The 71,868-nt window shown below is 42.4% G+C and overlaps 5 protein-coding genes and 1 pseudogene across 6 annotated transcripts; 2 read left to right on the top strand and 4 right to left on the bottom strand.

The window, feature by feature from the left end:
* The first annotated feature begins 1,507 nt into the window (after positions 1-1,507).
* Positions 1,508-2,434, top strand: LOC121457134 (olfactory receptor 1019-like). The gene has a single exon (XM_041665827.1). The coding sequence runs from the start codon at positions 1,508-1,510 to the stop codon at positions 2,432-2,434; it is 927 nt and encodes a 308-aa protein (XP_041521761.1).
* A 4,462-nt stretch (positions 2,435-6,896) lies between these two features.
* Positions 6,897-16,267, top strand: Fam183a (family with sequence similarity 183 member A). Of its 2 annotated transcripts, XM_041665193.1 has the most exons (4): positions 6,897-7,029; positions 9,785-9,844; positions 15,546-15,649; positions 16,157-16,267. In XM_041665193.1, the coding sequence occupies exons 1-4, from the start codon at positions 6,897-6,899 to the stop codon at positions 16,265-16,267; spliced, it is 408 nt and encodes a 135-aa protein (XP_041521127.1). The 2 variants fall into 2 exon arrangements, with proteins under 2 accessions (XP_041521127.1, XP_041521128.1); XM_041665194.1 differs by lacking the exon at positions 9,785-9,844.
* Positions 16,268-20,828: 4,561 nt separating this feature from the next.
* LOC121456352 (olfactory receptor 2T8-like) lies at positions 20,829-21,812 on the bottom strand. The gene is given in 1 exon segment (XM_041664435.1): positions 20,829-21,812. A coding segment is annotated over 1 exon segment (984 nt).
* Positions 21,813-29,531: 7,719 nt separating this feature from the next.
* LOC121456760 (olfactory receptor 2T33-like) lies at positions 29,532-30,461 on the bottom strand. The gene has a single exon (XM_041665192.1). The coding sequence runs from the start codon at positions 30,459-30,461 to the stop codon at positions 29,532-29,534; it is 930 nt and encodes a 309-aa protein (XP_041521126.1).
* A 10,689-nt stretch (positions 30,462-41,150) lies between these two features.
* On the bottom strand, positions 41,151-42,098 carry LOC121456740 (olfactory receptor 2T4-like). Its single transcript, XM_041665164.1, has one exon. It carries the CDS (start codon positions 42,096-42,098, stop codon positions 41,151-41,153), a length of 948 nt encoding a protein of 315 aa, XP_041521098.1.
* Positions 42,099-50,663: 8,565 nt separating this feature from the next.
* LOC121456966 lies at positions 50,664-51,629 on the bottom strand (annotated as a pseudogene).
* Between the last annotated feature and the right edge of the window lie 20,239 nt (positions 51,630-71,868).

The raw sequence follows: 71,868 nt of genomic DNA on the forward strand, positions 1-71,868 counted from the left end.
GATTTCAGAGGGAACAATGACTCAACCAGAAACTGGGATAGGACCATTCCTCTGATAGTTTGGCCAAGAATCTGGCTCTATTTGGCTTCTTGTCCCGAGAACCTGAGTGAGGTTGAACTGAGAGGCAATGGATTCTTTTGTTTGGTGTGGTAAATTTCAAGGCATGCTGGTCTTCAGGCTGTCATAGGGAGAGCAGCATTGTAGAGAAGTTTCCAGCATGGGAAGAATGGAAAAACTGTCCCAAGGGAAACCTAATACATTGGAGGCATCATGTCGTTTAATGAGAAAAGGCCTAAGCTGTGGGGCTTCTGCTCCTTAAAAGCAGCCTCACAGGCCAAAGTCTTCCCCCAGGGTTGTGGGGAGTATGTGATAAAAGTGGGAACCTCTGTGCTTTTGCTCAGCACCTGTGGCGGTTGTCTTCTCTGGAGCTGCTGATGAACCAGAACAAGGGCTCAGAAAGCAGTTACTTCCATGGATATAACATATTCTACTAAACCTAACCAGCAGCCTACACATTCAAAGTCAGTGAGTATCTAGGTCTTTATGTTTTCCTACACACGTGAGCTTACTCACAGCTGAGTCTATTGAGACCCCTGGCTCAGAGCGAGGTTCTCAGGCTGATGTCTCAGGGAGACCACAGATGCTTGGTTTGGTTTATCCATTCACTAATGTCCATTGAGGGCTCATCATCAGATACTGACCTTCTCTACAAGCAGAGAAAGAGTACAGCATGTTCCGGCATCACACAGCCATATAGTTAATAAAAACAAGCAGAGGCTAAATAAACAAATCAAGGTCTCTAGGAACAGGATTTATAGAAACCTAGAACCAAGTGTTTCACATTGCATGTTTTCCTCAGCAGAGGACATTTGCCCTGCAGTATTGGTAGAATGATATTCTTCAGCTAAAATATGGAATTACTACTAAAGAAGGTGTGTGTGTGTGTGTGTGTGTGTGTGTATGTGTGTGTGTGTGTGTGTGTGTGTGTGTGAGAGAGAGAGAGAGAGAGAGAGAGAGAGAGAGAGAGAGGATTGAACCAACAATAGAAAGAAAATGAGGAGATTCAGAAAATCTATAGGCTCTCAAGAAGGCAGTGTTAAAATGAGAATAAAATCTAAAAAAAAACCCCACTGTCCTTTAAAATAACATTGAAATGTTTATGAGCTGATTTGCTTCATTACATAGAAAGCAAACTCCCAGAACTGCTTCCCACTTGACTCCATGGAGAATATAAAAACAATAGACAATTGGCAGGTGTGCCCTCTCTCTCCCCTGCTCTAACCCCTCCCTAGCCAATTCTTCTCCCCCTCTCCCTCCTCCTCCTCCTCCTCCTGAGTTCTTTGAAATGCCCTTTAGATAAGCTGCTTCGTGGTGTTAGCTTTCTGATGGAAGCCATGACTCTGTAGACAACATGGAGCTGCATACACACGTCTGAACTTGTCTTCTCTTGCTGTCCCCTCCCTTAGCTGTGTGTGGTCTCCTGCATCTGAACACAATTCTAGCAGACATGTTCAATCACACAAGAGTGAGTCACTTCATCCTTGTGGGCTTCTCAGATACCCCGCAGCTGGGATTGGTGGTAATCCTGTTTTTCCTGCTTGTCTACACATTCGGCCTCCTGGGGAACATCTCCATCATCGCAGCTGTGATGAGAGACACTAGGCTCCACTCCCCCATGTACTTCTTCCTGAAGAATTTATCTTTCCTGGACATGTGCTACACTTCAGCCACCATCCCCAAGGCAGTGGTTATGTCCTTCACAGGCTCGGGGCTCATCTCCTATCTCGAGTGTGTAGCACAGCTTTATATGTTTTTCACACTCGCGTGCACTGAATGCTTCCTGCTCACGGCCATGGCTTATGACCGGTACGTGGCCATCTTCAGACCATTGCTCTATGGAACCATCATGAGCCACAAATGTTGTGTTGCAATGGTGGTCACTGCCTGGGTGAGTGGAGCCGTCTACTCTTCCTTCCACACTTTCAACACCTTCTCCCTCCCCTACTGTGGACCCAATGTTGTTGAACACTTCTTCTGTGACATCCCTCCAGTCATGAGGCTGTCCTGCACTGACTATCATCTCAATGAGGACATAGGCTTTGCTGTTGGCACTTGCATCGTCATGAGCGCCTTTGCCCTCACGGTCCTCTCCTATGTGGGCATCGTGTCCACTGTTGTTCGCATCCCCTCAGTGGACGGCAGGTGGAAGGCCTTTTCCACCTGCTCCTCTCACCTGACCACAGTCGTCTTGTTTTATGGAACTGGAAGCTTCGTGTACCTGAGGCCCGCCTCTCGGTACTCCCCGACCCAGGGTCGCCTGGCATCTATTTTCTACTCTGTCCTCACTCCGTCTTTGAATCCAGTGGTCTATTGTCTGAGGAACAAAGATATGAAGTTTGCTCTGCAGAAACTTTATTGTGGAGGAAAATATTGAGTCCTCCAAGACTACACTGTGTGGCTCTTATGATCTGATGGCTGTTATGGGACCCAAGCAGTTCATCTTCTTAATCCCCTTTCATTCCTGTGATACTTGGCATTTGTTCGACCTGTAGTGTCTCAATCCCTTCAGATATGCTTCACTCCCTCCCAGTGACCTTTGTCTTTAGCAGCTTATAGCTCCTGCCACAGATGCACATACAAGTGACATATCTCTAGAAATATACACTATTCTCTCTTTAAAGTTTTTCTTCTAAGCCAGATGTGGTGGCTCAGGCTTGCATCAACTGGGAAGGCAGAGGCAGGAGAATTAGGACTTCAAATCCAATGTCAGCTCTATAGTGAGTTCAAAGCCGATGTCCTCGTAAAACCCTAGCTCAAAAAGACCAAAACAGGGGCTGGAAAGATGGCCCGGCTATTAAGAACACCTGCTGCTGGAACAGAGGACCTGCATTGAGTCCAGCGCCATCATGGGAGTAGTTCCATTTCAAGGAAATCCAACTCTCTCATCTGACCTCTGTAGGCACAGCACGCATGTGGTGTGTGCTGCACATACGCAGGCAAAACACTCCTAAATATGAGAAATCCAAAACAAAGCAACCAAATCCTCCAGCTGATATAGTTGTCGAATTCGTGTTTTCTGAGCTGTGCTCATTACAGTAGACAGGATTCGCAGGTCTTTGCCGTCAGCCTGATGCGATGGCCACTAATTTGGATTTTCATTCTTTTTCCTTCATTTTTCTTGGCTCTCCCATAAGGAACACATTTCATTACTCTAAGTGTTCCCTCCCTCAGTGTCCCACTGTTCTCCCCTTTCAGGCATTCGGACCTTCCCCTGAGTTTTCCCATGCTGAAGAATTTTAAGCATCCCTTAACTTTTATTTAAGTGTCAATCCACACCCTCCAACCCTAAACATCTCATTTTGACCTGAATTATCCTCTGTTCTTATTCTGGAATGACCCTCCAGACAGCTCTAGCACCGGCCCTGCATGGAGGGTTCCAGAAACAAGACTAATAATTCAAGCTGAGGGACGCTTTATTGACAGAGCACAGGTGAAATCTTGTACATTCTCCTCAAGAAAGCCATGTGGTTTTGAAGGCTCAGCTTACTTCTTCTTGCCCTCCAGAAGGCAGCGAAGACTCCAAGAGGCTGTTTGAGTCTTGTTTGGGACACAGAGGCCAGGCGCGGATCACATTGATAAGTCATAAAGGCACTATAAAGACAGTGTGACTCTAACTGCCTGAATGTTTTAAGGGACTATATAATGATGTAAGCAAACAAGGCTACAGCCAGCGAACACAAAACCCTTACCTACCTCTACTGCACAGGGACTGGGGGATGCAGAGAGAGATGACAGATCTCATCTTTAATAGCTTAGGTATAAACAAGCACATTTAGGGAAGAAGCTAAGATTATTGCAACAGAGTATTACCTACCAGACAGGGACTCTACTGCCTGGTAAGGCTTCTGAAAAGCAATCGCCTGTGAGCTCATATGAACATTGGGTAGAAAACTTCTGCAGAGAAGATGCAAAGAATCCTACAGGTCAAGGAGAAAAGCAGCTAATTATGAAGTCATTGGTAGGTGTGGTTTTGGGGATTAGAAACAATGGCTACACACTTAACTCTATAAATACTATCACACGTCAAACATCCTGGGTCATGAATGTATGAATGAGTGAATGAAAGAAAGAGCACAAGCTTTGGCATCTGTGTTTAGCTGCTCACCAGAGCCAGGCATGGCTTCTCTCCCCACTGTAGGCTTCTTATGTTTATTTAAAAATAAATCATGTTATAGAAGGTGATTGGAGGTTGAACAGGTATAGAAAGAAAGATGGTGGTTGTCAGGGGATGGGACAGAGGACAGTTGCCTAAGGGGTGAGTTCTGTAGCTGGGTTTCACACTGTGCCCATACTTCTTGCAGCTGGACTGCATACTTGACAGTGGCTGAGATGGGAGATCTTAGAAGATGTGTATTTTGCCATAATGAAAAATTGAAAGTAGTTGGGTGGTAGGAGAGACCTAGAATCCCAGCAATTTAGGAGGCTGGGGCAGGAGGATTGCAAGTTCAGCATCTTCCTGGGCAACTTGAAGAGATTCTGTCTTAAAATAAAAAAGTTGGAGATATAGCCCAGTGGTGGAGCAGCTCCCCTATGTGCAGATGCTCTGAGTTCAATCCCTAGTATTGCAAAAAATAATTAGATAAATTATAAAGATGTCGGTTTACTTAGATTAGAAAGGGTGGTGGTCCTGTGATCTCTGGGCACTGGTCAGAAGATTGACTGCCAGTGGCCATGTCAAGAGAGCAGCAGGTGGCAGTTGAAATTCAGGAAAATAGCTCACCAGGAAGCAAAACTCTGATGGGTGAATCTCGGATAGGCAAGGCCCTGGGAGCCATGGACCCAGAATGTTTCTTATTACTGCTGTGTCTTTGCATGTCTGCCACTGTCATTTTTCTCTGGTATCTCTGGCATGGTGTGAATGGGCATGGGGAAATCCCCACTGTCCTTAATGTAGTCTTGGAACTATCCCATTCTACCGAACATTTTTTAACCTGTGGATTATTATGAAGATGATTTCCTCTTACGCTGTACTCTTCAACTAAAGCAATGATTTTATACAATAATAGTGTTAGTTTAAATAGAATTTTATTGAGGATTTTTAATAAATATAGTAGGGGATTATGATAGAAGTGAATTTAGTGGAATAATTATCATAGGTAAATGTAGGATGAAAGGTTTCCCCTGCCTCTGATAAGCAGAGGTTGCAGAGATAAAAAAATAAAAAAGGAAATATCACACAACTAGCTTCTTTTGAGGAGCCATATAGACTATGGCTTAGGTTAATGATAAAGAAAAACAACTGAGTCCCTGAAGCCTAGCTAGTTTAAATTCTTTAAATGTTGCGAGATACATCCACAGGCTTTGGAGTGCATCAGAGCTGAAGAAGAGCTTTGGGAATGACTTAAGGTTAGACTGAGAAGTTTTTGTCAAATAGCTTTGAGGTGAAAAACCCTAGGAAAGAATTTCAAGTTGTGGAGAGGCACGTAGCTGTGTGAGGGACTCATTAAGATCAGGGAAGAAGAACAGAGCAGCCCAGAGATTCGCTGACGTGCCTTTCTTGCTAGGATTGATGATCGAAGGTGTGACTAATTCCATGTACTCATTTCTGCCCTCAGCTTCCTGATATGAAAGCTGTCGAGGAGTGGGCATGCACCTTGAGGCTTTCATGTAGAGCTGACTGATTCTTTTCCATGTATAAAAGCTTGGGTGTGTGATTCTCTTAAGAGTTCTTATAATGTTAACTTTAGAGATGGTAATAAAATGATAGTTCTTTTCATTGTAACCAGAAAATGCAGCTTGCCAGCGAAAGAGTTGGCTGAGAGAAATACCTTGCTTGCTCACACTCTGTTAATCTGTAACAAGTTACTTGGGTATGTGGGTTCTTGAGACAACTTGGTTTTCACTTGTAATATTTAAAATGTTTAATTATGTAAGGGAAACGGGAAACATGGTTTTTATCTATATTCATTATAATCCTTGAGAACTAGAATGTAACTGCATTGAAGTTTATATATTGCTTGAGTGGGCTATGTAAGCTGTAAGGGAAAAATAAAGACAGAACTGAGGCTGAAGTTGATAGGAAGATCCTAAGAGTGCATGTATGTTTTTTCCATCTCTCCCAGCCCCAGAGAATGAAGTGTTACTTCCTCAGACAGAAAAGTCAAAGGTCTGCCTCAATCCCTGAACTGCTGGAGGCTGGTCTTCATACCAGCAATATTTGACTCTCTCTGTCTCTGCTCTGCCCCACCTTGTGTGTTTGTGTGTGTCAGAGGTGTTTTGTTTTTGCCTTTTCTTCTTCTCTTCTCTTCTCTTCTCTTCTCTTCTCTTCTCTTCTCTTCTCTTCTCTTCTCCTCTCCTCTCCTCTCTCCTCTCCTCCCCTCCTCTTCCTTCCCTCTCCTCCCCTCCCTCCTCTTTCTCTCTCTCTCTCTCTCTCTCTCTCTCTCTCTCTCTCCTTTATCCTTTTCTTTCTAAATTTCACCTGCTTTCAAATCTATTGGTTTTGGTCTCCTCCTCAATCTGTCTTTAGGAATCGATCACCCATGTTGATGTCCCCACTCCAGTCTTTTCTTCCTGGCTAGGTAAGGGACAGCTGCCCTTCCCTAGAGGTGCACAGGAGAGGTGCTACATCTGGATGCTGGGTTCGGGTCTGAGGGCACTGGTGGAGGATCAATGAGACACCAGGAGCCTGAGAGCTTGGAGGGTGGAGTGGACAGAAGCCAGAGAAAGACTGCCAGGGAGGGTGGTGCTGTGGAATCTGGCCGCTGTTGCCTAGAGACAAGAAGGACGCTGTTGCCTGAACACAAGGGGAACACTGTTGCTAGGAGACAGCAGAAGGCAAACTTTCTCTTGGCAAGGAGAAGTCAGATAGCCTGACCTCTCAGAGCAAGGGCAAGGCCATGGCAGGACACATGGGGCAGAAGATGATCCAGGACGAAGTTCATCAGAATCAGATCTTGAGAGAACTATTTCTGAAAGAGCTGCGAACACAGAAGCTGTACACGCAGTATCACGTGAATCCCCTGCGCAAGGGTGAGCAGGCACAAGAGGGTTCGGAGGAGTGGGAGAGCAAGCCTCCTCTGGCTCTATGTTGAGTTTTGAGGGGATCTCTCCCTTCTCTCCCCACATCACCCCAGGCATGAGAGGTGCATCCTAATGCGTCCGAAATTGAGTATTTTAGATGTAGAATAAAGATAAATGATTTGGGGTGGGGGTAGTTGTGCTTCTTAAGTAATTGTACAGGGTTTTTATGTCTGGTTTCTTTTTAATACACCAAGGGGTTTTGTTCTTGTATGGTTTGTTGTTTTTATTATTATTTTGACTTCTTACCCCTGACCTCCCTAAGCTCAGAAGTGGTAAGCTACAAGGAACAGAGCTTGAAATTTCCCCTCCCCTCACCCCCACTCAGCAAAACCACCCCATGCCCCCGATCTCCCACTGTCTTCCTCCTGTGTGACTCCATTGGGTTCTCTGAAACCCTCTGGGCCTGAAACTGAACTCCAGACTCATGGGTCCCACCACTTCCCTGCATTCTTCCTTGGAGCAGCTCACCAGCAGCTTTCTGGCTGAATGTTTGCCCCTCCTGGCCTGCTCTGCTTGCCTGGCCTGCTCTGCTTGCCTGGCCTGCTCTGCTTGCCTGGCCTGCTCTGCTTGCCTGGCCTGCTCTGCTCTGCTTGCCTGGCCTGCTCTGCTTGCCTGGCCTGCTCTGCTTGCCTGGCCTGCACTGCTTGCCTGGCCTAAGCATCCCACTGCACTAGCTAAGGTGTTAGCTTCTCATCACTCCACCTCGCTGCACTCTTGATCATTCCAACCCACAGCTCTCCCAATTAACATCTGCGCAGCTGAACGAAAGGTCCCAATGCCCATGGCAGCCGCTCTGCCTGCTCAGGACATTCGCTCTCTAATAGTGTCTGAGTAGGTCTCTGTGGTCTCCAAACCCCCTAGATTTGTGACAGTCTCAGGAGCTCCAAGTTACTCTCCCTCCAAGCACCAACTTCCTTCCTCCACATTCCTTCCTGTTACCTATGTTAAAAGACCAAACAGACCAGGCCAATCCCTTTGTAAACATTTTGGAGGTCTCCTGCAGTTTTGAGCTGGTTTGAACCCAGCAGCCTCTAAAGTCTCATTGGATCTGGCTCTGGTTCCTTTCCAGCTTCCATCCATTCTGACCCCTCCCCCCACATTTAATTCCACCTCACTCCCACCGAAGAGTCTCCAGCAAAGTCACAGTGCTTACTGTGCTCTGGCTCAGCTACTGCTACATACACACGTACCACAAACACACACACACACCATACACACACACACCACACCCCACCACACACCACACATACCACACACACACACACCACACAATACACCACATACATACCATATACACACACCGCACACACACACACACACCATACACACCACACACACCCACACCCCCCCACATCACACCACACACACATATCATATACACACATTATACACACACACACACCACACACACACACACACCACACACATACCATATACAAACACCGCACACACATACACCACACACACCACACACATACCACACACACACCTCACACACACACACATACCTGACACACACCACACACACATAACACACACTCCTTCCTTCCTTCATTCCCATAGAAACAGATTTCCTAAGTGTGCCAAGCCATCTCCCATACCTACATGCTCCTTGTCTCCAACTTCTGTGCTGCATTAGCCACAGTCAAGTCCAGTCTCGCTGTCTGCAGAAAGTGTGGAGACTTTATTTACCCGTATGTAAGCTAGTTTTTGTCAGGAGACTTGATCACTAAAGTGAGGAGAAAAATTATTCCCCAGTTCTGTTTAAACATTGTCCATTTTACGAATTAAAATGACCCCTGAAGGCCACATGGAGGCTTTCGCAGACAGTGCAGTCTCCTGGCCCAGCCCCTCTGGGCCCATAACTAATGGGGTTCACTGGAATAAAGTGAGAATATACTACAGGGTGTTGGCACTTGCTTTCGTTCACAAAGACTTTGCTAACACACTGGTAACATCTTTGGCATTTGAGTGTGGCTGGGCTGAGAATAGCTAATAGGGTCCGAGACAAAGAACTCCTTGGAGGGCACGGGCTCCCATCACCTTCTCATTCCTCCTGTTCTTCACCAGCTCTCTCCTTTGGATGTGCCTGACTCTGCCAGCTGTCACTCATCTTCTTTCCATGCCTTCTCACACAGTGTACCCACCCCTTCACTCAGGACTCACAGGCACCTCTCGGGGACACTCACCACACACCCACGCCACCACCTCTATGCACGTGGCCTGCTCCCAGGTTCCTTCTCACATGTTATCCCATGTTGACATGCTGTCAGTCACCATCAGAGGGAATACTCAGGAGCTGGGAGCACTTCCTGTCTTGCTCAGTGCTGTCTGCAGTGCTCCCGTCAACTGGAGGATGTGGATTCAGTTTCTCCAATCAATGGCCTCCTGCATGTCCATCCTGTCTTCAGACATGCTTGCTTCTCTGCCAACTTGGCAGCAAAAGTTTCCTCATGCTGGAAACCGGAAGACAGTATCCATGTGGGACACCAGGAGAGTTCCAGTCTTTTAAGGTCAAGTAGGCACTCCTGGCTACGGTACTGGAGTAACAGGCTTGCTGTGAGGTCTTGTTCCTTAGTGTCCTGCACAGTTCCTGGCAGATGCCAGACTCCTTAGTGAATGCTAAACAGAGGCCTTGTCTAAGGTGAATCTTAGGACAATCTTAGGCCCTGCTAATGTGAATTTTGCTGCTTGTTTTCTCTAGTTCACACGATTGCCAGGAAGCCTATGTCTTGGCATGATAACTTGGAGGAGCCTGCAGATGGTGAGTGCTGGGCTTGAGAACACTAAGGGCCAGGGTACAGAGGGTCAGGCAGGCTGTAGATACCTCTCAGGATTCTGCTATCTTGGGGAAGATATGGGGTCCTCTGAAACTGGTTTTAACCAAGGTCACAGGAGACTGACTTTTTAGCTACAATGCCAGGTTACTACCCACGAAGCCAACATCAATGTTCATAAGCCCTTACCTTGTATCCATCCAACCCTCCATCACCCTGAAGTCATAGTGACTGGTTTTAATTTTCAATGCCTCTACCCACTAAGCAAGTTATGGGCAGTGCTCTAACATGCTTCTGTTGCTGTGGTCAAACGCTCTGACCAAAAGTATTTTGGGGAGAAAAGGGTGTATTTCTTCTCACATTTCCAGTTCCCTTTTCCCCAAGGAACATCAGGGCAGGAGTGTAGTGAGGAGGCGAGTAGGCCTGCTTTTTATCCTGCCCAGCTCCGGCATGGCTAGCTTTACACCGAAATAACAACACACAAATTGTATTCATTTAAACACTGCCTGGCCCATTAACTCTAGCCTCTTACTGGCTAACTCTCACATCTTGATTAGCCCATTTCTATTAATGTGTGTAGCACCACAAGGCGATGTCTTACTGGGAAGATTCTAAGCTACATCCATCTTGGGCTGGAGCTCATGGCGTCTGCCTCATTGCCTTCTTCCCAGCATTCTCCTGTTCTCATCTCCCTGCCTCTACTTCCTGTCTGGTTGACCTGCCTATACTTCCTGCCTGGCCAATTAGCATTTTATTAAAATATATGATTGACAGAATACAGACAATTCTCCCGAACCACAGGAGCTTGAAGCAGAAGTCATTGAAGAAGGTTGCTGGTTCACTCAGTCTCTGGCTTGTTTGCTGCAGGCACCTGCTCAGCTGGCTTTCTTATACAGCTCAGGACCACATGTGTAGGAATGGTGCCGCCCACAGTGGGCTGAGCCCTCTACATCAATTGTCAATCTTGACAATCCCTCCCACCCCCGTGGACAAGCCCACCTGTCAATCTGATCTAGGTAATTCCTCAGCCCAGGCTTTCTTCTCAGGTGGCCCTAGGCTGTGTCAAATGGGCACTTTTAAAGCTGATTAGGACAACCAGTTTCATTTTTTTGTTTTCAAAACTTCTCTGAAACAGTTTTTAGGATGATTGCTAGAACTAGGCAAAATAACGCAAGTGCTTAGGATGGGGTGTGGTGTGCAGTGCTTCATAAATGTTGGCTGTTATTTTCATAATTACCCTGTAACAGTCCGCGGGCTGGGGCTAGGAGGAGGGCCTGTTATGAAGGAGCAGGAAGTAGCCTCGTACATACTTGGAGAGTAATTAGGCAAGGGGATGAGTGAGCCAGCATCGCAGACTGGTGCCTCTGTCGGGCAGTGGCATTCTGGGAAGAGTTCTCAAAGACTCCAGGCAGAGGCATGTAATAATAAGAGCAGCGGGGCTGCTTCCCACTGCTCAGCTCCCGGCCACCGGCCACCAGCCACCAGCTAGCTTTACCAGAAATAATTACACAGAAACTGTATTCTTTTAAACATTGCCTGGCCCATTAGTTTTAGCCTCTTATTGGCTAGCTCTTACATATTGATCTAACCCATTTCTAATATTCTGTGTAGCCCATGAGGTGGCTTACCAGGGAAGATCTTAACCTGCGTCTGTCTGGAGTGGGAGAATCATGGTGACTGACTGACTCGGCTTCTTTCTCCCAGCCTTCTGTTCTGTCTACTTCACCTACCTAATTTTCTGTCCTATTAAAGGGCCAAGGCAGTTTCTTTATTTAACCAATGAAATCAACACAAAACAGAAGACTCTCCCCCATCATTTCCCCTTTTTCTGTTTAAAGAAAAAAGAAAGGCTTTTACTTTAACATAGTAAGATTGCCTATAACAAAACAGTTATCAAGCAAGAATTACAGTTACAATATTTATATCTATTTTATCTTGTATCATAACTAAGGAAAACTATAACTATCTATTTAGTCTTCAACTCCATCAAATACGCCAGAAAGATATACTATTACCTAAGCAAATAAGAAATCCAAACTCTAGAAATGACAGAGACATCTTGCTGTCTAGACAGTCACCCAGAGTTCCTCTGAACCATTGGGGCATCCATCTTTGGCCTTCAGGCTCATAGTATCCAGCAGACATTTCCATGAAGCAGGAAATTTCAAAAACAGTTCAGTCACTATCTGCTGTATCTTGTAGAATGTCTCGTAGACTCTTTCATAGATCAGGAACCCTGAAAGACCATCTCACCTTTAGGCAAGTTTAGCAGTCCTCTCTCTGAGGGTTCTGTGTGTCCAGTTTATGCAACAGTCCAGGCAAGAGCAGTTTCTTGCCCAAATGGCTATCAAACTCCATAAGTAGCCTCTTCGATGCCCATCTTCCTCTTGAAGTAGATTGGTGCTGCCAGGAGCAGATATGTCTCATTGTCATGAAAAGCCCTAAGTTATTAAAACATTTAAAATGTCATATTCTGTAATCTTTGAAAGATATGAAGAATGCTGATTTAACTGAAATATATCTCTATATATCTAGAAAATCTAGCTAACATGACTACAAGCTTGATTATTATTGATCATTATCCATTAACAACCTATATTTCCTAATTATACATTACATTTTTAAATGAACTATACAATCACAATATCTTCAGAAATACATATACATATAACAAAATTGGCCTTAAAATCCATACCAATGTAAATTATTTATATATATATATATATATCATATCCCCCTTTAAATGTAAAAGAACATTTATAAACAATATATGGGAACATGGGCACAGTTGTTTCTCTCCAAACTGTTTTTTTCTGAATGGGGTGTTGTTAATCAGGTCTTTTATTGTGTAACCTGTGTGCCAGGTTCATCTCAGTTGGCAGTTGAGCCAAGTAATTTTTTGAGGGTGTTCACAGCAACCTTTCAGGAGGGTATGGTCTATCATACCATATTGGGATAGAAGCAATCCATAGAGTCTCATCCTCTGTGAAAACAAAAGAAGACCCTCTCCAAAGCATCATATCCTTAGACCCAAATTTTGAAGTCATAATACCCTCATGAAATCCATTTTAGTTTAGCTTGGCAGCCCATGTAATGAAATGTCTCTCTGTATTGAGTTCCTTTATAGTCAAAAACTTTAAAGAAAACACAATAATACAAAGAATCCAGACTCTCTGTGAATTTTCCATTTTTACATGGCTTGTTTTTCTTTATTTTTTTTTAATCTCTAAATATCTGTACTCTGTCTCTTTAAAGACTTTATCCTTTTTTTTAAAGGGCATTAACTTTATTCTCTATTTTTTTTCTCTCTCAAGCCTACGTACATTCATCCAACATTGTGATCCATTGAGGTCTGTTATGTCTGAATCTGTTTTATTGTGAATCTGTAATTTTTTTTTACTATCCAGGAGCATTTCTTAAAATGTTAAGCACTTCTTAAAAACTTAAGTTGCACCATGTAGGGATAATACAGTACCGCCTGTGTCCTGCCCAGTCGAAACCTTAACTGCGCTGTTATTACAGTAATTACGGTAGTTTCTGCCTGAGACCAGCACAGTTCTGCATGGTGGAGCTGAGCTGCTCCTGCCTCAGAGCCATTTGGTGCCCCTGAGCCACACACAGTTCCAGGCACACAGCAGTCCACATTGCCATCAAACAAGCCATAGCACTTTACTCCAAATGCTCCATTCAAAAGCCCGCAGGAGCCAGACAGAGATCACAATGGCGGCATAGCCCAGAAAGCCGGCATTTTAAAACAGCCAGTTTTTTCCTGCTGCTGAGTCAGGAAAATTTCTTTGCAGCATGCAACCCACAAACAGCCAAAAGCTGTGTTAAACTCTCTCTCCCTTTTTTTTTTTCAAAGCCTTCTCAGGTTTTTAAGTGGATTTAGTCCATCACGTTGAGCGCCACTCTGTAGTAATAAGAGTGGCAGGGCTGTTTCCCACCGCTCAGCTCCCAGCCACCGGCCACCGGCTAGCTTTACCAGAAATAATTACACAGAAACTGTCTTCTTTTAAACATTGCCTGGCCCATTAGTTTTAGCCTCTTATTGGCTAGCTCTTACATATTGATCTAACCCATTTCTAATATTCTGTGTAGCCCATGAGGTGGCTTACCAGGGAAGATCTTAACCTGCGTCTGTCTGGAGTGGGAGAATCATGGTGACTGACTGACTCGGCTTCTTTCTCCCAGCCTTCTGTTCTGTCTACTCCGCCTACCTAATTTTCTGTCCTATTAAAGGGCCAAGGCAGTTTCTTTATTTAACCAATGAAATCAACACAAAACAAAAGACTCTCCCCCATCAGAGGCAGAGCTTCTCAGGGGAAGCTGTGCAAAGACATTTCATGATCTGTGAACAGGCACAGGAAGGGTAGGTGGCAGCACGGTCTGAGAATTGTGTACAGCCTGGCTCTTGTCCTTGCTGCTGACAGTGGGCTGTCTCTCTGTTTTTTTCTAGGGCTGATTCTTGCTCAGCATCCAGAGTCCCCCTTCTCTCACTAGTTGTGTGACAGTGGGAAATTACTAAACTCTTTGTGACTCGGTTTCTTTGTCATGAAATAAAGGCATTGCAGTACCTGCTCCTTTCTCTAGTGAAGGGAACACACCAGATGAAGGGGAACATAAATAAAGTAATCCCACATTATCTCTGAACTGGGTATAATAAGGAGTTCTTTATTTAAGAGGGGACTCACAGATCACAACAGGGAACAGAAACAAAATCCAGAATTCAGGTGTGAGAGCAGAGACAGAGCAAGAAAGCAGAGAGTGTGCACCTTTTGGTACCCAAAGCCATGCCCAACCTGGTCCAGTTTCTCAAAGGCCATTGGCTGAAGGAAGTTCCCCATCACCTCCCCCTTTTGTCTAAATAAGAGAGTTCCAAACCCAATACAAAACTATATACAATAAGAACAGATATCAGGAATAAAAATTAGAAGTACAACCAGCACAAACATATTAAGCAAGAAACATATGCTAAATATTTCAATTAAGTCATAAGAGGAATGCAACTATGACTATCTAGTCTTCAACCCCATCAAAGACCAGAGAAGGGAGATAATATTACTTGAGTAGACAGGAAGTGCAATCAAGCAGCTTCCAAAATGTGCAGTAGATGACAGAGACAATGACTACCTGGGCAATCACCCAAAGTCTCATTTGCAACGTTGGAGCAACCAAATTTGGCTAAGGACTATAGTAACTGATGGGCCATTTTCAGAGGCAGGAAAGTTTTCAAAACCATCTTACACTGTCTTGGCAAGGTTTGGCAGTTTTTTTTTTTGTATTTTGCTTGTCCAGTCTGGACACTGTGCATTTTGTCAGTGGTTGAGGCATGGGCATTTCTTTGTCCAAAGGCAATTTTTTTCCCCCAAGAAGAAAACAAGCTCAAAGTGAAGTTTCTTTAGTGCCCAACGTTCTCTTAGGAATAAATTGGCACTGCCAGGAGGAATCATGTTTCACATCAACAGAACCCTAAGTTATTTAAATGCCATATTCTACAGTTCTTTGAAGTGGTTGAAGATTACAGTACCAGGTATGGTTTCCCTCCTGTTGAGTGGTCCTTAGGACCATTTAGAGAGCTGCTGGTTATGACCAAGGTATGCATGCTACTACCACACCCATAGGTTTATTATGCCATGCTAGTTGTTGCTGCGGTTTTTGATTCCTTTTTAACTATGCCTCCTCTCCCAGCCAAGTTCCTGAACCTCATTCACCATGCTGCACAGGGCCCAAGGAAGAAATATCCAGAGACACAGACTGAATCCCAAGAAATTGGATGGGATCCAATTCCCTTGGTGAGTATGGCTCCTTCACTTAGTGGTCCCTGGGAGCATACCAGCAGTGGCAGTGATGGGGAAGCAGTCTCTCCTGGTTTTGAATTCAGGGCCACATTCCCTAGTTGTGTGACTTTGGACAAGTCACTAAGTTGTTTTGTATTCACCTTAGCGCCATGCTCCTTCAATACGCCTACACATTTGTCAGGTAGCCCATGCTAGGCGCTGTCCTTGTAGCTTAGCTACAGTAATAAATACACTGCCTCTCCTCTGTGAGCTACTTTCCAGGGGTGGTGAGCTCTGAGGCAAGGCCTCCTTTGGGCAGCAGGGAGGGGCCTGCCTCAGCTTTGATAGGTTACTCTCCTTCAGTTTGGAGATCTTCACATGTATCTGTGTCACAGCTCAAGGTTTAACAAGGAAAAGCCCTGCTGTCACCGGGCCTTGGGCCTGATACAGATCCAGCTCTACATCATGTAAACCCTAGTCTGCTTCCTCTCTGAAAGACTGACCCTGCCCCCTCCCCTCTAGGTCAACCCAGACCGCCAGGACAACAGGCTGAACCACTTCAAAGTCTACCATGACATCACTCTGTACAAAGCTAAACTATGGAGTCTGGGGGAGGATGATCACCGGAAGTAGCATTCTCTCGGTAGAGCGAGTCTGAACGCAGAATTCCCAAGGTGTGCGCCATCGGGAGAAATAAAGGCAGCTTCTGTTAAAAATCACACAAGACATAGTTTACACGGGTCACCACATTATGATTTAGAGTCAGGTAGGGTCTGATTGAAAACGCTTCAGGAGGCCTTGGAGCATCACATAGGCAGAGGGAAGAGGAGACATCCACAAAGAACGGAAGTGAGCTAAAGAAGCAACCTGATTGGTTATAACATGTGCCCATCTTGTCTGTAATGGTTTGAACAGTTGCCCTCTGGTTGATGGGGACTACAGCTCAGCTACTTGTTGTGAGAGGTCTTTGTAGGGCCCTCAGATGAATCCAAATGACCAGAAGACACCTGATAAGCAATTGAAGAGAGCAGCTTCATTTTCAAGAAAAACCAGCAACCTGGGGCCCCCTGAAAATGGCCTTAAGCAGTGGGAGGGAGGTCGGGGGTGGGTGGGCATGTAAGGCAATCCTTTTAAGCCTACATAGGAGAATTCCAGCTGTGGTTAAGTGTGCTTTAAAGTGATTGGGTATAGGCTCTTACTGATACAGGAATCATTTTTTGGGTTGGCTCATGACATCTGGACCTATGATTATGGTGTCAAGAGCCCGTCTGCTGTGTCAGGGGTCTGTGTGACAGAAAATAGCAAGAACAGTTCCTGCATATGGCCGGATAGAACCCCGATTGACCACTAGACTGGATGTACTTCCCGAGGGTCTGGTTGAAGCCAGAAATGAGTCAACATAGGATGGGGTAGTAATAAAGGGCAGAGCTCCTTGTAACCTGACTGCTGGGGAAAACAAAACTGGCCCTGGTCCCTTCACTCAAACAAATCAAAGCAAAACAAATAAACAAAATGTTGGACATGGTGGTGTATGCCTTAAATCCCAGCACTCAGAAGTCAGAGGAAGGCAGATCTTTGAGTTTGGGGGCAGCTTGTCTACAGAATGAGTGCCACAACAGTCAGGATTATACAGAAAACCCTGTCTTAAAAAACGAGAGAGAGAGAGAGAGAGAGAGAGAGAGAGAGAGAGAGAGAATATCTCAGTGTTGCATATTGGGTTATGTTACTGCATTCTGGTTTCATTTCTGTTGCCACGAAAAACAGTCAGACAAAAAGCAGCATGGGGCTGGCCCCATCTTCCCCACCTTGAACAGTCATATCCCCCACAATATCAGTAGCCCATATGTCATCTTTTTAAAAATTTATTTATTTATTTATTTATTTATTTATTATGTATACAATATTCTTTCTGCGTGTATGCCTGAAGGCCAGAAGAGGGCACCAGACCTCATTACAGATGGTTGTGAGCTACCATGTGGTTGCTGGGAATTGAACTCAGGACCTTTGGAAGAGCAGGCAATGCTCTTAACTTCTGAGCCATCTCTCCAGCCCCCCCATAAATCATCTTTAAAGGCCTTTCATCACCTATCACAGGCAAGTGTCAGGTCTTCCAACTAAACCGCCCCAATCCCTAAGCCCTAAACCCCAGTGCACATCCCCTGTTCCTCCCCCTCCAATCTCAGCCCAGCAAGGGAACTGGACCCTGCCTCCAACTCTGGTGGAATCCCACTGCTGTGGTACAGTCCCCAGTAGCTTGTCAGCAGCTAAGAGACCTACAGACAGGATGCACCACCACCTCTGCCACCCACTGGACTCTGTTCCCACAAGACCTACTCTGCCACCAAACCACACATATCCCAACTTCCTCCCTGCATACAATGCTTTCCAGCAACATCAGCAGCCCCCATGGGCACAAACGCCACCTACACAAGTTGGAAGAACAGATGGGTAAATGCCAGTGTAAGAATACATTCAGTAGCAAAAAGGGCAATATGGCACTACCAGAATCCAGTTGTCCTACAACATAGCAAGACCTGAACATCCCAACACAGGTGACACAGAAGGAAAAACTTAAAAATAACTTATGAAAATAGAGGCCTTTAAAGACAAAATGAAAAATCCCCTTAAAGAAATTAAGGAAAAGACAACCAAAAATTGGAAGAAATTAATAAATCCCTCAAAGAATGTCAAGAAAACCAAGAAAAAAATCAGACAGGTGAAGGAAACAATTCAAGACTTGACAGTTGAAACAGAGGCAATAAAGAAAACACAAACCATGGGAATTCTGGAAATAAAAAATCTGGGTAAGTGAACAGGAACTACAGAAGCAAGGATAACCAACAGAATTCAAAAGACGAAAGAGTGAATTTTAGGCATTGAAGATATACAATAGGGAAAATAAATTCATCTGGCAAAGAAAATGTTAAATCCAATAAATTCCTAACACAAAACATCCAGGAAATCTGGAAGACCATGAAAGACCAAAGCTAAAAATAATAAGGATAGAAGAAGGAGAAGAATTCCAGCTCAAAGGCATGTAAAACATACAAAATCATGGAAGAAAACTTTTCCAACTTAAAGAAGGACATGTCTTTAAAGGTAAAAGCAGCTTACAGAACACCTGACAGACTGGACCAGAACAAAAGTCCCCTCACCACATAATAATAAAGACATTAAATATATAGAATAAATAAAATTAAGATATGCAAAGGAAAAAGGCCAAGTAACATAAAAGGCAGACCTATCAGAATTACACCTGACTTCTCAATAGAGATTCTAAAAGATAGGTTCCTGGACAGACGTTTTTCAGACTAAGAGACTAAGGATGCCAGCCCAGACTATTATACCCAGCAAAACTTTCAATCACTGTAGATGGAGAAAGCAAGATATTCCATGATAAAACCAGATTTAAACAATACCTATCAACAAATCCAGCTCTACAGAAAGTACTAAAAAAAGTACTTTATTGGTGTCGTGTTGCTCTTTGTGGTATTGATTGTGTTATTATTTTGTCTACCCATCTTTCCCTTTGATTGGTGTCGTTGGCCTTGTGTCTTTGTTGATCAGTCTTTCAGGTGCCACTGGATCCAAGACTCAGATGGTTGCTCTTTGTGGTGCAGTTAGGGCCATGGTTCCAGTTTCCCTGAAGGTCACTCAGTATTCCTGTAGGTTGATCAGTGTTCTCAGGGGTTGCTCTGAAATACTGGGGGTCATTTGGGCCTGCTCCCACAGAGATTGTTTGCTTGGAGCTGTTCCTACTGAGGTCACTGCCTTGGGCCTGCTCCAGCAGTTGTTGCTGGCTCTGGCCTGCACCTGTGGAGAGGTCACTGATTCACGCCCAGTGCTGCAGAGGTTTCTGGTTTGGCCCTATTCCTTCAGCAGTGGCTCCTTTGTACTTGCTCCTGTGGAGGTCCTTGCCTTGGACCTGCTCTGGTAGAGGCTACTGGCTCAATCCTGCTCCTGTGTAGGTCACTGGCTCAGGTCCATTTCCACAGATGTCCCTGTCTCAGGCCTGCTCCCTTGGGGGTCTCTCTTTTGTATCTACATCTGTGGAGGTCACTGCCTTAGGCCTGCTCCAGCAGAGTCGTTGACTTGGTCCTGTTCCCATAGATGCCTCTGGCTTGGGCCTGCTCCTGTGGAGGTCCCTGGCTTGATCCAGGTCCTGGCTCAGGCATACTCCCTCAGTGGTGGCTTCCTTGTACATACTCCCTTTGCTTCCCTAGACTTGAAACCAACTGGCAGTTAATACTCAAGGCTGCTTTCAGTGCCTGCTGGCATAAAAATTTGTGTGTGGAGAGGCATGAGAACTTTTCACTGAGAATTTGCGATTTTTCAGGGTTTTTTTTTTTTTTTTGAGAATTCATTTTGAAATGAGAAGGCAGCTCCACACTCAACTCCCAGCATGCAGCTTTACCAAAACCTCTGAGTAAAGCAGAAAATATCCAAGACATGGGCACAGATGCACACACACACACCCCTTACTTGTGGCTTTGCCTTCCACACTCATAGCTTCCTGCAGACAACTGTCGTCTGAAAAAGAATGAAACCTTCCAGGATTTTTAACTCTTCCACTACAGCGCTGCCTTCTGAGTAGCATGTTGAGATGACTTATGGTTCTGGTACCCAGTTATGACCAGCGTATCCACTCTATGTATGCTACCCATTCATTGGTCACATGGGAGCCACCTCAGTTCTAGTGACCTTTATTTCCCCAAAGTGAAAAAGCTGTGATACAGCTATGTTAAAGACAAGCTTTCTGGGTGGTGGTGGCACACGACTTTAATCCCAATGCTTGGGAGGCAGAGACAGGAGGATCTCTGGGTTCTAGGCCAACTTGGTCTACATAGTGAGGTTCCAGACAGCCAGTGCTAAACAGAATAAACCCTGTCTTGAAAAACAAAAACAAACAAACAAAAAGACAAGCTGTAAGGTGCTTATTAAGTAAACTACGGAAGCTATAGCCTGCTAAGTTTGCTAATGTCCACAATAAGAACAAAGGTGTTCATGAAATTGTGAGGAAGGACAACAGGAACTTAGTCCCAGTTTTGCAGACTCCTCAGGTCCCCCCAGTTCCAACCACAGGGTAGAAGTGTTAAGTTAAGATGGAAAAGAAACTCAACAACAGAGCTTGCAATTCTCAGTGGCTTCAGGTATCCACTGGGCATCCTGACATATAACCCCGTTAACGTGCCTACTATATGTCTTTCCTCTTTGTACAGCTGCTAAAGTCCAAGCAAACCAAGGTATCTCTACTAGTTAGGGCAGCACAACGGGCCACACACTTCCTCAGGCTACCCTTGACCTCGCTATTCCTAAGGCTGTAGATGAGGGGGTTCAGCATGGGAGTGGCAATAGTGTAGAATGCCGATACAACCTTATCATGGTTAGCCGACCTGGAAGATGTGGGTCTCATGTAGATGAAAATGGCAGCTCCATAGAAGAGGCCCACTACAGCCACGTGAGAGGAGCAAGTGGCAAAGGCCTTCTTGCGGGCTTCTATGGACCGCATTCGGAGGACAGTGGCCAAGATGAGGCCATACGATGTCAGGATGAGGGAGAAGGGGACCAGAAGCATCAACACACAGCAGATGTACATGACAAACTCAAAGGCAGATGTTTTACCACAAGCCAGGTGCAACAACACAGGGGCTTCACAAAAGAAGTGGTCGATTTCGTTCCTGTTGCAAAACTGGAAGCTCATTGTGGCAGCAGCCTGCATGGCTCCATCGGCTGCGCCCAGGAGCCAAGATCCCAAGGTCAATCTCAAACATAACTGCCAGCTCATGAGAACCGGATAGCGCAGAGGGTGGCATATCGCCACTTAGCGGTCATAGGACATGGCCGCTAAGAGGAAGCACTCGCCACCTCCCACTGTGAGGAAGAAGAAGATCTGAAAGCCACAGCCAGCCGTGGAGATGGACTTCTTGCCCGTGAAATAACCAGCTGCCATGGGAGGCACTGTGGTGGAGACCAGCATCATGTCCATAAGAGAGAGCTGACTAAGGAGAAAGTACATGGGTGTGTGGAGCCGGCGGTCCTGCTGAATCAGGAGAAGCAGGAGGGCATTGCCTACCACGGAGTTGAGGGCCACAGTCAGAACCAGCACAAAGAGAACCAGGTGAGCTCTGGTGTGGTTAAAGAGTCCTAGGAGAATGAACCCGGCTGTGGCATTCCCCATGTCCGTGGTTCACAGCAGGGGCAGCACTGCAAATCGAGGGAGGGGAGAGAGTTTCATTATCTGTGACGCTGTGTGAACTACGCATGCCCAGAAAGTTGCCTGTGAGAAATGGTGAAACCCACTTCAAATCCATCTACGCTAACAAAATGTTCCAACACAGTCACAACTTAACATAAATCTTTCCTCATTTCCAAGGTTTACCTGACACATGTCACCAGAACAGTGAGTTCAATAATGAATCAACGTTCTTTGTAAGCTGAAGTAACTCCTGATTTTTTATTACACTGTATCAACATAATGGTTGAGAACTATTTGCTTATTCATAATTTATATTTTCATATTAATTATACTTTGCATAATAAAGTCTTAGTTAAGTAAATATCTATTATATACAACTTAGGGACTGTTAATGTAGGTGACACATTTAATATATCAAAATTTTTATTTATTGAGACAAGGTGTCCTGTATCCCAGGCTGGCCTTGAATTTTCTAGATAGTAGAAAATGACCTGGGAACTCTGATCTTACAGGTTCTTCCTCTTGAGTGCTGAGTTATAGGCATGTGCTACCATGTCTGGTTTATGTAATGCTGGGGAATGGACACAGAGATTTGTGCATGGCAGGTAAAAATTCTACACACTAAACCATCAAACTTTATTGAAAAAACCAAGTTCATATGATTTTCTCCAACACTGGATAGTAAATGTCTCGCCAAACAAAGGGGTAATTTGCTCTTAGATCTAAAAGTAGGAAAGCCAGACTGTGGCCAGAGGCTAGACTCACCCTGGTCTGGGAGTTCACTTGGTTATGTTTACAGAGGTTGACTCTTCAGATACCTTCTTGGGGTTTTCTAAGTATGAAGCTGTAATGCTAATGAATGCTTCCATGAACTCTTCCTAAGTATTTTGTCCTCAGTCAGCCCCTCCCTCTTCAGCACCACACAAACTCACCCTTTAGTGGGTAACTCAGAGACCCTAGTGTTTGCCCAGCTGTAGAGAAAACAATGATTCCTGCTTCACTCTCAAGAGACTTTGAATGTTTACTTTCATTTTAATCTTTGCCTTGCTTTTGGCCAAGATTGGTTGAGCTTATTGAATCAAAATGTCCACCCTACAAAGATGTGGATACTACTTCATCCTCAAGATCGTTGTCTAGCACAAATGCCTTGAGGAAGTCCGTGCCTTCTGGGGGTACCTCCCTTGTTTCTTCTCTGGTAAGATCACAGCTATGGCTGGAACAAAGACTCCACGACTCACTCAGCCCCTGACCAAGTCCCTGAGCATTTTAGTTGGTTGCGTGAAAGTTAAATATTTTGGAGATCATTTTATCTTTTGAAAGTTACTTTGAAAGTATGTTCTCTCTGCTCGGCTCACGAGTTGCCCACGTGTCCAGTTCTCAGAAACTACGTGGAACCATGCCCACGGCTCTCAAGACACCCCATTGCTGAAGACTCAAACCCTGCCTGACTCATTTTTCACTGTTCAAACCTCTCAATATCAAAGATAGGTGAGACTTTAAGTTTGCTTTGTTTAGCCACTGGGAGGCAGGGAGCAACTTCCTTAAATTCATTTCTGAAACTGCAGACACTATTTTATGTACATAATCACTGTGGTGTTGTTAGGCACCTTCCACACTAGAATCCATCTTCTAATTCTCTTAATGCCTCCAGATGAGAACTCGGCCCCTATTAAGTAAAACTCCCTATTCTTTTTTCCCACAGCTACTGGCAGTCACTATTCTTTCTTCCTCAGTAATATGTGCCGTTGTGAAGCTTTGATGCTGCCATCCCACAGAACCCACCTAATTGTGCCTGTACCTCAAGCCATTTCCGAAGTCCCGAGGGCTCATGGATGTCATGTCTTCCCTTCATTTTTCAGGAAGTTAATGGTCCACTGTGTGGGGCGTACTGTGATTGCTGCTCCCCAGTCTGGGGCCAGTGCCTCAGGCCTTTCCCTCCCTTTGGGATACACATGCACCAGTTTGATAAGATGCTTGACTACAGATGTTGGAGTGTGTGTTTTGATAAAGAAGTAAGATACCACACTAAACAGCAATGACGAATCTTTGCTTAAAACATGCAAGAGCGGTGCACGTGTTTTCAGAAAACCTGTTCGACAGTTACCCCTACTTCTCTGTTTCTTTAAAAACACATTTATGTTTTGTTCTATGTATACAATACTAGAGATTTGATATAGGGCCTCCTAAAGGCTTGCCAAGCTCTTTATCACTGAGTTATAGTCACAGCCCTAGAAAAATATATATTAAGAAATCTCTACTTTTATTTATAATTTTAAGATTAGAAATTATCTGCTCAACTTTTTGGTGGTAATAGGTGGATACATATTTAAGGTGATAAATATTTAATAGTGGTCAGTCATTATAAATCTAATTGTGTGTTCAGTTTGTTTTTATTAAAATTATTGTCTATACCTCTTTATACAAATGAGACAAGTTACTACTAATTAAAATGTTTATAAACCTCCACAGAGTAGACTAAATTCCTAAAACTGATCATGGAACTGAAACATGGTTGAAATTGGTCCTAAAGAATTAACTCATTTGGGAAACATGCTAAATGCATTACTGGGCAATGAGACCTCCAGCTTGGCTAGGGCAGGGAATGGGGAAATGTTTACCCTGAAAAATAAGGGCTTCCTTTTGCCCTCCTTGCTTTGTGACCATCGGGCTGGACATCTCCTTGCCACATTCCACAGCTCTTCCTTAAAACTACACTCGCATCTCCTGCATTTGAAATCACAGTCACAGACAGATGCTTTTCTTTTCTTCCCATAAAAGCCTTGTGAGAAACCACAGAAAAGTCAGAATATATAGTTTCCTTTCCACATTTCCCCAAGTTCATTGTGAATATGTAATTTTAAAAGTCTGTACTTCAGGATAGAGAAATGAAAATCAACCTGGGTGTGAAAAAGAAGGTAGTAGCAGAGGACTTGTTTATATTGATAGAATTATGGATTTGCTTTAAAAACAATTAACCTATTGCCAGCATGCGCTTGCACACATTTTAATTCACTGAGGACTGAGATGTCTAACCGGGAAGACTTTCTCTGTCAAATGCAGAGTGGTGGGACTGGATTTTTCTATGTAGCCGAGGGCTCCTTTTTTCTCCAGTTTCCACCTCCCAAGTTCTAGGTTTTGGAATTGTGTTTTCTGGAGTTGTAGTTCACAAATAATCAGACATGAAAAGGTTGATATGACCTACCTGCAAGAGTCAAAACTGGTGTCCAGCAGGTTGGATCTGCACCCTCTGTGATGCACCTGGATGTCCCCTCCTGGACGGGAGGGGAGGTGTGTCTAATCTAGCCCTCCACCTCCCTCATATCAATGCCTGGGCTGATCTGTCATGAGGATGGCCCAGTGCCAGTGTGGGCTGCAAACACTATCCCATCAATACCCCAGAGCTGCTGCGGTGATAGTTCAGTGGCCAAAAGTGTTTACTGTGTTGAGAAATTAAAAAAATCCTCAAGAGATTGTGAATGGTCCACACATCTCATAAAGCTATGAATCATGGGAATGACAGAGGATGGCTCAGGAGAAAGAAATATAAATAAGTGTCCTTGAAAAGGGATTGCAATTTCAAGTGGAGGAACCAGGGTATCACGTGATTCTGGTAATTTCTGCACAGACTTCAGCAGATAGGAAGATTAAACTGTCTTCTATTCAGACAAGCTCAATTGTCAAAATAGCAATCAAGATAAAATGAAGCTCATGGAAGGAATTACCTATAGTTTATTTTCTGCTTGGACTCAGTTTGAGACAATTAAATTTGTGTCTTATGCATCGGTTTCTGTGCATTTGCAAGAAGCTGTTATATTTTGATTTTATATTTGCATTTTTGAATCTGTATAGTAAAATAACAACAATAACAAAAGCAACATTAATAACAGTGACAGCATCGTCAGGCTGTCATATCAATGACACTTCTCAGGTTGAATGTATATGGACTTCAGGACATTTGCTTTTTTTTTTTTTTTTTTTAAAGGAATTCCCTGTGTAACAGCTCTGGCTGTCCTGGAACTTGCTCTGTAGACCAGGTTGGCCTCAAACTCACAGCAATGCTTGCCTCTGCCTCCCAAATGCACCTAGCTGATCCTTTGTTTTTGATGTTTTCCAATGCTGGATACCCTGGGAACTTGGATGTATGCCTTGCAATTTCTGAGTTATCTACTGCTATATAGAGACTCCAGAGTCTACAACTGGAAATAGATAAATGAAAACAAAATAAAGCAATAATTCTTTATCATGGATTATGTGTTAGGGAAATATACCTGGTTAAAAAATGCACAATTTGGTAAACTGCAATTGCCATTTAATTTTATTTAAAGGAAAGTACAGGTTTTTTCATTATTTAACATTTGTTTACTTACTTATATAAAACTGAGCATCATGTAATTCAGGCTGGCTTAATAGTAAACTATTAAACTAGCTTAGTAGCAGAGGCTGGCCTTGAACCTCTGATCCTTCTATCTCTACCTCCCAACTTCTGGGATTGCCACCACAGTGGGTTTATCTGTTGCTGGAGATGGAAGCACTTACCAGCTGAGCCACTCCCTCAGTTCTTTGCTTAGATTTCTTTCATCAAATTGAAACTTTATCAAGCTGGCAAATCCTACTTGGATTTATAATTGTTCAAAGGTGTATAGGCTAAATTTAAGCCCACATTACAAATAGCAAAACCCCTAGGCTCCAGGTAAGGCCAGTCGGGCACCATGGACATTCTGCGCAAAAGCTTTCTACAGGAGAGTGACCGTCCTTCCTGACAAAGCTTATGTCCCTTTCTGTTCTGGCCACTGCTGTGCTGGGGTCTCTAGAGGCTATCAAGAGACGCTGCCCTGTCACAGAATGGACACTGTTGCATGACTAAATCAAGTCCTGAGAGAGTCTATGGAGTTCAAGGATAAGTAGAGGCATTCAGAGACCGGCGAGAGAAAGAATGGGGCTCAGAAACTCTGGGGAGCCGAGGGTGCACCCCATGTGAGTATCTTGTGTGGGTTCCATAAGGGCTGTATGACTAGGGTGAGTATCGAGGTCACCCATCCTGAGGATGGGCTGTATCTACCAAGTGCATAGCCCAGAGGCTTGGGTCAGCCATCTTTAATGAGGGAGGGATTCATACTCTACTGTTGCCTTCTCACTCAGAGAAGGCGCTCCTGGGATTCATGGAGGACACACACGCAAGGATGGGGATCCAGGAAGCTGGGAAGTCCTCTCAGGATTGACACCTAAAGAAGAATTAAGCAGAATTGAGCAAATGGTGAGAATGAACTCTGATGCCCAGGGTTAAACTCCTGAGAAAGTTAGGGGATGGACTCTGAGAGTCTCCCAGCCGCCATGCACTTGGGCTTTAGCGTTGCTGCAAGGACACTGGTTGTGGTTTGCTTCCAGAAATGGACTGTGACCTTGGTCTTAACAGTTTTTTCCCAACAAGAAAAATACCTTGAGAGGGACTTAGCTAAGAACTGGCGGATTCCTACATCCTAGGCAACTCTGGAAAGTTGGGACTTTTAATTACTGAAGGGGAAAAGTTGTGTGCATGGCAGAAACACATTCCAGCCCAGATATTGCTCACAGCCACTTTTTTAGGACACGGAGGTGGGTGTTTTGCTGGGGTACAGAGAAAACAGATAACAAAGGCCAGTAGTTCAAAATAGAGGAGCTCCTGGGAACACCAGCACCAGAGAAAAGTTGGAAACGGTTTGGTATTCACACACCAAGTACATGCGCTTATGGAAAACCCTAAATTCAGCATTCAAATGTTAAAGATGTAGGAGAGGAAGGATTTCCAGTTTGGGGGACAGGCAGGGGCTGTGAAAAGGGGTAGGTCTGTCTGCCTTTATACAGAGTGATCCCAAGGTCAGCTCAGTCTCTGCTGCCAACGCCTCTCCTGAGATCCAAGGATGTGGCTTGCCCAGTGTGCCTTTGTTTTGCTGAATAGTATAAGTCCTTGGTAGAAAAACTGGTACATAGCAAACATACAAACAAATTGTGAACCCTCCCTTCAAGAAAACTTGCCTGTCTTTCCTGTGACAAGCTCTGAGGCTGAAAGTTGGCTCAAAGCAGCCAACAGGGTGATGAACTGTGATGTTTGCCTCTGTGGAAGTTCCTAGAGTTTGTATCTCCCTTCCTTCCCTTTTGCATCAGATGTGCTATTTTACACACCTGTACTTGGTGTCTCTCTCCATTCTCTGAGGCCATAACAGGATACCATCTCCTGGGTATGAAAGAAGGAATGTTTGTTACCCAGTGTTCTGCAATGGGGAAAGTCTAAATTCAAGGGTTCTGCATCTGTCAGGGGCCAGATTCTCTATTAGCAGATGGTGGAAGGACAAGGAAAGGACATAGGGGGCTAACAATGAAAAGAGGGGGCTGTACTTGGAATGGACTGAACTTTGAAGATGACCTGACTGTTTGGCACATCAGTGATTGTGGAGGGATTGGAACATTGCGAGTCCAGAACCAAACGATCTTTGGTTAATCTTTAGTCTTCACCTGTACATGACCTAACATATGAATGACTGCTAAGAAAATCCTTAGGGATGTGCAGAGCACTGGCTTCCAACAGACCAAGAACAGAGTCAGATAGCTCGTGAGCCTGTACCCAAGATGTCCCTGTAACCTTCACCAGAACCTGCCTACCTGCTGTTCCCCCAAAATGTGTTTGAAAGACGTATTTATTTTGAAACTTTTTAATTTTATTACTATAAAAACTTCACAAAACTGGCACCATGTTGGAACGTGGAACTGGGGATAATCTAAATCTGGAGGGGCCATGGTGACTCATTTTTGGCTCGAGAATAAACTCTTATTCATTTTGAGGTGAGTTGTGGGTTTTATTTACTTATTTTTTGGTATGGAAATGGCCAAACTCACTATTATTTTGTTTTATTACTTGAGACAGGGTCTTATGTAATCCACCTGCCCTAGAACTTATAGTTCTTCTGTATGGCTGGTTTTGTTGCCATACTGAGTAAACTAACACTTTAATAATGGCACAAATGCTCTCCCATAATGACAGTAGAGCCCTGAGGCCTAACCACTTCTTAAAGATCTCATCTTTAAACTCCCTTAAAATAGAGATTTGGAAATCTCATAATGATTCCTAATTTTTTGGTTAGTGATATTTGTTTTGTTGTTAAAGATGTTAAATACAGATACAGTTTTAAAGCCATAAGCCCTACATGCCCATCTCCTTTTTAAGAATTCTTTAAATTGTAAATAATTTTGGAAAATCCCCCTGAAACATTTTGACATATGGTTTGTGCAATTATGTTTATGTTTAATAATTCTTACGATTATGTATTTCATTACAATTTACTTTGTAATAGCAATCAATTAGGCACTACATTTTTAAAAGTTATTGTCCATTTATTCCTTTTCCTCTTACGTTTTACATCACATAATAGAAACTGAGTTATATGATTAAAGTCTAGCTAACAGACCTGTGTCACTGCCTCTCATCTCTAAGACCTTGTTTGAAAACAGACATAGTAGCTAGCCCAAGGGACACCGAAAGGGCAAGTTGAATTTACATTTATTTTCCAAACACTTGGTAAAATTTAGAATATAAAATAACAAATGAGAGTCAGATAAATTAATACAACACTAAAGAGTGAGCTCAATGGAATAGGTCAGCTGAGCTAGTGAGTGAGGTGTGCCTAAACTGAGTAGGGCTGTTTTGGTCACCTTCCCTCTGCACGTTTATCACACTGTCTTCTGCAGCCACTTCCTCAGGGCTCCCTTGACCTCCTTGTTCCTCACACTGTATATGAGGGGGTTCAGGACCGGTGTGAAGATCGTGTAGAAGGCAGACACCACTTTGTCGCGCTTTCCCGGCTGGTGGGACTTAGGCCTCATGTAGATGAACATGATAGCCCCGTAGAATAGCCCCACCACAGCCAGGTGCGAAGAGCAGGTGGCAAAGGCCTTCTTCCGGGCTGCTGAGGATCGCATGTGGAGTACTGCAACCAGGATGAGGGAGTAGGAAGCCAGGATGAGGCACAGAGGGATCAGGAGCATAAGGATGCAGCAAATGTACATGAAGAACTCAAAGACTTTGGTGTCGGCACAGGCGAGGCGCACCAGAGAAGGCGCCTCACAGAAGAAGTGGTTGATGGTTCGAGAGTGGCAAAAGGGGAAACTCAAGATGGTGCCCGCTTGCATCAACCCATCAGCGGCTCCCAGGAACCAAGATCCCAAGGTCAGATGCACGCACAGCTTGGAGCTCATGAGGACATGGTAGCGCAGGGGCTGACATACAGCCACGTAGCGGTCATAGCTCATGGCTGCCAGGAGGAAGCACTCGCCCCCTGCCAGGGTGAGGAACAGGAAGATCTGGGAGCCACAGCCTGCAGGGGAGATGGACCTCATGCTCATCAAGTAGTTGGCTGCCATCTTGGGGATGATGGTGGAGACGAGCATCATGTCCATGAGGGAGAGTTGGCTGAGAAGGAAGTACATGGGCGTGTGGAGCCTGGGGTCCCTGCAGATGAGCAGGATCATGAGGGCGTTTCCCATCAGGGAGGCGGTGAAGATTACTAACACAACAGAAAACAGGAACAGGTGGACTTGTGTGTGGCTGAAGAGCCCAAGAAGAATGAAGTCCAAAGCTGTGGTGTTACTGGGAGGCTCCATGACTCTGGTCAAACCTGGAAGACAGGTTTTTTTTTTTTTTTTTTTTTGAGATAGGCTGTCATGGAACTACCTCTATAGACCAGGCTGGCCCCAAACTCAGAGATCTGCCTGCCTCTGCCTCCCCCAGTGCTGGGACTAAAGGCACATGCTGCCATGCCTGGTCTGAAAATGACTTTTTTTTTTTTAAAAAAAGTGACTTCCAATATCCTTAAAATCTTTGTCCAAGTGTCAGAATATTTCAATTTAGTGAAATAATAATTTTTTTTTGCAACCTGATGCTGAGGTATGGATCAGTGGGTAAGAACACTTGCTACACCAGCCTGAAGATCTGAGTGTGGATTTCAGAGCTCACATAAAAAGCTAGGTGTGGTCTTCATTTGTCTGTAGCTTAGCTCTGAAGGGCAGAGACCAAAGGATTTCTAGTTGTCTCTGGCTCCAACCTAGAAGTTGCCTCAAAGAAGTAAGGCAGAGACTGATACAGGAGGACATCAACACCCTCCTCTGGCCTGCCCGTGAACCCACACACATGAGTGTGTATTACACACACACACACACACACACACACACACACACACACACAGAGTGCCACACACACCATACCCCCACCACACCATAACACACACACAGTGCTACACACACCAAACCCCTACCACACCATAACACACACACATACACACAGAGTGCCACACACACCATACCCCCACCACACCATAACACACACACACTTCTGCATTATCCACATTTATTTTGCCATATTTTAACTTTCAACTGAATTAAATGAAACATACAGAATGCATAGTCTACTGCCCATGTGTTTTACCCCTGTACTTATATTAATCATGACATAAAGAAGCATTGTTGCGTGATTTCAATTTCCTACAGTTTGGTATTTGTCAGTTAGGAGAATCCTAAATTCTTGTACATTTGTGAATGCTGCTGTGACCCGACTCATGACCTTTGCACCTTTCTTACATGTCTATTCAAGGAGCTCCATAAGAGAGTAAGGAGGAACTCTTTGCCCTAAAGGAAACACACACGGCTGAATTTCTCTATTCCATGTGTGAGGCCCTGTTGTCCTATAGCACATGTAATGATGACCACAGATGACGACAGATGCTTCATGCCCCAGGACCACGCCTCACACTATCAACACTTCCCTGATGAGAAGGGCCATTGGTCCATGTAGATTTCTTCTCTCTCTCCCTCTTTGGTTTTCTGACAGGGTTTCTCTATGTAACAGTCCTGACTGTCCTGGAACTCGCTTTGTCGACCAGACTGGCTTACAACTCACTGAGATCTGCCTGTCTCTGCCTCTCCAGTGCTGGGATTAAAGGTGTATGCCAGCACATTAAAGGTGTGTTTTCATCTTCTTATTTTGATGGTTAAGTGTCAGGTGTGACAATAGATATTATTCATGGAACTGCCAGAGTGTTAGTAGTTAGTAGTTAGACATCACATATGTCTCGATGCTGAGGCAGAAAAACTCTGGCCTCCTTAACCTTTGGGCTAACCTGAAAAACTGCATGTGAAATTTTGTTCTCACTGGGTGTTCTGGTTCATGCCTTTTATTCCAGCACCTAGGAGGCAGAGGCAAGTGGATCTCTATGAGTTCCAGGGTAGACTAGAAAGTGAGTTCCAGGACAGCCAAGGGCACACAGTGAGACTCTATTAAAAAAAAGAAGAAAATCTTTTTAAACTAAAAATATTTCTTATACATTTTGTGATACGTCCAGTCCTGCCATAGTTATACATATTGCATATATCTTCAGCTCATTTCACACATTTCAAGTTATTATAATGCACCATTTTAAACACATGTCGTCGGTTTGGAATGCTAGCACATTAATTACCACTCCTTAGATGTTGGATTGTGTTTCACTAGTGCATTCCTGGGAAGGCTAGTAGTTATTTCTACAGGAATGGCATCTATGACCATTGTAAACTTGATATTACTATGTGCTAGCATTGAAAACATACTGTGACACCTTTGAGACCCCCCTTCTAGACAGACACAGGCACATACACACATAGACACATACACACATAGACACATGCACATACACACATAAACACAGGCACAAAAACAGACATATGAGAGAGGGAGGGAGGCAGGGAGGGAGGGAGGGACAGAGGGAGGGACGGGGAGATATATATATATATATATATATATATATATATATATATGTATTATAAAAAATAAATTTAAATGAGAGTATTTTTCTAGGGCCAGTCATACAGCTCTGTGGTGGAGTGTTTATCTTCCATGTGTGAAACCTCAGGTTTGGTTCCCATAACCACAAAAAACTAATACAGTTATCTGAAAATATATGTGTCATATTTGAATATCTTTAAGAAAAAAAGATGTATCTCAGAAATAACTTAAAATGAATCTTCCCCTGTGTTTTAATAAAATCAAAACATTTCCAGTGTCTCCTTGGACTCTCATGCCATTCATGTTTTATGGATTTCTTCTGACTCCAGAGTAATCATACATGACTGTAGTTCATATAAAGTCACTCTGGTATTTGAATACTTAGTATTCATGAGAGTTTCCCTACATTTTCATTAAAGTATTAGCTTATAAAAGTCAATAAAATGTTTATATTATCACAGAACTATTATTTATGCTTCAAATTTTAAGTTATTTTAACTTTAGAAACAACCAAATAACAAACAAAATCTTATAATGTGTCCTTTATGACAAAGATATTATTTACTCAGGTGAATATAATAATGTGATTTCAAAACCTAAATTACAAGCTAAATTTGGAGATCAAAAGAATTGTGATTTTTTTGTACCCTGTTACCCTATATGCTGAAAACAAAATAAATTTCTGCTCTTATCCATTGTGTCAAACAAAAAGGAAACATTTACTCAACAGTAGGCTCTTGAATGCCCAGGCTAGATGGAACAATCAACCTTCAAGTAATTGATAAATTGAATTCAGATAGGTTATATGCTCTGCCACATATAACTTTAAGTGGTGACTGTTTTGCTACCAAAAATATCCTTTTGCAAAATGATAGAAAGGGATAATTGACTTTAGCAATTTGTTTTGTGACAAAGTCTCGCTATGTAGCCCAGGCTGACCTGGAACTTGCTGCTCTCCTGCCTCGGCTTCCCGAGTGCTGGAATGAGACGTGTGTTGTCAGAGCAGCACTTTTGTGGACTCAAGAATGATGAAAACCATGGCCAAGGAAAACCAGCATACTTTTGCTGTCTAAATGACAGGAAAGCCCAGTGGGTATATACCATACTGTCAGGAGTCAGTGTGGATTAATGGTCTTGTTCATCTACCCGCACACTCCGCATCTGGAGTGTATCATGCTATTACAGTGCTTTGAAGTCAAACACATTTCTTAGACCAGCTGTTCTCGACCTCTTTAGGGGTCACATATCAGATATTTGCATTATGATTCATAACAGTAGCAAATTATGAGGTAGCAATGAAATAATTTTATGGCTGGGGTCACCACAACACGAGGAACTGAATTAAAGGGTGTCAGCATTGGGAGGTTGAGAACCATTGTCTTAGACCAAAAAAGTTCCCAGTCAGTTTTTTTTAAATAGGGACTTAATTTGTCTTATAGATTTGTTTTAATAAAACATGGTAGTTTAAATGGAGTACTTAACCAATTACTGTTCTTTTTTTTTTTTTTTTTTTTTTTTTAAGGAAACTACTGGAAAAACGTGGCTGGAGCCAGCAAAATAGCTCACTGGGCAAAGACATCCTACAAAGGCCTGTGGACTTGCATCCGATACCTAGGCCATTTGTAAAAGTGAGAGAATAGACTCCACAACATGGTCCTCTCACTTGTGTTAGTGTGTGTGTGCGTGGATGCACACACACATACAATAATAACAATAAACACAATTTAATGACGGGACTGTCACTAGCCCTAGAAGGGAGTGCATGAAGTATTAATACAATGAAATAGAATGTACCCATCCATCTCAGGCTTGGACTATGCCTCATTCTCAATTTTTCTGAAAACTTTTTTGGTCCTGTCTGGATACCTTCCACATGCTAACAAAAAGCTATATATATAAAATCAAAAGTTTATAAATACTATAAGGTTTCAATTAAGTCTTGGAAATTTATAGTCTCAGTGGGCATGAAGGGCACGGTTAAGACAACTGTCATGCCTGTGCACTAAATACAGGAGTGAGTACAGTCTCCGTGGTTCACATTCTAAGTTGGATTGTACTGAAGCCAATCTCAGGGCAGAAGTGAAAACGAAACAAATCTACTGTAACGCATCGTCAACTGGGGGTGGAAATACAGAGCTTCTCCATGTTTCTTCTCAATACGTCTCTCCCTGGGAGTATTGAGATTTGTCCTCAATTTGATCCTAGGAAATGCTTAAAGGAAGGGGGGAGGAGAACCTTAAATTCACAAAAGTTTTTAACATTTATCTAATGTGTAGCGAGGAAAGCTGTATGCTGCTGCAGTGGAACAACGTATGACTCCCAGTGACCTTCATATCCCTTTCTTCGGCAGAGACTGACGCCATGCTTTGTGCATTGTACCAAAGGTGTGGCAGAGAGTTAAGAGATCATGCTTGTGAGCTTATGGGGCGAGGTGTGGATACATTGGCTTCTCTATTTTAAAAATGCTATGAATTAAGGCAGAGTCCCTAAAATTGTGGAAATGAAATATATTGTAACAGAATCTTGAGAGAGCACCACCTGTGGTTGTAAGCACTCCATCTCAGGGACGGAGAACTCACCTGTGTTGGGAGCAGCTGCTGTGCAGGACGATCCTGAATCTGTGGCTCAGGTCCCAGGACTCACCACTGAGAGCTCTGTGCCACTCCTGGCCCTTGCTCTATAGGAAACTCGCCGGCTCATGGTCCAGGTCATGCCACAGTCAGGCTTCAGAGTCCTCAGTGAGAGCACCCCTGGTGAAATCCAGCTGAAAAGACCTTCTCTGTTTATTAGCTCCCTAAAGTTAGTGTTCAAATCCCAGGGTATTTGATCCCTGACGTAACTGACCCATACTGGTAACATCAGGGTACAACCAGTTTGAAGAAGATCCAAATATTATTACCTGTGATAGTAAACTCCTGATTTCCACCTTCCGCCCCCCTCCCAAGGATCATATCAGTCACGTTAGCCTGTGCTTTAGTGAAAACCCATGTGTTGAGAACAATCTGGAAGTTAGATGAAGATGGACACAGGATGTGAGGAAAACATTGCCTATAAAGTTACTATTTGAAAATGGGGATGGCTCAACTGAAGAATTAAGGTTTGTAGTTATACAACTTGGCAGTCAACTGAACGCCTTGACACTCAAGCTGATCATCCATAAAAAGGGCTAAGATATCTGTCCCCATATGGTTTATTTACAGTGAGTGACAAGCTCCAGGTTTACCCCAAAAGTATCTGCTTCCACCTGGCCTTCTGATTTATGTATAGTTATGGGGAGGTGTTCGTCTAATGCCTTAACTGGTTAAAAAAATATAAATTAAATCTGTGTTATTCTACTTAACTGAGTTGTAACTGATTGGTTGCACACCACTGGGTGTGAACTACTGAGAAGTGAGAAGTATGCTTGAGTTGTGTTCTACACAGTTATACAAGGATTCTTGAAGCCAGTATATAGAGCTGTTTGGATTTTATATTTAAATAGATTGACACCTATAGGCATAGAGGAGATGAATTAAACAGTTCTTGCTGGTATTCTGTTACAGAGTAAGGTAACTGGTATTAATAAAAACAGACTATTCAGTTCAAAGAAACCTGGAACAGAGGACTCTGAATAATTTTTAACTACAAAGAAATGATAAATGTTTATGGTAACAGACATGAAATGATCATCATCCATTATATACATGGGTCGCATTATATGCCATAAACAAAAACAATTATTTTGTTCTCATTGTATAAAAAGTTTAACATGTAATTAAATAAGGCATCCTTAGACTAATAACTGCATTTTATTTTTAATCTCAAATCAAGAAAACAATGTTTTATTTTTTGATCTTTACTTGATTTTTTTTTTTTTTTTTTTTTTTTGATTTTTCGAGACAGGGTTTCTCCGTAGCTTTTGGTTCCTGTCCTGGAACTAGCTCTTGTAGACCAGGCTGGCCTCGAACTCACAGAGATCCACCTGCCTCTGCCTCCCAAGTGCTGGGATTAAAGGCGTGCGCCACCACCGCCCGGCTTTTACTTGATTTTTAAGTGTGTGTGTGTGCACGTGTGCATCTGTGTCTTTGTGGAGGCCTGTGCACCTGAGTGAAATGTCTGCAGATGCCAGAGGAAGCCTTGGATCCTCTGCAGCTCAAGTTACAGTCAGTTCTGAGTGCCTGATGGGTGCTGGCAATTAAACTCAGGTCACCTGCACTCAACTGTTGAGTCGTATCTTAAGCTACAGGACAATGTTTACTATTGACAATAGAAGTTAAAATAATGTTATGGATTTCGAAAATAAATCCAGAAAATATACTCTTTCTTTTGCTATCACTTGAGATCTTTCAGTATTATTATTAGTTGATGGATTATATTATATTTAATATTCAGTCTTAGGTTAGCAATATCAGAAAACTTCTGACTTATGATTGACATTTAGGCATGAAGAAGAAGTTCTTTATTTATTGGCATATAAGACATTAAGAACTGATTGGTCATGGGGGATGGCCAGTTCAGGTCACATATCTGCTTCTGTTAGGAGTCTTAGCAGGGTCCCCTTAGATCTGACCCTGAGTGCCCCTTTCCCAGGCTTCTCTTGCAGTTCTCTCTTCCCTTCACTCCCTCCCAACCTGATTGCTCGTGTCCCCATCCCCACCTGCCCATGTCCCACTCAGGAAATCTCTTCTATTTCTCCTTCCCAGGGAGATTCAGGTTTCTCCCGTGAACCCTCCTTGCTACTTAGTCTCTGTGTCTATGGATTATAGCATAGTTATCCCTTATATCCACTTATGAATAAGTACATGTCATATTTGTCTTTATGGGTCTGGGTTACCTCGCTCAGGATGATTTTTTCTAGTTCCATTCATTTGCCTGCAAATCTCCTGATTTATAGGTCTTATTTCAAAATATGACCTATAAATAAGTGTTACAAACTTTAGAACTGAAGAACAATCTTTCTGAAAATTAGAACTAGCCACTCTGTATAAAATTACAGCTGTGAAACCAGACTGGCCAAAAGAAAGCAGAGTTACAAGTAATTAAATTATTTCTAATATTCTATTCATAAAATAGAATGATTCATAGGTACAATAACTAAAGGGCAGAGAGGAAACATACAGGTACCCGGTTGAGAGATGATTCCATTCTTGTCTAGTAAGAAAGTGGTGGGTATGGGAGTAGAAGGGAAAAAAAAAACAGCTGAAAATGGCTACAATTCTTAGGGGCTAGGGGCAGGGAGGGTGATTATCAGGAAGGGGCAGGTTACTCAGAAACAGTCATCCTAAATGCTTTAGAGGAACTGTAAAACTCTGCCACCTAAGGAACAATGATCCGTGGTCAAAAGTTACTGCAGAAAGGGCAGCTACTGATTAGTGTGATGTAGTGTCAATTAGATGGACATTCCTGAGGTCCTTTGTCTGCTGTAGCTTTGTCTTTCCCTTTTCATTTCATCAGGTATATTGCCCTGTAAATTACAGTAATGGTACCAGGAATAAAAAGATAAGGAATTTTAAACTTCTAAAAAGAATTAATCAATCCAGCTGCGAGCCTTGTTCTCTAGATATGAAATTCAGGATTCAAGCTGTTTTCACTGAAAAATTCCAGCTGGAACAATTAGCCACTCTCCACCTTCACATCTCAGCTTCTGGTGTAGGAGGATCTTCTTTCTATGTGTTGCTTTCATTGGTTGAATAAAGAAAACTGCCTTGGCTTTTGATAGGGCAGCCCTTAGATGGGCCTGGTAGACAGAACAGAATTCTGGGAGGAAGAAGACAGTGTGGCAAACGCCATGGCTCTCCTCTCCTAGCTGGATGCTGGTTAGACTCATGCCGGTAAGCCACAGTCAAGTGGCGATACACATTAATGGAGATGGGTTAAACAAATATGTAAGAGTTAGCCAATAAGAGGTTAGAACTAATGGGCCAGGCAGTGTTTAAATGAATACAATTTATGTGTTGTTATTTCGGGATATAAGCTAGTAGAGTGGCTGGGAGCCTGGTGGGATGAAAAGCAGGCCCGCTCCTCATTACTACAAGCTTCCAGCATCCTTGCTTTCTCTGATCATCTATGGACTCTTTTTTTTCCCCCAAAATGGATTTATTTATTTGTGAATGTTTAGCTCACATATATGTCTGTACACCATGCATGTATCCCTGGTACCCTTGGAGGGAGGTCAGAAGAGGTTATTGAACCTCCTGGAACTGGAGTTAAGGATGGTTGTAAGTCACTAGGTGACTGCTAGGAATCAAACCCTGGTCCTCTGCAAGGACAAGTGCTCTTAACTGCTGAGCTATCTCTCCAGACCTCTCTACTGCACACTCAGATTTTTGTGTGTGTGTGTTCAAGTCTAAACCACCTTTTTAAAGGAGCTTATAGAAAATAATTATTATTATTAATAATAAGAAGAAGAAAAAGAGGAGGAAGGAAGAGGAATCTATTGGAGAAGCCCTAGTCAAATGGTGTATGCATGTTGTGATAGGTGGTTATTTTCAGTACAACGACTAAACGTCTCATCGCCCATAGCTGAACACATAGAGAAAGTGGAATTGGGTCTCTTCTGTGTTGTTCTAGATTTCTTATATTCACCTTTGTTACTTCCTGTACCCTTTCATAAAGCTGATTTTGCATGTCATATTACACGTCATATTGAAACCTTTTGTATTTATCGCTAAAGATTGAAGTGAAAAAACTTTGAAACACAGAGAAATGAAGGTTATGGTACTGTTACTGTTTCAGCATAGGAATAAGAAATAGGCAAAGACACAAAGTGATCAAAACTGGGTTCAAGGCTCATGGAAAAATGACAACCAAGAAGAGTGCAGAAATGAGAACTGAAAGGAATAAAAATATTCACTATTCACAGAAACTGCATAAAGCATATTTAGGCACTGTAAAAACTAAATGCATAGAGTTGTTGCTATTACTTTGACCCTTCATTGTGTCCTATGTTATTTTTTATCATATACTGTGTCCTGTGCCTGATTTGACCTGAATAATTATTTGAAATGTACATCATATATGTGTGTGTCTGTATGAATTAGATGTATTCTACTGACATAAACAAAGTTGGCAGAACTACTTTTATAACACAGTCTCCAACAGACTTATTTCTGTCTGCCTGTGATAGGTTGTACCTCCTACAGTAGAAATAAATTACATTTAATTAAAAAAAACCTCATTTGGTACTTATACTTTCTGAGGCTACACTGTGCTCTTGACAATTTAACCTCAGATACAACATTCCTGGTAACATGTCACATGGAAATTCTGTGAGAGACCCAGAGAGTGGGGACAAATCAGATCAGAATGGCTCTCTCCTAATGGACTGCTACCCTAATTGTCTAGACTCCTAGGAATGAGTTTCCTCACCACAGGGCATAAAACAGCACTTGGACTCTTTCTGCAGTAGATGTGCCACTTGGCCAACGGGGACACCACGCTGAAGTTCCCAGAGGATACAGCCACACACATGTCAAAGATTATGTACCCGGCCAACTGATTAGCTCTCCCGTGATCATGAAGCATTGGAACATTACGGATACAAAGCAATTTGCCAAGCCCATCTATGGCACCCTTTGGAGTCTTTTATTGTCAGCTTTGGTTTCTGAGCCAGCATCCCTGTGACTATCAGGTGAAACATTTTGGAAAATATTGCCTTATTCGAATGCTAGCTTTTCTCAAACTAAAGACTTTCTTTCTCAACAGACAGTATCTGAGAACCATGGCAGAGATTTTCCCACTTTGCTACAACCTAAACCCCTGATGTCTCCATGGCACAGCTGAAAAATGCCTTGAGTTATGACATATGATTTGTTTGTACTCTGTAAAGTCCCGTGAAACTCCAGAACATATCATTGGGGGTAACCTGAGTCCATGTTCCTGGGCCTTGGTCACTCACATTATGCTCAAGAACAAGCTGTACCCCATTCCCTTGAAGTGAGAGCTGTGTTTGGTTTTGAGAGATACATGAGTGCATTTATGTGCAAATATGGCTATGCTGACAATTTGAAACCCTTCTGGACACTTGTACTACCTAGATTTAAATATCTTTTTAACCATTATTATTAATATATCATAATACAGGAGCTGAAAGAATAAAACTGTATGCTGCTCTTTATTTTCTTTAGTTTCAAATATGCATAAATTATCAAGAAATTAACATAATTAATTCAATATGCCGTTTACCTTGATTCACCTCTTCTCAGCATTGTTAACCACTTTGCTTCCAATCCACTCGTCTTTCAGCAGTTGAACACCTCAAGACCATTTATGCCTCAATATGACATAATTTTGAAGGATAAGGATATTGTACCACAAGATTTAAAAGCCACTATCAATGTCATAAAAATATAACATTGGCAGGATACAAATAAAGATTTTGAATGTGCAAGAAGTACACCAACGATAATTTCAGAGTACAGAAATAAGTCTTCTAAAGGGATGACTGTGCAATGAGACTTGATGGATGAGGAATAATATCAGCATGAGAGCTGGAACAACAGATGTGTTGGAGACAAAGGAAATAAACTATTCATTTCTAATTACTTGCTTTATTGTTCCTAGAAGGAGGGGTTGACACCCAACAATTTCTTCAGAGCCTCTGTGACATTCTTATTCCTCAGACTGTAGATTAGTGGGTTCAACAGAGGGGTGAGTATCGTGTAAAACACAGACACCACCATGTCCTTCCCTGGGGTGTGGAAGGAGGCAGGGAACATGTAATTATAGACAGCAGCACCGTAGAAGAGGATGACCACAGTCATGTGGGAAGAGCAGGTGGCGAGGGCCTTCTTCCTGCCCTCTGCTGAGTTCATCCTGAGAACTGTGAGGAGGATGAAGGAGTAGGAGCTTGAGATGACTGTCACAGGGATGAGAAGCATGAGCACACAGCACAGGTACATGAAGGTCTCATAGAGCCAGGTGTCTGAGCAGGAGAGTTTTATCACAGCGGGGGCCTCACAGAAGTAGTGATGGATTTCCCTGGATCCACAGAATGGGAAGGTCAGGATGACAGGGGTGAATATGAAACCATCCAAGGATCCCAGGAACCAGCAGACAGACATCAGGAGGAGACACACCCTGCGGTTCATGAGAACAGGATAACGGAGTGGATGGCAGATGGCCACATAGCGGTCATAAGACATTGCAGCCAGAAGGAAAAATTCTGAACCTCCTAGTGTCAGATATAGGAACATCTGCATCCCACAGGCAGCAGCTGAGATCCTGTGGCTCCCCAGGACCTGGTCCATGAGCATCTTGGGCACACTGACAGAAATATACATCATGTCCATGAGGGACAACTGGCTGATGAAAAAGTACATGGGTGTGTGGAGCCGGGTGTCAGAGTGTATCAGAAGGATCAGGAGGGCATTGCCAGACAAGGCCACCAGGAAAACCACAAATATGACCACAGCAAGAAGAGCTGGGTGTTTGATTTGATTGAAGAATCCCACCAGGGTGAAATCTAACTGTCCAGTGTAGTTGTTCATCCAGGTAATGATGTTCATTGGTGTCTCCTAGGCAACCAAGAATGCCTTGGGGTTAGTGACTGCAAACTCATATGTGCACAAGACTAGTGTGCTGAGAATCAAGTTCCCCGGGCCTTTAGTTCCGAGAATGATTATCTAAGTAATAGTTAAGGATTTTAGAAGAGCAGGAATTCACCTCTGTGGTTAGATCATCACAACCCAGAGTAGATCGACCACGGTTCATGATGACTCATAGTGACCTCTATTAGGAAGTCTTGAAAACTGCAGGATTATCCACAAAAAGACACACAAAACAAATGAAAGACAAATTCAAATAAGCACACAAATGTTAGACACATTTTTAAGACTGTCAATGAGTAAAGGTACTCTTATGAACCATTGTAGAGTTGCTCATAATATTAACACATTATGATATACACTCTCCATTTTCACATTCATTGAAGAATATGGTTTTTTAAATTATATGGTAAAATATCTTAATTGAAAATGCATTTAGTCCATGTAAAATTGAATTTGAAGTTTCTTATGTATGTTTTTGATAGATAAATTCTCTTTAAGTATAAATCATATAAACATAGTCATATGAAAAAATAGATACAACAATGCATAGAACATGTTTGCTTTTCTAACTCTGTTTAGACGAAGATAATGGGAAGTTTCACCCTTCTCCGTTGTCTGCTTCTCCAAGTTCGTCTCCTCTCAGGGCTCAACACTGGCTCAAAGCCTCAGCGGAGGCAGAGGATTGAGCTGTTACTGCTGCTGCCCAGGTCAGGTTGTGTCAGCAGCATCTCTATGGACAGTTCAGCCACTTCTTCATGGAGTCTGAGAAGCAGGGAGAACACACCCATGAGAAGTCCCTGAACATGGATCACCAATCCCTCTGCTGCACGCTCACAGCCTGCCTCTGTGTTAGGTGCTAAAAAAAAAAAAAAATCAAATCAAGGACAAATTAACCTTGATTGTATTAAACAACTTTAGTGCTCATCTGTGTGGGAACATAGTACATGAATGTGAATTAAAATGAAGGTTTAAGTAGGTACACCATAGTGAGAAACAGCAGCAGACAGAATGTACCCAGACTTTCTGTCAAGGTTCAGTGAACGCCTCTTCCACATGTACTTCTCAAAGACAGGAGATTTTTTAAAGTTTTATTTCTGAACTACTTGATACTGCATTTTGATAGCTCTAGGCAGTAGAAAGGAATGAAATCTCCTCTTTCTGAGATGTTAGGAATACTTGCAAGGGAGTAGCTGCTGAGATGCCAATCACAGGTCTCAGGAACATTTTACATTTATGTCAAGACTCTAAAAACAAACACAAAAACCCACCTGAAGCCACAAGACATACCTGAAATTGAAGTCCTTCATGTTCTGTCAAGCTACTCTCTGCCATAGAGCAGAGAACTTGGCCAGGTCCTTAAAGCTTTCATATAAATATCAGAAAGCCTGAGACCTGTGGGAGGAGATGGACAGAGAGATACATACAGACAAACAGACTGAGAGGTATGAAGAAATGATAGATTTCCAATTTTAAAAGGCTTCTTTGTGAAAGAAAACATACCTGTTCTAAACTTAAGCTTTATAGTGAGCTCACCTTAAAGGTTCCTGCTGACTGAATTTGCATTCGTGGACACAGTGGATGAGGACTGGGGAGGGTGCCACAGTCTATGAGAATCCCTGAACAGTGCAGGTCAAGAGGCAGGGGAGGTACAGGAGATGTGCTGGAAAGGCAGTGCCCTCTGTTAAGCTGGGGGCACTCAAAACAGGGCAGCCAGAGACCATGAGACAGGAAAGTGCTGTCTGCATACGGCACAGGACCAACAGCTGTAGCCAGTCCTTACACCTGCTGTGCTGTTTAATTTCATGTGAACAGCTCAGTGCACTGTTAACATTGGGTGTTACTAACGGTGAAGGTAGAGAAATAAGAAAGCATCATCCCAAGCCATCAGCATCCCTGATCCACCCTGTGCTTCAATATCAGTCACTGTGTTTCTTCTTTTACAGTGGAGAAGCTCAGGGTCTCAGCATCTGCCTCACATCACACAATAACACACAGTGTGAGTGCTTAACTGATGGGTTGGCACAGAGTGGTACCTATCTGGTTCTATGGGAAACACCATGTGCCCAGGAACTTAGAGTTTCTGTTTAGATCACCCACAGTCTGCTTTATATGATGAACATAAATAATATTAAGACAAATATTTGAAATTCTTGTAACCTTCAAATATTGCCCACAACTGAAGTTAAATAAACTGCAAAATAGACAATTTTGGAAAACTAGTGGATTGTAATATGAACACTAACAAAACATAGGAAGAGTAGATTTGTTGGCTGATGCCTACTGCAGCCTTATCACTTGCAAGACGCATGCAGGGGGTTACCAATGAAATCAAGGCAAGTGTGCTGTGTGTGTGTATGCGTGTGTGTGTGTGTATGTGTGTGTGTGTGTGTGTGTGACACGTATTCATAACTTAGATAAAAATCTCAATACGGAAGTGCTAACAGGAAGCATTAGGTAGAAGCTGGGTGTGGTGTACACTCACTCCTTCAATCCCAGCACTGGGAAGGCAGAGGCACGTAGATCCCACAGTTAAAGGCTGGTCTGATATACAGAGCAAGTACTAGACAGCCAGGGCTGCACAGAGAAACCCTGTCTCAAAACACCAAAAAAAAAAAAAAAAAGAGAGAGAGAAAAGAAGGCAGAATTTTATTCCTCCATATATATATATATATATATATATATATATATATATATACAAGTAGAAATTAAATGATAATCAAACCCCTTGAAGAAGGAACAGCCTGTGCAGCGTCCACCCTGTGCCGTGCATTCTCTCCTGTCAGGTGGACTCACCATCAGATGCAGCTGCAGCCTGGGTCATATGGGCCAAGGGACAGCAGCTGGTTAAGTGTAGAAGGCACAGAAGCAAGTGACGTCATCCTGGCTGAACCCTGCTTATTCCTGAATAAAGAATCATTAATAACTCCCCTGTGGGTCTTTAAAGAAGTATGTAACTAAGCGAGCTGGGAATGGTGATTGAACCTCAGCCACAGCCTCATCTACTGTTCAGTTTGTTAAAGAGCAAAGCCATAGCCAGTGTCAGCCATAGCCTGGAAATCACCATCAAGTGTTGTGGATTATGTGTTTAACTAGGTAAAGATGTGTTACATTTGTTTATGCTGCCTTTGTTTAACTATGTAAAGATGTGTTACATTTGTTTATGCTGCCTTTGTTTAACTATGTAAAGATGTGTTACATTTGTTTATGCTGCCTTTGTTTAACTATGTAAAGATGTGTTACATTTGTTTATGCTGCCTTTGTTTAACTATGTAAAGATGTGGTGCATTTGTTTATGCTGCCTTTGTTTAACTATGTAAAGATGTGTTACATTTGTTTATGCTGCATTTGTTTAACTATGTAAAGATGTGGTGCATTTGCATTAATTAATTAAGATTAACCTGGGCTCAGAAAGGTGGGGTTAGCAACTAGTTGACAGGAAGTAGCAGGGAGTAGCTTAGCCTGGGATTTTTTAGTTGGGGTGGTGTGGAAGGAGAGAGGGTCCAGGGATGCCAGCTAAGAGAGAAAGTTCGCCAGCTGCTGCTCTAACTCTCTGAGCTCTCAGGTTTTTCACGCCAGCCTTTGAATCTCTAGCTTTATTAGAATGATAGAGATTAAGTTAAAGCTACCTTTAGCAGGAGCAGAACCACTCTCTGGGGGCACAGAATTCTCCCCAGGCTGCGACCTTAATACCCTGGGTGCTAGCATTTGAAATCACAGCCACTGTGGCGAAAGTGAAACAGCAATCAAAAAAAAAAATCTGGTCCACACGAGTCAGTTACTGTATTCCCAGGTCCTTGTACACTCCACAGCATTCTGTTCCCTCCCCACCCATCCCCCTGCCCACTGTGTGCGAGTGTTCACATAAACTTTCAGTAGTTTACATGACATGTTATCTTTCGCAGTATTCTTTTTTTTTTTTTTTTTTGGTTTTTTTTTTTTTTTTTTTTTGGTTTTTTTCGAGACAGGGTTTCTCTGTGGCTTTGGAGCCTGTCCTGGAACTCGCTCTGTAGACCAGGCTGGTCTCGAACTCACAGAGATCCGCCTGCCTCTGCCTCCCGAGTGCTGGGATTAAAGGCGTGCGCCACCATCGCCCGGCGACATGTTATCTTTCATAGGCATGGAGTCCAAACCTAGGGTTCAGTTCCCCTCACGAGAATGTTGCGGACTGACCCTGAGGCCCCATTCCTCATGTGTCATCGTGCCCTCTCACCAGCACACCACCCCTGGGTTCTGCTGTCAGTCAGAAGCCATGTTCATTAGAAACGCATTCAATTCAAATGTTTATTTCATTTTAATAGTGACCTGAACATTCGAATGATCTACAAGTACAACTGGTTCAGATGAAAATGCAAATATTTATTTTACCATCATCAGCTGGACAAAAGTCACAACTTCAGACAGTCACACCAGCCTAACACTGCAGACATCTGTGGAGGAAAGGAGAGAAAGGTCTTGGGGAGAGGGGAGAGTAGGGTATGGTGGCACAAAGGACAGAAGAGTGATGGGGAAGGACTTTGAAGTAGGGAAAGGGATGAGAGTGAGGGGGGAGAGAGAATAATTCTAAGGCCATAGTGAAAAGGTTTGCTATTCTTCTTTAGGTATTCCTATGGATGTACATGCTCTACACAGGAGACATGGCTCCCAGAAATCATGGATGGCCAGTGCCAGGTGTGGGATGTCTTTTGTTGACTTGTTTCTCAGGCCTGTCCTGCAGACTCTCAAAACTGCACAGGCTGTGGCCATTGCTCTTGGTTACCTCCTCAAACTTGATGGTAAAACCTTAATGCAGAAGGAACCCCAGAGACTGTTCACAGGTCATGGAAAAATCAAGTTGGTACTGACAGGAAGTGTCCCCTGCTGGCTAGCTTCCACAGTTCCATCTGCCTTGTAGATGGCTGCTGACTTTTCTGCCCCCGAAGCCTACATGGCACCTCATGTACAAGGAAAGCCAGTTACCAGGGAGGACGGTGAGTACAGCTTCGTTTCTCCATATCCTGTGAGCAGAATGTGTGGTGTCTTAAGACTATCGATTTTGTTCCAGTGACTGTAATACAAATATCCATGTTTTTTTCTGAAGTCGTTTGCACTCATAGATTGTTCTGTAATTCTCATGTCACTATTTACAGTGAAACAAGCATTCAGACTGAATGCAGTTCTAAAGAACATGGCTTGCGATTGACAGCAGAGAACAAGGATGATTTCACAGGGAGAGGGCAAGACGGCAGATGACGGATGGAGCCTCTGGGTCAGTCTGTTAGACATTAGTAAGGGGCAATGACTGTGAATAAGAAGCTGAACTCCAAACTTTGATTCAGAGTCTACACCTGTGAAAAATACTGAAAGTTTCTACAAACACACACACACACACACACACACACACACACATACACACACACGAGGGAGAGAAAGATAGATGAAGAGAGCCAGAGACACAGAGAGAAAACAAACTCCGAGAAGTGCCTCAGCTTTGGCCATGCATTACCTGACTTAGGTATCTCATGTTTGATATTTATCTACAATGTTGAAATTTCAGATCATTGTTAATTCTGGTTACAATTACACTTTTACAAATCTGGGAGGTTAAAGGCATAAGGAACTTCTGGAGGCATCACCATTACTGACATCAAGCTCTATTATAGAGCGACAGTAATTAAAACAGCTTGGTATTGGCATAAAACCAATGGAATTGAATTGAAGATGCTGATATTAATTCATACACCTATGAATTCTTGACAAAGAAGCTAAAACTTTACAATGGTAAATAGAAAGCATCTTCAACAAATGGTGCTAGCATAACTGGATATCAACATGTAAAAAATGCAAATAGATTCATATCATCCCCATGGATCGAAGATCTCAACATAAATCCAGCCACACTTAACTTTATGGGAGAGAAAGTGGGAAGTAGCCTTGAACGCATTCGCACAGGAGACCACTTCCTAAATATAGCCCCAGTAATACAGACACTGAGAGCAACAATAAATAAATGAGACCTCTTGAAACTGAGAAGCTTCTGTAAGGCAAAGGACACAGTCAATAAGACAAAACTGCTGCCATCTCTAAAAGATCTTCAAAAACCCCATACTGGACAAACCCCATACTGGACAGAGGACTTACCTCCACCAGATGTCTTTTTTACAACAAACACAGGAGAATTCCAAAGACTGGTTGGTTCTTCAATATGGTGAGCATCTAGTTGCTCTTGTACCAGCTGTTCTAAACCCTGCAACTTATCATCACTGCTTTACCCATATTGGTTTCTCACTTTCTTTCTTCCTATTTCTTACTTCCTCTTTACTTCCTCCTCTTCTTCTTCCTCTTTACTTCCTCCTCTTCTTCTTTCTTCCTCCTCTTCCTCTTTACTTCCTCCTCTTCCTCTTTCTTTGTATTTACTTTCTCTTACTTCCTTTTTACTTCCTTACTTCCTCCTCTTCCTCTTTCTTACTTTCCTTTTATTTACTTTCTCTTACTTCCTCTTACTTCCTTATTTCCTCTTTCTTACTTTCTTTTTACTTCCTCTTTACTTCCTCATTACTTCCTCTTTCTTACCTCCTCCTCTTCCTCTTTACTTCCTCTTTCTTACTTCCTCCTCTTCCTCTTTCTTACTTCTTCTTACTTCCTCTTTACTTAATCCTCTTCCTCTTTTTACTTCCTCTTTACTTCTTCCTCTCCCTCCTTCTTACTTCCTCTTTACTTCCTCCTCTTCCTCTTTCTTACTTCCTCCTTCTTACTTCCTCATTACTTCCTCTTCATCTTTTTTACTTCCTCTTACTTCCCCCTCTTCCTCTTTCTTACTTTCTTTTTACTTCCTCTTTCTTACTTCTCTTCCTTACTTCCTCCTCTTCCTCTTCCTTACTTCCTCTTTACTTCCTCCTCTTCCTCTTTCTAAATTCTTCTTTACTTCCATTCTCTTTCTTATTTCCTCCTCTTCCTCCCTCTTACTTCCTCCTCTTCCTCTTTCTTCCTCTTTCTTACTTCCTCCTCTTCCTCTTTACTTCGTCCTACTCCTCTTTCTTTTTTCCTTTCTTCCTCTTTCTAACTTCCTCTTTACTTCCATCATCATCCTTCTTCTTACTTCCTCTTTCTTCTTCCTTCTTACTTCTTCTTACTTCCTCCTTACTTACATCCTCTTCCTCTTTCTTACTCCCTTTTTCTGGGAGGAATTTACTTCCTCTTTACTTCTTCCTCTTTTTTACTTCCTCTTTATTTCTTCCTCTTTCTCTTCTTCCTCTTTCTTACTTTCTCTTTACTTCCTCCTCTTCCTCTTTCTAACTTTCTCTTTACTTCCATCCTCTTCCTCCCTCTTATTTCCTGTTTATTCCTTACTTCCTTACTTCCTCCTCTTCCTCTTTTTTACTTTCTTTTAACTTCCTCTTTACTTCCTCCTATTCTTCTTTCCCAAATCTTCAAATCCCACTTTTCTCCCCTTTCCCTTTTTATTTTTGAGGCAAGGTCTAAACAGAGCAGGTCAATTCCTTTTATTTATTCGCTTCTTTGAGACAGGGTCTCTTTGAGACGGGGTCTGGTTTATTGACTTATTTGAGACAGTGTCTCTCTGTAGCCCTGACTGTCCTGGAACTCACTCAATAGATCAGGCTGTTCTTAAACTCACAGAGATCTGCCTGCCTCTGCTTCCTGAATGCTGGGAGTAAAGATGTGTATCACTATGGTCCACATCTCAGGTTGGCCTGCCTCTGCTTCCTGAATGCTGGGAGTAAAGATGTGTATCACTCTGGTCCACATCTCAGGTTGGTTCTGAACTTTCTATCCTAAGCTTTTGGAGCCACTGCGATCACACACAGGCTGGAGCCACTAGGCCTGGTCAGGTACCTTACTTTTCTTGGTCATTTTAGGCATTTGAAATATTGTTTGTGTCAAATGCATTATAAATAAATAAATGGATAGATAGATAAATAGATAAATAAATAAATATTCGTTAAGGAGAGCAATGTGTCTGAATGAGGCCAGTAAATCAGAGATGGTCCCTGCCCCCTGACAAATCTAGCATGTTTTGTTTTCTTGTTTTATGAATTAGGGGTCCATCTACTGGTCATAGGAGGGAAGGCATTCCGGGAAAGGAGTGACAAAAATATAAGTAAGCCAGGGCAAAGTGGGAGCCTGAGGCAGAAGGATCAAAGTTCCAGGCCAGCCTGGGGTATATAGTGAGCTCCAGGCTATTGTTGGCTACACAGTAACCCCTGTCTTAAGGAATATCAGAGCAGAGGAAGAGTAGCCCCGTTTATTCAGTTACCTCAGTCCCTGTTCTGAAAGTCTTAGAATTATTCCCAGCTCACTGGATATGGTGCCCCCTGCTGCTAATCCTAGCACTTGGGAGGTCTAGGCAGAAAGATTCTGGAGAAGGTCGGCTTAAGGCAACCGTGCTCGGTGTTTTATGTTAACAAACTAGAGAGGAGGGAATCTCAAACACCAATCTTTACACCCACATAGACTCTTTTCATGACCAGCTTTGCAATATTCTGTCCAGCAGGCATTGCAAAACCAGATTATTAGCCCCAACATCCATCAACCCATCTGTCTCCTTAGGGCCCCCATGACTTCCTTGTTACGCAGGCTGTAGATAAATGGGTTGAGAACTGGAGTGACAATTGAGTAAAGCACAGCCAACACCTTGTCCCTTGAAGGAGAATGCAGGGAATGTGGCTGGGTGTAGGTGGAGAGAGAGGTAACATAGAACATACTGGCCACAGTCAGGTGGGAGGAGCAGGTAGACAGGGCTCTACTCTGCCCTTTCCCTGAGCGCATCTGGAACACAACAACCAACACACAAGCATAGGAAGCTAGAATGGCCAGGAAGGGGAGCAGCAGAATGACAAGGCCACTCATGAGGATTGTCTGCTCATATTGGGAAGTGTCTTCACACACCAATGGCAGGAGAGATGGAACCTCACAGAAGAAGTGGTTAACCTTCCTCGATTGACAGAATGGAAGTTGAAACACATACAGCGTGTGTATTAAAGCATTGAAGGAGCTGCTGCTCCAGGCACAGGAGACCATGGAGCAGCAGATCTTCCTGCTCATGAGCACAGGGTAGTGCAGGGGCCGGCAGATGGCTATGTACCTGTCATAGGACATGAAGCCCAGCAGGAGGGCTTCAGAGCCACCCAAGGTCAGAAACACAGTGGTTTGGATCTCGCAGCCCAGAAAGGAAATGGTGTTGGTGTCTGACAGGAAGTTAACTGCCATCTTGGGCACGGTGGTGGAGATGAACATCATGTCAATGATGGAGAGCTGGCTGAGGAGGAAGTACATGGGGGTGTGGAGTCTCCGGTCCAGCTTGATGAGGAGGACCAGTGTGATGTTGCCTAGCAGAGCTACTGTAAAGAGGATGGCGATGACTGTGAAGAGGAGAGCGTCCATCTGGCCGTACTGGAAAAGACCCACCAAGATGAAGTCTGTTGTCCAGCTGTGATTTCCCATTTCCATGGCTCAGACTGAACCATCAGAGCAGACACAATCTGGAAGGGACATGGTCTGATGAGGATTGCCCTCGGGGAGAAAGCAAATGACAGTTAACATATGAGATAGATTGTTCTGGAATAGCTCTAAGGCAATCTGTCTTCCATCCTGTGTAGTAAGCTTTTATATGTTGAGAAATACAGAATGCATGCATCAAATCAGGGATCACCTTCCCAACTCCTGCTCATTTCCCATGATTGAAGTCTGCAGATTCTTCCCTCTCAAAGTCTTGATGAAATACAAAGAGGAAATGAAAACACAGACTTTTCAGAATTGCGAAATTAACATGAAAACAACAAATTAATTTATCTAATTTGTTTTCAAAAATTGTATTCCTCTCTGTAGATTCTTTATATTGAGGGCCTGGAACATAGGTGTTTGGCAGTGAAAACATTTTCTCACATTTGTGGCTGATTAACTATGGCGGAGTTGATCAAATAAAGTGAATGTTTGAATGATTCTTTATTCAACATTTCTATTAATTATAAGCAGGAAGTAATATTTTTGTTATATCTGTACAGATGTTTGCAATCCTTATGAACTAGAGTTAACGTATTCATGTAAACAACATGGAGAAAAAGTTACGTTGGTGTAAGAAATCAATTTGTCAGAACTGCAAAGATAGTTCAGCAGAGAAGAACCTTTCAGAGGGCACAAGTTCAAGACCCAGAACTTAAAAGATAGCTCACAACTGTGTCAGGTGAATCTAATGCTCTATTCTGACCTCCGTGTGTGTTCGTTACACAAGTAGCAACACAGACCATGCGTGTCAAACACCCAGACGCATAAAATAAAGTAAAATAAAATAAAATCAATTGATTCAATATGTCTCAGTACCTTTTATTCTTTGAGGTACTATGCAAAGGTTATTAAATTAAAACTATAGAGCTAAAATTCTTGCTGTGGGCTGATGCAGAGCCTGGCTTCTCTGTATTTGCAGGGGACTCAGGCCCTAGTAAATACTGGCTCCAATCACCTGGTGAAACAGGTCTACATTTCTTGGCATTTATTTGACCTTGACTATCTGGCCACAGAGAAGTCATTCCTAAGACATAAAGATAGTGGAATGATTACAACAAGACCGAAATGTTTTAATGTTTTGAAAATTGAAAAGTGAAAAATAGCTTTGCAAACATTAAATCAACTGACTGTATGAATTAGAATTATTAAAGTAGCAGAAATTCATCAGACATCTTCTGCATTTTCAGCAACCTACACATTACTAATACATACCTAGTGATATGTAGGCTCTATTTTAATATGGTTATAATGAGAACAATGCATGTGTTACATTCCCTAGACAACACTTCTTGGCGCTAATACACACGAACTCCATGGCAACAAATGTTTTTTGTTAGCAATGGACCCTCAACTTCAATATCACAAATATCACAACATGATGTAAAAACTCATAAAAAATTGAGGAAGAAAAATCAAGTCACAGGTGGAGAAAGAGCTGAGAGGGTTTGGGGGAAGTTAAAGAAAAAGGTGGAAATACACTGCATGAAATCCCAGCAATAAATAAAAGCACACAAAAAGAAAGTTGTTTGTAAGCTGGTGGGAAGAAAATGGTTAACGTTTTTCAAATATTTGAAATGATCATGATATCCATATCTACTGTTATGCATTATGCATTATGTTTGTTATTGAAAAAAAACACAAGCTGAAAAATAAAACTAAGTAATGAACCAAAGACTAAGGATACACATACACATGCATGTGTATCTTTAGTAACAAGAAAATTAAATACCTGAGTATCTGCAATATGAGTTGTAAATAAGTGATATATGAAAAAGAAAATAGAAGGCTATAAAATGGTTTACATAAATATGCATCACTGTTAGTTAAATAAAAAAATCGTTAATCCCACTACTCAGAAGATATATGCAGGCAGATCCCTATGAGTTCCAGGCCAGCCTGCTCTACAGAGTGAGACCCTGTCTAAGAATCATCATCATCACCAATTCTCTTGAAATATCAGGAAAAAATAATGTTGAGAATACAGTCAGTTGTGCCCTGGGATACGTTTTCTTAGTGCACGCGGATTACTTAACTTAGCTTTTATCATTGAACACCTTAGGGACTAACAGTTTCTGATTTCTAATAAACACTGGACATTTCCTGAGCCAGGAATTCTAAGAACAGAAGGACGGTGATACAAAGGAGCTCGCTCTCTGAGAACAATAGGAGCACTGAGCAGGACAATGAAAAGGAGCTTCATAGGTCCCGAGTCGTCTATGTAACCTGCTCACATCAGCTCTGAGCACTAGTGACAGATTTTCAATATAAACCCTAGACCAGGAGCACAATTATAATGCCTGCTGCTCACAATGCAGAATAATATGCTACATGAATATGGATGTGAACTAATAATAACAATCCCAGAAAGTTCAGAAGCGCTTACTGGTCTGAGTTTGTGTGTCTCCCTTGGCTATCGAATTAACCCCACACATCCTCCTAATTCCCCTCACTGAAAAGAAATTCTCAACTCTTCCTGGCTTTCACATAGCTCCTATACTGATAGTGATAACATTCTCCTGTTGCTCTCAGTGTCTGAGAGTCACCCTGGGTGTAGGTGATGTCATGATGTCTGTCAAGGTTAAGAGTGTTAGTCTCTCTCTCTCTCTCTCTCTCTCTCTCTCTCTCTCTCTCTCTCTCTCTCTCTGTTCCATGTTACTGGGACTCTAACTCAGAGCTCCGGACAGGCTAACCAAGTGCTTTGCAGCATCAGACCTTGTTTTCTGACACAGAGTCCTGCCCTGTAACCCAGGCTGGACAGAATCTTGATCTTTGAGCCTCACGTGTCTTGAACCTGCCATCCTCTTGCCTGTTCTTTTTGAGTGCTGGGATCAGAGGCTGCACCACAGTGCGCAAGTGTGCTCTGACCTTGGGTCATCAGGAGTGCTATTCACAGTCAGTCCAGCAGCCCTTTCATGCTCTAAAGCAGTGGTTCTCAACCTCCCTAAGGCTTCGACCATTTACACATTTCCTCATCTTGTGGTGACCACTGCCCCCAATCACGAAATTATTTTAGTTCCTACTTAATAAGTGTAATTTTGCTAATGATACAAACCCTATGGTAAATATCTGTGTTTTCTGAGGGTTTTTGGTATCATGACCCACACACAGATTGAGAACAGATGTTCTAAAGTCTTTGGAGCAGCAAAAGACATATTTGCTGTTCTCTTCCTTTTATCATATAGGAGAGCAGAATTTTTTTCAGTGTATTGGAAATCACCTAGTCAGGTTTCTCTATCATTAAAAAAGAAACATAGTTATTACCACAAACAGCCATAGCAGCAGCAGCAGCAGCAGCAGCAGCAGCAGCAGCAGCAGCAGCAGCAGCAGGGATCCATAACCCTCCCCTCCAGATGTTAATGGCTTGAAATTCATGCCATCTGAAATCCAACATGATACAGAAGTGGATATTTCCCTTGAGTAGGTGAAAACGAGAAAGAGGTGTGCTTCCTTCCCGAAGACAGAATGTGACTCTTCTGGTCCTGCTTCCTCAGGTAGAGAATTCACTGCAGGACCACACCTGTGCTCCCATGCTGGGACACTGAGCCCAGCCTTTGTCCCTACAACTGTGAGAGGCTGCACTGCAGAGCACGGTGTGACTCCAGCACACATCTCAATAACACAGGTGTTCTTAAATCAATGCCTGGAAATACTTCTAGCCTGGAATAAATCTAAATCAGAACATGAGCCTACAAGAAAAGGATGCAGTGTTCTGTGCAGGTCGATGCCTGTTGGACATACCTGAACCAGCAGGCAGGGCTAGTTGTGTCTCAACAATTCTCCACGAGTTCTTCTTCACCTCAGGATGTCACCGGCCATGCAGCTCTCTGACAGCCGAGGAAACGTGCGTGAACCAACCTCTCTGCACTCCACCCACCTGCGCCTTGAACATGGGGAATGTGGATGGGCTCTTTCTCCAGATGTCTAGACATGGACTGTCTGTCATTTAATTGAAAAACTAATTCAATAATAATTCAACTATGGTAAATCTAGCCACTTTGTTGGACAGGAACCTTTTCTCTTGGATGGTTACAGGGAAACGGACTGCAAAGGCAGTCACAGAAGAGCTCCTGACACTCTGCCTCTACTGAGAGATGGGCACTAGAGAGCACAGCCATGTCTTCCTCAAGGAACTTTTAAGTGAAATCAAGATACAAGTGATCATTTTCATAAAAGAGACATAGAAAAGGAAAGTGACATGCTCCAAGGGACAGATCCACCTGAGCTGCGTCTTCTGAGGAGGAACGGCTAACATCTTCCAGCCTCTTATCTCAACATATGAATTTAGAAATTATTGCTTTTGCCTTATCTAAATAAACCTTCAGTCAGCATTAAAAATTTCAGTGGAAAGTGGAAGTTATACAAACACTGTCATTATTCTTATCCTCTCAGGTGCTTTGAGTGTCTCCAATGGTCTGGCTACCTAATGAAGGGTGGAACTCACCTGGTTTCCATCTCAGCCCTTCTGGGAAAACTAGTCTCTGGTCCACAATTAAATACACCATATACAAAAGATGTGTTTCATGAGAGATGGTGTCTGCATTTCATTTCAGGAAAGCATTTAAAATAGCATTCATAATCAATTTTCAAAATATTTGTTCAAATTAGAATTAGTCACAACTGAAAGTGTAAAGGCCCATTCTGGTTTTGATGTTCACGTGAGAGACTCAGCTGCTCATAAGTAACAAACTGAAATATGTAGACCTTTGGAAAACTGTGTGGGAGGCTGCTTGTTCATTCCTGTCTGCCAAGACCCGAAATAACCACACAGAATCTGTATTAATTAAATCACTGCTAGACCTATTAGCTTATGCATATTTCTAGCTCACTCTTATCTCTTAAATTAACCCACTTCTATTATTTTATATTTTACCATGAGGCTGGCGACTTACCAACAAAATTACTGCTGGCCGTTTATGTCTTTCTCCTCTGGCGGATCCATGGCCTTTCTCTGCCTCTGCCTCCTTTCTCCCAGCCTTTAGTTTAGTTTTCCTGCCTAGCTTTACTTCTGCTAAGCCACTGGCCGAAACAGATTTATTCATTAACCAATAAAGTAACACATATACAGAAAGACTTCTCACACCAGAAAACAACACAAAGTAACAATGTGATATTTCAAAGATGTTGAATGATCCAGGCTGGAATATGTTTCAGATATTGTAACATCCGTCCCTGAAAACCATCTTGATGACTGAAGGAAACTCATACTTCTGAAAGGTTCAGGTATATTCAAATGTGCTAATACTTCATTACACCCCATGGAGAAGAATTTAGGTTGTGGCCAAGTGGCCACTTAATCTCTTCCTGTAGTAACAAGGTTTATTAAGGGGAATTACAGTGAGATTGAGTAGAATGAATTTCCTTGCACGCTGAGGTGAAATCCTTGAGCCCTTTGCTCAGGGAGAGAAGGAGAAATGGGTGGAGGCTTGGGCAGAGTGGTGCCTGGATTTGGGATTCACAGGAAGTTGATGTGGGTTCAGCATCTTGCCTCCTAAGCAGCTGGCTCCTATGCTCCTAGCCAATACACATGATTTGAATTTCCTTTCCTTTGCTGTAACAGATGCTATTAATTAGTTTGAACTATTTTTCTCTCCATTTTATAAACTATACTTTATAAAGGTATCAATAGCAGGAGATTCTAGTTTTCAGTAAATGTTGACCAAGAGTTTGGGTATAATCTCTAAGCTGATGACATTTCTAGAATGTGAAAAGACAAATCCACATTTTGGATCTCACCTTAATAATCAGAAAATGGGAGAAACCCACTTTTCCCTCATGTCATGCACTAAGGGTGGACAGTACCCGTGCTTCCATGTTTTAAGAACTTAGGAAATTTCATGACAATGAGACACATCTGCTGGTGGGAGCACCAATCTACTTCAAGAGGATGATGGGCATCGAAGAGAATACTTAATGGAGTTTGTTAGCCATTTGGGCAAGAAACTGCTCTTACCTGGACTGCTTGATGATGGCACGCTGTATGAACTGGACCTACAGGACCTACAGAAAAATGACTGCTGAACTTGTCAAAAGAAGGTGAGACAGTCTTTCAGGGTTCCTGCTTCATGAAAGAATCTGCCAGACATTCTTCAGAACACAGAAGAAAGCCACTGATGATTCTTTCTAGTACAAGGCATGAGAGATTTTCATATTTCCTGCTTCATGAAAAAATCTGCTAGAATCTATGGACCTGTAGGATGAAGATGGATGCCCCAACATTACAGAAATACTTTGGGTGGACTCTTCAGGTAATGAGATGTCTCTGTCAGTTCTAGAGTTTTGGAAGTTGCTTACAATGCACTTCATGTTTACTTAGGTCTGGAGTCTTTGATGGAGCTGAAGAATAGATAGTTATAATTATTGTTAATTATATGATATGATAAAATTATAGATAATTATAGATATGATAAAAATATAGTAGATATAAACATTGTAACTGGAACCCTTGCTGGATACCCACATTACTATATGTAATTTTGCTCTGTTAAATTTAAAACCTTTCTTTTTATTTAGACAGGAAAGGGGAGATGATGTGGGATTCCCCTCTGTATGCTGTGAATATGTTTTACTACTGTTGATTAGCAAAAGAAGCTGCTTCAGTCTATAGCAGGGCAAAATATAGTCAGGCTAGAAGGGATATAGAAAAAAAGAAGGCAGAATCAGGGAGACAGAAGGAGACAGACATGCTCGGAAACCTTGCCAGAAAACCATGAGCCTCATAGTAATACACAGAATAATAGAAATGAATTAATTTAAGATGTAAGAGCTAGATAGAAATACACTTAAGCTATTGACCAAACAGTATTGTAATTAATATAATTCCTGTGTGATTATTTCTGGTCTGTGCAGCTGGGAAATGAGTGAACAGCCTCCAAGTAAACAGCAGAGATCATCTTGTTGATGAGAACACGGCTTCCCACTCCAGACCCAGGTATAAGACATGACCCTTCCCTCCATCCTCCCTGTCTATGATCTTTTGGAGCACAAGAAGGAATCTGACCTGCAGACCCAAAGCTGCAGGATCTCCACAATACAAGGCAACAACAGCATATCCAGAAGCAGCCTAAATGAGTGCCCAACATCAATAGGGTAGTAGAAATAGAGGCCTCCAACAAATGCGAGGAACACTTGCTAGTAAAGATTTATGGACAAAGGCGTTCACAGCGTGACTCACTGTGTCACACTGTGTAGGAATAAGCCCAGCCCCTTAGGGGGCGTGTTTGCCTCGGGTGAATGTTTACTTATAAATCTGAATGGTGGTTCTGTAAGTCTATTTCCCCATTAAAGCTGTATATATTTTTACAATCTGTCTGCATTCATTTACGCCTTTACATTTTGGCGTCCAACGTCGGGCTATCTTGCCCCCACCCCAGCACGGGGGTGCAAGCTCGATCTTTCCCAGCCTTTGCGAGCAAGATTAGCTACCGGAGCTCAGGAAGTGCGATTGGACTCAAGTGCTTAGCCCGCTAGCTAACACAGCACACTCCCGGGTGCCGTTTTTTTAGTTCGTGACTCGGGCCCCAGTGCCGAGTCCGAGATACACTCGCCACACACGCCCATTCTGCCCCGCCTGCTTGCCAGAGCAATTAACCCCTCCCTGCCTGCCTTGGCATTTGCAGCAGAACCCCACTGCCTGAATTAGCGGAAACTCAAGTACCTGCGGTTTTGCAACAAAAGGCGCCACAGTGGCAGATTTGGTCTGAATCAAAGTGACTCCTTCCGTGACCACTCTAACTCCTCAGGCAGAACAATAACTTTCGGTTTTGAGTTGTTTCAGACCGGCTCTGGCTTTGGCCACGTGGATTCAAGTGCATTTCTTTCGCCACCACTGGGAGGTCATTGCAGGTAAAAAATTTTCTTTTATAAATAAAATGTCTGAAAACGTTACCATTCAAGACTTTAACAGTTTTTTTGATTGTACCATGTGGGAGATTTTACAAGAGGTATCTATCACCCCACATCTATGGATCCTTCTGGGATTCGTAGTTTTCCTTGGCACTATATGGTTTGATAATAGAAATATGATAAAGTCTTTATGAGACGAATCCAGGATTCTTAAGGCAGAGGTTGAACATTTAAAAACAATTGAGAATGACAACAATCTTCTCAAGAATCAGTTTGAAGTTCTCCAGGAAGAGAACAGATCTTTGTTTAACATGACTCGATCAACTGAGCAAAATTTAGAAAAGGTACAGGCTGATGTTAAGGAGAAATTTATTACTATGGAAGAGGGAACAGCTGATTTGGATCATAAGCTTCAGTCCCTTTCTGTAGGAACTGAAACGTTAATGGCTGATATTAAGGAGAAATTCATTACTATGGAAGAAGGAACAGCTGATTTGGATCATAAGCTTCAGTCCCTTTCTGTAGGAACTGAAACATTAACTGAGAGAATCAAAACTGCTGAATGTGACAATCGAATTTTGTCTAAAGCTTATGACAGATTGGCGGAAAGATTGTCAATACAAGAAGGCACGGTTTATGACATAAAAATTACGTCCAAAAATGAGATGTTATCTTTAATGGACAAACTTCATACTTTAAAATCCTCAATGAAGGCTTTGGAACATAATTCTGGACAAGAGATTCAGACATTGCAGAAGGCAATGGTGAATAGAATTGAAAAGATTGAGGAATTTCTAAATTCTGATGAAGAAGAGCAAGGGGTAGAAAGGCAAATTATAACTACATCTGTGGGTAAATCTCTCCGGGACAATTCCCACAAATCTCTACCTACAGTTCTATCTGCCTTTCCAGGAATAACAACAGAGAAGGTGATTGGTTCCAGAAACCCTAGGGTCATCAAGGAAGATACATGGGAGCCTGTCCATATGAATGATCTCAAAGAAATTAAACAGGCTGTCATGACTTTTGGGATGCACGCCTCTTTTGTTAAAGAGATGCTAAAATCTTGGGCCACAACAAGCAGAGCAACCCCCTCGGACTGGCTCCAGCTGAGCTCGGCGGTACTTGAGAGTGGACCGCAATTGAATTGGAAATGCTTATTCAGGCAAGAGGCTAGATTTTTAGAACAGCAGGAAAATGCGAAGGGAATTGACATTTCCCTAGATAAAATTCTAGGTGAAGGGCTCTTTTCTGACCCTCAGGAACAAGCTAAATTGGATGAAAACACACTCTCCATGTATACTACAGCAGCCTTAAGGGCTTGGGACAGGGTACAAGACCCAGGACAGAGAATGGAATCATTTGTCAGAGTTGAACAGGGTCAGAGAGAACCCTTTAGTGACTTTTTACAAAGATTAACTAAGGCTGTACAAATAGGGATATCTGACCCAGAAGCAAGACGTATAATGATTGAGTCTTTGGCTTATGAAAATGCAAGTGTGGAATGCAAAAGGATTTTGGGCCCTTTAAAGCTCAGATCAGCGCCCTTGGAAGAATGGGTCTTGTATACACTCAATGTTGATACATTTGACTATGGCACTGAAGCATGGGTAGAAGAAGCAATTTCCAATGGTAAAAGGAGACACCAGAATACCAAATGTTTTAATTGTGGCAAAATGGGTCATATGAAAAGGAATTGTAGACAACGGATTTTCAGAAATAATAATAATAATAATAATAATAATAATGTATCTTTCAGAAATAATAATAATAATAATAATAATAATGTATCTTTCAGAAATAATAATAATAATAATAATGCATCTTCTAGAAATAACAGAAATATGAGGACTCAACCTTCAGGTTTATGTAGAAGATGTGGAAAGGGCAGACATTGGACGAATGAATGCAGGTCTACAAGAGATAGACAAGGCAACCTGATACAGCCGGGAAACGTGAGAGGGGGGGCCACACAGGCCCCCATGGCAAACGTGGTTCAGTCATTTCCAGTTTCTGCAGAGAACGTGCCTCATCAGGACAATTAGGAAGCCCCATGCCTACTGCCTACTGTTACAAGCAATAATGATCAGAAAGATGAGTTACGTGTGTTTTGGCAAACTTCTATAAATGATCAAAGACCTAAACTGAGAGTGTGTGTAAATGGCATTTTTATTACTGGCCTGCTGGACACAGGTGCTGATGTAAGTATCATTACCCCAGAATCTTGGCATCCGTGTTGGCCTCTTCAGAATGTAAATGTTCAGCTCCTGGGAATTGGAACCCTATCTTGAGTAAGGCAGAGCACGAGATGGGTTGAATGTATAGGGCCAGAGGGACAAATAGGAAAATTAAGGCCATATGTAGCCAATATCGCAATGAATATGTGGGGTCGTGACCTATTACAACAATTGAATACCAAAATTAACATTCCTGCTACTTCTAGAGCCTATATTTCTGAGAATAATATTAAAAGATATTACAAATGGAGAAAACCGGCCATTCGGGTTGTACAAGAACAAACAATTGATGTCCCTTCAGAGATACCAACAGCCTTGCCTCTAAAATGGTTGACTGAGAAACCAATATGGACAAAGCACTGGCCTTTAGCTGAGGAAAAGTTACAGGCTTTAGAACAGCTGGTACAAGAACAACTAGATGCTGGACATATAGAAGAATCTACCAGCCCTTGGAATTCTCCTGTATTTGTGGTTAAGAAAAAATCAGGTAAATGGAGAATGGTGACAGATCTCAGAGCTATCAACAAGGTTATTCAACCTATGGGCCCTCTGCAATCTGGAATTCCCTTGTCCTCTTTATTACCAAAAGGATGGCCTCTCATGGTTATTGATTTAAAGGATTGTTTTTTTTTACTATACCTTTACAAAAAGAAGAGAGAAAAATTTGCCTTCACAGTGCCTACTTATAATAATTCTCAACCTTCGAGGCCGTACCACTGGGCCGTCCTCCCCCAGGGTATGTTAAATAGCCCCTCCCTGTGCCAATATTTTGTGAACCAACCATTGCAAATAATACGCAAGAAATTTCCCAAATCTATAGTATACCATTACATGGACGACATTTTGTTATCCGATTCAAACATGGATACCTTGAACAGACTTTTTGAAGAAATAAAGATACTTTTACCTAAATGGGGATTGCAAATTGCTCCTGAAAAGATTCAGAAGGGAGATTCTGTTAATTATTTAGCTTATAAAATAGGTTTGCAAAAATTAAGACACAAAAGGCACAAATTAGGAGAGATCGCCTACGGACTCTTAATGACTTTCAAAGACTGTTAGGAGACATTTTCAGTCTATATCCAGCTATTGGGATAACACCTGATCTAATAATTCATTTGAACAAAACCCTGGGTGGTGATAAAGATTTAAACAGTCCCAGAGAATTAACAGCTGAAGCAGAAAAGGAACTGACAATGATTGAGGAAAAATTACAACAGGCACATGTGGACAGGGTGAATCCAGAGCTCGATTGTATTCTTGTCATATTACCATCAAAAATTTCTCCTACAGGAATTTTAATGCAGAGAGATGATATTATCTTGGAATGGATCTTTTTACCACATAAACCAAGTAAGAAACTGAAAACTTATGTGGAAAAAGTCTCTGAGTTAATTATAAAAGGCAAGCTGAGACTTCATCAACTAGCAGGCATAGACCCAGCAGAAATTATAGTGCCTTTCACTGCTGATGAACTAAAGAAATTATGGGAAGATAATGAACCATGGCAAAGAGCTTGTGCTAATTTTTTTGGAGAAATTAATAACAACTATCCAAAAAGCAAGAGGCTTAACTTCATAAAGAGAACTTCTTGGATTCTTCCTCGAATCGTCCATGATGCTCCAATAACTGGAGCCCGTACATTCTATACTGATGCCAATAAATCAGGGAAGGCAGGTTACAAATCGGAAGACTTGGGTAAGGTGGAACAAAGTCCTTATGATTCTGTCCAGAAGGCAGAATTATATGCCATTCTTATGGTGCTAAGGGATTTTAAAGAACCTATTAATATAGTTACTGATTCACAATACGCAGAAAGAGTTATTTTACATATTGAAACTGCTGGATTTATACCTGATGATACAGAACTAACCTCATTGTTTCTCCAGGTTCAAGATTTGATCAGGAACAGGCTTTGCCCTATGTACATAACACAAATCCGATCCCATACGGGTCTGCCAGGTCTTCTAGCAAAGGTAATGCAGAAATTGATCAATTATTGATTGGTAGTGTGCTACAAGCCTCTGAATTTCATAAAAAGCATCATGTTAATAGCAAAGGTTTGAAGAAAGAGTTTTCTATTACATGGCAACAAGCTAAGGAGATTGTAAAGAAATGCCCTACTTGCTCTTTCTATAACCAAACACCACTGCCTGCAGGGGCTAATCCAAAGGGCACCCAAAGGAATGAAATCTGGCAGATGGATGTGTTCCACTTTGCAGAATTTGGCAAATTAAAATATGTTCATCACACCATTGACACTTATTCAGGCTTTCAGTGGGCAACGGCTTTAAGTTCAGAAAAAGCTGATTCAGTAATGACTCATTTATTAGAAGTCATGGCTATCATGGGTATACCTACACAAATAAAGACAGATAATGGTCCTGCTTATGTCTCTAGGAAAATGAAACGGTTTTTTGATATTACAATATCAAGCATGTTACAGGTATACCATACAATCCTACAGGTCAAGCAGTCATAGAAAGATCAAATCAAACTATAGAGGATATATTGAACAAACAGAAAGGGGTGGAGAACACCCCCAGAAATAGGTTACATAATGCTTTGTTAACCTTGAATTTTCTCAACGCTAATGAGAAGGGAACAACGGCTGCAGAAAGACATTGGATAATGGAAAAGTCTACTGAACTAAATCAACCAGTTTATTTCAAGGATGTGCTGACCTCACAATGGAAGCCAGGAGATGTGCTGCGTTGGGGAAGGGGTTTTGCTCTTGTCTCCACAGGTGAGGAAAAATTGTGGATACCATCAAATTTAATAAAGGTTCGGTTTGAAGAAGAAAAGCCACTTGGAAAAGATAAATAACAATTCATTCACAAGGATAGCGAGCATACTGATGGTAAGGAATACAGATAGGCTGGGGGCAGGGTTCTTTTCTTATCTCCACAGGAAAATACTCATCTTCAAAGAATTTAAGGGACCCTGAATATTTAATTACTGACAGATGGAAACTAGTTACAACCCGCTAAGGATCAACAATTAAATTCTATACATTCTGTAAGTATTGATTTTTTTTAAATATATGTCTTATTGAACACTTCATTATAAATATGTAGAGCTGGTTTTGGAGTTGGACTATGGCTCAGTCCCTCTTCAATTCCAAGCCTGTTGATAAGAGATATCTCAGAGTTTCTGTCTCAGGTCAGGAGCCATGAAATGGGACAGAATAAGAATAATTATATACTTGATAAACTTTCTTTGCCTTTCCTCATATCTGTATCTTTCTTTATATGACAGTATATGTCTTTGTTTTAATGTTTAAACTTCCCATAACAAGCAACAAATTTTCCTACAGTAATCTTTGAAGTTTCCAGGATGAAGATGGGGCCCCACAACATCAACTCAATCTGGTTTTTATGACGTCATGAATATTTTTTTAAGCGCTAAAATTAGACCTGTTTTTTGGTACCAACTGCACGAGACAATTTCAAATGGTGCACATTTTTGACAACACTCTGACCGGACCTTCTCAAAACGCTCAGAGACTAGTTACAATTTTCTTAAGTCAAAGGTTAATTTGGGAATTTTACCATCATTTGCTTTCACAGGGGCCCCTAAGGAGAACATCGCCCCCATGTCAGCTAGAAGCAATCTTAGAGGACTATGTCCCCTCTCCCAACAGAGTTTGCCCTCAGGGTTTTAGGGACATCTTTTAGTGGTTGGTTTAGGGTTGAGGGGATGGGGAGTTATTTTATGGAATTAGGGGTATTTTTCAAAGAAAAAAAAACAAAAAAAAATAAAGGGGGATTAACTGGTTTGATGGGATGATTGGTAATTGTGAATTAGTGTTTTTAGAAAATTGTATTGGTACTGTTTCCTGTATATTGATATATTGAATATTGAATGTGAGTGTTCCTACCTCTATTTTTGTATAAGAGTATGCTTATAACTTTGTCTATATTGTATTGATACATCTACCTTATCACAATGTACATTTCTACCTCTGATACTATTTATGTAATAACATTGTTTACATTTGATATGTAATGACATTGTTTACAGGTGAAGATCATTGTCTTCATATATTGCACAGTTAATCAGGTCTTTTAGATACATAGAGATTATATTTAGTATAGATAGTATAATCTTCAGCCTCTTCGAAGAGCTGTAGAAAATGGCCTTTAATCTAACCTAGAATTCTGTGCCAACGCGACACAATTAATCCTGGCAACGCCACTCTATTCCCGAGAGAATGTTGAGCACCAAAGACACTCCACTGGGAGCTTGTCTTCTTGGCAGAACTGGTCTTTGTGTTAAGAAAAGCCCATACCTTAACTTCTGACAAAGATACAGAATATCCCTAAGTGGATGAAACAGGATTGTCTTATCCTGCCAAGACAGGGTAAGATAGTTCTCTGAAAGTTCCTTGCCTTTAATAATGGTATGTCACTTATGTTAGGCCTTAGCCAAAGTTGGTTGACTCAACATTGCAAATGAGACTTTGGGTGATTGCCCAGGTAGTCAGTTGTCTCTGTCATTTGTTGCACATTTTGGATATCTCTCGTTTGTTAAGTAATATTTATTCTCTTCTCAGATCTTTGACGGAGTTGAAGATTATATAATTGTAGTTACTCTCTACATTATTTAGACTCCTTGAGATAGAATGTTTAGCAAAACTTTTGTTCTCAATATTGTTTGTTATATTTATTATTTGTTATTATAGTATATAGTTGTATTTGGTTTAGTTCTGTCTTATTTAGACAAAAGGGGGAGATGTAGGAATAAGCCCAGCCCCTTAGGGGGCATGTTCACCTCGGGTGAATGTTTACTTATAAATCTGGCGAGTGGGAGCCCGCGCGCCCCTTCTGTTTTCCTGGTCTCCGCGGGAACGGTGGTTCTGTAAGTCTATTTCCCCATTAAAGCTGTATCTACTTTTATAATCTGTCTGCATTCATTTACGCTGTTACAACACTGCAGCTTTCATGATGAGATATTAAAAACTTTTCACTTAGCATTTATTTGTTTATTTGTTTATCTTTTTTCCTCTTCTCTTTTTCCTCTTAAATTTTGTATTATTTGGAGAGTGGGCAGGGCTAGAGGGTAGATGTGAAGGGATGGAAAAATAATTGGGATCAAGATAGATGATGTAAAGACACAGAGAATAAATAAAATCAAAAAAAAAAGGAAAAAAGAAAATTTCATACATGATCTGGAGGATTCCCACAACCCACCATGTGGAAACCCTGGGGATTGCAGAAGAGGGTTGATAAAGCTACAGAAGAAAACATTAAGAAACAGAACCATGAGACTGGAAAGGCAGTAAAGTAGAGTTAAAGGGAAGCATAAGGATCAAAGTTGGCATCGCAGCACCCAGATACCACAAACCAGGCCTCCCGCTCACATCTTCCTGTTGCCTCAATTTCTAGCAAGGCAGAGACAGGAGGATGAAAGGAGCTTTCTGGTCTCCAGGCTAACTGAGCAAACCTGCACCCCAGGTTCAGGGGAGAGCCTCTGCCTCAGAGAAATGAGTGGACCCTGATGAAAGAGGAGACACAACCCCTTCCTCTCTCCTCTGTGTGTGTGCACAGACCCCCCCATTGTGCTCACATTCACCCAAATAGACAATAAACAAACAAGTAAATAAATTAGACCCCTGCCAAAACAATAAGTTATTAAGACAATAAGCAGCGCCACAAAAATAAAAAAAAATTGGAGAAAAATAAACTGTTTCCAAAGGAACGGTGGACAATGTTAGTAACTTGTTTCGTTGTTGAAAATACCTGAAAGGAAATTTTCTGAAATTCCCAATCTCAGTACATTTGGTGATAACATAAATATAGTAAGACCCCAAATTCAGAATCACATGTATGTTCATTTCTTCTCCTGTTGCTGTGACAAAACACCCCCCAAAAGGCAGCTTAAGTGAGGAAGGTTATATTTTAGCTCACAGAACTAGAAGGATATAGACCATAAAGGGGGAAAGACATGGCAGCAGGAAGAGAAGCCGTGGTGGTCCTGACAGAAGGCTCTACTCCGGAAGCAAAGCAGAGAACAGGAAAAAGGGCTAAGTTACAAAAGCCCAAAGTCCATTACCAGTGACCCACTTCTTTCCAGTCAGGATCTTCCTCATGAAGATTCCACCTTTTGCAATAGAACCAGCAGCTGGGGACCAGGTGTTCAAACATTGAGTCTTTCGGGGACATTCCTCATTCAAACCTCCACATACATTGCCTGGTTCTCATAGGCCATCTCTTGATACAAAGTATATTTTGTTCAGTTTCAAATGTCCCCATCATTTTTAACAGTTCCCAAACCTTCAAAAAGTCCAAAGTCCAGATGCTCTTCTGAGACTCAACCAATTTCTTTTCTTTTCTCTTCTCTTCTCTTCTTTCTTTCTTTCTTTCTTTCTTTCTTTTTTTTTTGGTATTTCGAGACAGGTTTCACTATAGCTTTGGAGCCTGTCCTGTAACTAGCTCTTGTGGACCAAACTGGCTGCAAGCTCACAAAGATCTGCCTGCCTGTGCCTCCCAAGTTTAAAGGCATGTGCTACCACAGCCCAGCTCAAAGGAATTTCTGTAGGTAGAGACTGCTTGTTGGTTTCCTGGATGCCCAGACCCAAATAATCACACAGAAACTCTATTAATTACAACACTGTTTGGCCAAAGACTTAGGCCAATCTAAATTCCTAACTAGCTCTTACATCTAAAATTAACCCATTTCTATCCATCTGTGTATCACCCCAAAGGTAAAGGTTGGCTTACCGCTAAATTTTCTGGCATCTTTCTCCTTCAGCATCTACTGCTCCATGGCATCTCTTTGACTCTGCTACACTCTCTTTATCTCTTCCAGTCTGGCTATAGTCTGCCCTGTCATAGGCGAAAGCAGATTTATTCATTATCCAAAAAAGCAACACATATACAAAAGGACATCCCACAACAAATTTCTTAATTGCAGCTCTCTATAAAATAAAAGTAATAAAAATCCAAATAAATACCTTCAATATATAATGGTATGTAACACACATTTCCCGTCCAAAGGAGAAGGATAAATGCATTGTTAGGAAAGACAAGACCACATCATTATCAAAACCAAGCAGAGCAAACACGTAACCCTGCAGTTCCATGCCTGGCATCTAAGACTTGGAATCTTCTCAGTTCCAAAGGCATAGGTAGTCCCCACTGCTTCAGACTGGCTGCTTGTAGCACACATGGCCTCATTCTTGGGACTGCTCCTCAACATGTCCACAGGTATCCTTGGCAGATGTCACACAGTTCTGGCACCTCCAATGTCCTGGCGTCTCCATTACAACCCAGGTTTCACCCTCACATCTTCATGCAGGAACTTTGACTATGCCACGCATTTGCTTGACCTCAGCTGCTTTCCATACACCCTCCCCATTTTTCATTTTTCATGCCTTCAAATCTAGTTCCATGTGGAGAACTCTGCAAAGTTCTGCTTCCAGCTTGGCATGGAGACTGCCTGCAGCATCTCCCACTAGACCACAGCTGCATCAGTTCTGATTCCAGAGAAACATCTCCTAGGCAACCACTCTCAAGGAGCAAGAACTCAGTTCAGGCTCTCTTTTCCTGTAAATTTTCTTCTTTACAACTCAGAAACTTTGATAGGTAGGGCTTTACACTAAAGATATTTTTTCAAGCAACAAGCTGTTCTTTAATGTCATTAACCTCTTTAAAAATTACAGCAGCTTCCCTTTGTGTACACTGCCTAAACTTTAAGCTTGCTCTCACATCTTTCCTCTGTTAAACCAATTAGTCATCTTTCCTTAAATTTAACCTCACTATAACTCAGACCAAGAAATACAAACATGCTATGTACCCACTTATAAGTGGATATTACCTGTTAGGTAAAAGATGATAATCATGCTACAATCCACAGACCCAGGAAGGCTGAGTAGCAAGGAGGGCTCTAAGGGGAATGCGTGGATCTTCCTGGGAGGTAAAATAGAATCAATTTAGTGGTGGAACCTGAAGTCTGTGGGAATGGAAACAGGAAGGATCAGATTAGGGGAGAAGGGATGGCGGGAGAGACACAGGAACTGGAGGGCATTAGAAGGACAATGTGGGAACCTAGTGCAGTAGAAAACCCAGGATTCTATGAGGGTGATCCTTAGCGAGGACTCTGAGTAATGGAGGATACTGAACCTGAACTGATCATCTTTTGTAACCAGGTAACTTCCAATGGTGGGACTGGGACACAAATCCAGCCACAGCCTGTCCTGCCTGCAAGATGCATTGGAGCAATGAAAGCACAGAACTTGTTGGGATGGCAGCCAATTACTGGTTTAATTTGAGACCCAAGCCATGAGAATGAGCCCAGGCCCCAAACTATTAGGATGGCCAGGAACTGGAAGCTGCTTAGCTCAGAGACTTAGGATAGAAAAAAATCAATAAAATGATTCTTAATTATATTCTTCTATACTCATAGGCTAATTATCATCAGAGTGGTTTCCTCCAGCAGCTGACAGGAGCAGAGTCAGAGACTGCAGAACCACATAATAGGTGGAGCGAGAACCCAAATTAGAGATCTCCACTTGGTCCCTCCTCTTGGAGCTAAGGAAACCCAGCAGAAGAAGAAGAGAAAAAATTGTAGGAGCCAGGGCTCAGAGGCAGCAGAAGAACATGACCTAGGTGCTCACAGAGACTGATGCCAAAATCACGGAGCTTGCATGGGTTTGCACTAAGTCCTCTGTATATATGTTATGGTTGTTAGCGTGGTGTTTTGTGGGACTCCTAAAAGTAGAAGTGGGGGTGTCTCTGACTCTTTTGCCTGCTCTTGAGACCCTTTTCCTCCTTCTTCATTGCCTTGCCCACACTTGATAAGAGGGTTTTTGCCTAGTGTTATTGTATCTTGTTTTGCCATGATTGGTTGATACGCCTTGAAGGCCTGCTCTTTTCTGAAGGCATGCAGAGGAGGAGTGAATCTGGGCCAGATGAGAAGTGGGGGGGGGGGGGCAAATGGGAGGAGTGAAGGGAGGAGAAACGATGGTTGAGATGTATAGTATGAAGAAAGAATAGATTTTAAAATTCAACTTCTTTCAAGTTCTTAGGACATGGGCTTAAACCAGATTCTTGATGAAAAGATCACACAAACAGCTGGGGCTCAGTTCCTGGTAGAGTCATTGTTGTCTCTGGAATCTCCTAAGCTAACTGTCTACTGCCCATGTGTCTATCAGCAGTCTTGTCCCAAGCTTCCACCAGAATGGCACACTAAGTTCCTCCTCCAGGCTAATGCCATTTTACTCCAAAGAACTAACTTGCCTTCAAGCCAGAGTCTTAGGATCCCTTGTCAGGGTTCTCCCAGCAAGGACTCTGTCACTTGGCACCAATTCCATCTCAGTTTCTTTTCCTGATGCTGTGCTAAGTCACCTTGATGACAGCAACTTGAGGGAGAAAGGTGTTCAGTTTGCAGTTCTGCAAGAATCCAGCCATCAAGATGGGGAAGACATAGCAGCAGGCGAGGAAGGTATGTGTACAGCCAGGAGGCTGGCTGGCCACATTGCATCTGTACTCAGGAAGCAGAGCACAGAACAGGAAGTAGGGCAAAGGGTAACACAACTTCGTGGCCCAGCCTCAGTGACCCACTTCATTGAGGTTCCCTATAGTAAAGGTTCCAAGTCTTCCCGAACACCATAACCATCTGGGGACTGAGTGTTTCAGTGCGGGAATCTGCAGGGACAGATCACCCTCAAATTGCAACGATGGGGGATGCAGGAGGCTAGAGTTCTGAGGATACTTAGCAACGTCAGTCTTTCAATTATGAGAGAGTCTATGGAATACATTAAACCACAAGAAAACAAAATAACCAAAATGAGACATTCATGGAGGCAATTCAGTTTTTATTAGAGCCAAGAACAGGTCTAAGTGTCATAAAAACTATCACTCTAGATATTGACATCAGTAACAAAGAAGCAATAATGAACCTCTAAATATTTTATATCCTATATATTATTATTATTTTAATTATGTATAAGTGTGGGTGTGGATGTGGATATGTGAACATAAGTGCTGGTGTCCTGAAGACTAGAGGCCTTGAACACCGTGAAATTGAAGTTAGAGACAGTTGTGAGCTACCTCACATGGGTTCTGGAAACTGAACTGAGGCCTTCTAGAATAGCAGCCAGTGCTATTAATAGCTGTGCCACCCCCAGAAACACCACTTTTAGGTATATA

The sequence above is a fragment of the Microtus oregoni genome, unplaced genomic scaffold, assembly GCF_018167655.1.
Source record: "Microtus oregoni isolate MIOR12 unplaced genomic scaffold, Mior012 000015F_ref0000493, whole genome shotgun sequence".
Lineage (NCBI taxonomy): Eukaryota > Metazoa > Chordata > Mammalia > Rodentia > Cricetidae > Microtus > Microtus oregoni.

What these genes read in the sequence shown, in the direction of transcription:
- LOC121457134 (XM_041665827.1), top strand. Translation starts at nt 1,508, where the DNA reads ATGTTCAATCACACAAGAGTGAGTCACTTCATCCTTGTGGGCTTCTCA.
- Fam183a (XM_041665193.1), top strand. Translation starts at nt 6,897, where the DNA reads ATGGCAGGACACATGGGGCAGAAGATGATCCAGGACGAAGTTCATCAG. An exon ending in CTTGGAGGAGCCTGCAGATG is followed by an intron (nt 9,845 to 15,545) that starts GTGAGTGCTGGG and finishes CTCCTCTCCCAG; the next exon opens with CCAAGTTCCTGAACCTCATT. An exon ending in GATGGGATCCAATTCCCTTG is followed by an intron (nt 15,650 to 16,156) that starts GTGAGTATGGCT and finishes CCTCCCCTCTAG; the next exon opens with GTCAACCCAGACCGCCAGGA.
- LOC121456760 (XM_041665192.1), bottom strand. Translation starts at nt 30,461, where the DNA reads ATGGAGCCTCCCAGTAACACCACAGCTTTGGACTTCATTCTTCTTGGG.
- LOC121456740 (XM_041665164.1), bottom strand. Translation starts at nt 42,098, where the DNA reads ATGAACATCATTACCTGGATGAACAACTACACTGGACAGTTAGATTTC.